At 44.0% G+C, this 61,823-nt stretch overlaps 1 protein-coding gene across 1 annotated transcript; it reads left to right on the forward strand.

The window, feature by feature from the left end:
• Positions 1-46,310: 46,310 nt before the first annotated feature.
• Positions 46,311-48,176, forward strand: LOC139265108 (G-protein coupled receptor 12-like). Its single transcript, XM_070882013.1, has 2 exons — positions 46,311-46,374; positions 47,166-48,176. The coding sequence occupies exon 2, from the start codon at positions 47,169-47,171 to the stop codon at positions 48,162-48,164; it is 996 nt and encodes a 331-aa protein (XP_070738114.1). The 5' UTR covers positions 46,311-46,374; positions 47,166-47,168; the 3' UTR covers positions 48,165-48,176.
• Positions 48,177-61,823: the final 13,647 nt, after the last annotated feature.

Genomic DNA, 61,823 nt, shown 5'->3' on the forward strand with positions numbered 1-61,823 from the left:
AGGATCACGGCCTGCATGTCGTCGTGGAGCAGGCGGAGGATGCTAACGAACTTTTGGGGGCATCCGAAATGGAGGAGGACGCTCCATAGACCCTCGTGGTTCACAGTGTCAAAGGCCTTTGTAAGGTCAAAGAAGGCCATGTATAAGGGCTAGCGCTGCTCCCTGCATTTTTCCTGCAGCTGTTGCGCTGCAAAGATCATGTCCGTTGTGCATCCGTAGGGGACGAAATCCGCACAGATCCTCCACATCCCTGGGAGAAGGTAATCCGCGCAGGAGAGATTGGGCTATTTGCTCAACTCATGCCCAGCGAATATCCTTCAAATTTTTAAGCCTGGTAAAAGCAGACATATAGCCTACTTTTACTAGCATAAGAGTTTTAAAACATATAAAAATTAAAATAAACACACATTTTATATTAACAACCCTGTCCATTAAGGTAAGTTTATTTTTAACACTATTAAAACACATTTTAAAAAATTCCCCAAAACATTTCTAAACATTCTAAAACATTTAATTACATTTAATTTCAATTAATTTTAAATATGTGAGGTGTTTTATTTATTGTGCTGTGTTTGATGGTAATGGGAACACGCACAAACGGAGTTCCCATTTTTACCAATGAGAATACTGCATTGGTCCAGGCCCATGTGACTCCAGTTGTATGTACGTACCTCGAAAACATCTCCCCATGTGCTGCGCAGTGAATTTCGGTCTCCGACCGGGATCTTACATCTCTCCGGGACCAATAGGTACTTTCGTAGATTCTTTTTTGGATCGGAGGCATTCGTACGAAGGAAGCCTCCGACCGCAATTTTCCCCCCATTATGCAACACGGTAAACTCATGAGTTCAGTTCAAGAATATACAACGAAAAGAACCAGAAGGGACAGAGCTTCAAAGAACAGAATAACTTTACGGCATAATTTTATTTTGCCAAGTTAAGGTGAAGGGTACTCATACTGAAGGACACCACCCAGTTTAAAAAGTGTAAAAGAGGTGACAAAATAAATCAGGAAGGCTGTCAGCTTCTAGTTTTCTCAGTAGTTCTCTGTGAAACACCACTAGCCTGCACAAACACCACTAGCCAGCATTGAACCATTAGTATATACACATAAAATTACATTAACTGTTACAATCATGAATTGCTTTTCAGGACTCGTGTAATTCTACCCTCCACTCCATAGGAACTGATCCAGAGTCAATGGAATGTTGGAAAATGACTGTCAATGCATCCACTATTTCCAAGGCCACCTCCTTAAGTACTCTGGGATGCAGTCCATCAGGCCCTGGGGATTTATCGGCCTTCAATCCCATCAATTTCCCCAACACAATTTCCCGATTAATAAGGATTTCCCTCAGTTCCTCCTCCTTACTAGACCCTCCGACCCCTTTTATATCCGGAAGGTTGTTTGTGTCCTCCTTAGTGAATACCGAACCAAAGTACTTGTTCAATTGGTCCGCCATTTCTTTGTTCCCCTATGGAGTGGAGGGTAGCCAATGTAACCCCACTTTTTAAAAAAGGAGGGAGAGAGATAACAGGGAATTATAGACCGGTCAGCCTGACATCGGTAGTGGGTAAAATGATGGAATCAATTATTAAGGATGTCATAGCAGTGCATTTGGAAAGAGGTGACATGATAGGTCCAAGTCAGCATGGATTTGTGAAAGGGAAATCATGCTTGACAAATCTTCTGGAATTTTTTGAGGATGTTTCCAGTAGAGTGGACAAGGGAGAACCAGTTGATGTGGTATATTTGGACTTTCAGAAGGCTTTCGACAAGGTCCCACACAAGAGATTAATGTGCAAAGTTAAAGCACATGGGATTGGGGGTAGTGTGCTGACATGGATTGAGAACTGGTTGTCAGACAGGAAGCAAAGAGTAGGAGTAAATGGGTACTTTTCAGAATGGCAGGCAGTGACTAGTGGGGTACCGCAAGGTTCTGTGCTGGGGCCCCAGCTGTTTACACTGTACATTAATGATTTAGACGAGGGGATTAAATGTAGTATCTCCAAATTTGCGGATGACACTAAGTTGGGTGGCAGTGTGAGCTGCGATGAGGATGCTATGAGGCTGCAGAGCGACTTGGATAGGTTAGGTGAGTGGGCAAATGCATGGCAGATGAAGTATAATGTGGATAAATGTGAGGTTATCCACTTTGGTGGTAAAAACAGAGGGACAGACTATTATTTGAATGGTGACAGATTAGGAAAAGGGGAGGTGCAAAGAGACCTGGGTGTCATGGTACATCAGTCATTGAAGGTTGGCATGCAGGTACAGCAGGCGATTAAGAAAGCAAATGGCATGTTGGCCTTCATAGCGAGGGGATTTGAGTACAGGGGCAGGGAGGTGTTACTACAGTTGCACAGGGCCTTGGTGAGGCCACACCTGGAGTATTGTGTACAGTTTTGGTCTCCTAACCTGAGGAAGGACATTCTTGCTATTGAGGGAGTGCAGCGAAGGTTCACCAGACTGATTCCCGGGATGACGGGACTGACCTATCAAGAAAGACTGGATCAACTGGGCTTGTATTCACTGGAGTTCAGAAGAATGAGAGGGGACCTCATAGAAACGTTTAAAATTCTGACGGGTTTAGACAGGTTAGATGCAGGAAGAATGTTCCCAATGTTGGGGAAGTCCAGAACCAGGGGTCACTGTCTAAGGATAAGGGGTAAGCCATTTAGGACCGAGATGAGGAGGAATTTCTTCACCCAGAGAGTGGTGAACCTGTGGAATTCTCTACCACAGAAAGTTGTTGAGGCCAATTCACTAAATATATTCAAAAAGGAGTTAGATGAAGTCCTTACTACTAGGGGGATCAAGGGGTATGGCGAGAAAGCAGGAATGGGGTACTGAAGTTACATGTTCAGCCATGAACTCATTGAATGGCGGTGCAGGCTAGAAGGGCCGAATGGCCTACTCCTGCACCTATTTTCTATGTTTCTATGTTTCTAATTCAAGGCTACAATTAATTCTAATCTTCTGTAATTTAAGTAAGCAACTAAATATTTTTAACTAGATTAGCTGTTGAGAGTTCCCACAACTATAATAAATGCTCTACAGCACACAATTTGCTACAAAATTTTGCGATTTATATTTTCACAAGTGAACTTAATCATAATGGTTCCGTCACATGCAATAAAAACTGGAAACAAACATGTTTCAGTGATATGAGACATAGGCTGTATTTAGCTGTAGTTTGACTGAATGATTTCATTAATATTCCTGAGTTTTGAAAGTTCTCCAAAGTAACTAGACCCAGCTCTTTGAGCCTAGCTAAGGTGTTTTAAACTGGGAATGAATCTTGTAGCCCTCCTCAGCACCCTTTTCAAAAAAACCCTTTCAAGAATTGATGGGTAGATGCCAAGAAAATGCAGGGGCATTGTTGCAGGGTCACCCTATTACAAGGAGAGAGCTACCAAGGATAAAAATGTTCAATTTTAAATCTTTATTAGCAAGTGCTGAGTGTCTGGAATGTTGTGCTCCAATTACATATGGAGCTTCACTCTCATTTGAATAAAAGTTGTGGCCTTCATCAGCTGTGTGCATATCTGCCGTACAGATTCCTAGGCACCTTCTCGCCATATTACCTTCGCTGATCACATCAGGCATGGAGTTAGCATCACACCATCGCACTAATAAAAGGAGGCCCCGTGCATTATTGGCCTCACTAAATAGAACCCAATCTATTGATCTTTCAAAGAAAGCAGTGAATGCGTTGGGAATGTTAGATTGAGTTTTTAGATTTAACCCAATGTCCCTCCCCACTTCACACTGATTATCAGTTTACCTTATGGTTTGCCACCCTCTAGCCAGACAAACATCAGTGTTAGAACCTTTACGCTTTACTATCTTTATTAATTCCCGAGATTTAGGTGTTGGGGGAATGATCCGCAAGACTTCCATTCATGGACCCAGAATTTGCTGGAGTAATATCTCAGTAACGGTGTGCGCCATTATTGAAAAGTAAAAGTTCCAGGAAGTAATGAAGTATGCGAATTATGCCGTTAGTTGCGTTGAGGCATAATTTGCTGAGACTTTTGCAGCGATTGACCAATACCCTCCCCTCAGTCAGCAAACGTTTGTTCTTCTCGCTTGGCCTACCATTACAGTCAATAACGATTACAAATTTGTTGGATTTACACACCCATTTTCATGCTGCAGCCACTTAGACTGAAATATAATGGCATGAGTGACTTGGTGTTAGTATGATTTACAGCCCTGAGAGGCCAACAAAGGGACAATTAAGATTGTGGAGCCTCACACCTGCAGTCTGGAAATTCTAAATCTCTCAGGAAGCATTTGGCCACCTCTGCAAGCTGTTCCATGAAGACCTGAAACCATGGTCTACCTCCCTCAGGGCCTTTGCAGTTATATTTGTTACTGGTGGCATTCAGCATAGCAGAGTTACAACTTTATCTCTTGTGCATTATCAGTTCAACCCACTGGTGGAATATAAATGACACCTCTTGGGTTTTTGTATTATACTGTCTATACACCACAGGCCTTGCATCCATTGCAGCTTAGGCTTCTATGTTCTAAAATCGCTATACCTTCCAGTCATGTAAAATACTGCATATTCAAATAGAAATAGAAACATAAAACTGAGATGACAAGAAAAAGAGCTGGCAAGACAATTCACTGACCTGCATATATTATAAAGAGTAAATGAAACTGTTCAGTGCATTTCTATTTCAAATCTCCGAAATCAGATGATGTATACAACTACTAGAGCTTCACTCTCACAATCTACATAATCCGCACCCTTTGTTTGGACTAACTCCACATTATTTAGAGAACATTTATCCTCTTTAATACACAAAACACTCCTCCAATATCCATGAAGAAATAATTAGTGCGCATTACACCCCTCTGTAATGCATTTGCATAGTAAAGACAAGTGTAGGTTTTCCACTTACCTGATGGCAACGTTATCAGCTCTGGAGAGATCATTAGCAACTTTATCTGGATAGAAAGAACTTACCTTTTATATATCACCTTTCACTTCCTCATGACATCCCAAATTACTTCATAGTCAATGAATTGCTTTTGAAATGTTGTCACTGTTGTGCTGCAGGTATTGTGGCTCTTGCCTTAGGGTCAGAAAGTTGTGGGTTCAAGCCCCATTACAGCACTTCAGCATATCATTGAGGCTGATATTTCAGTGCAGTTCTGTGGGAGGTACTGCATTGTTGGAGATGTTAAATGGAGGCCCCGTCTGCCTATTCAGATCGTATGAAGAGCAGAAGAGTTCTTCTTGTTTCCTCTCAACATTTATCCATCAACCATCACCACCAAACAGATTAGCTGGTCCAAAAGCAAAATACTGCAGATGCTGGACTCTGAAATAAAAACAGAAATTGCTGGTAATCTCAGCGGGTCAGGCAGCATCTGTGGAGGGAAACAGAGTTAACGTTTCAGGTCGATGACCCTTCATCAGAACTGGCAAAAGTTAAAAATGTAACAAATTCTTAAGGAAGTGCAACAGGCAGGGAAAGGAAGAGGGGAGGAAAGGACAAAAGGGTACGTCTGTGATAGGGTGGAAGGCAGGAGAGATTTGGGATGATGGGCCAAATTGAGATGGTAATGGCACAAGTGAGGAAACAAAAGATGAGTCTAGATAGGGTGTGACTAGCAGAATAATTACCAGCTGCCATGGAAAAGAGAAAAAAAAGGGGGTGTTTGTTTAAAAATAAAGGGATTAAAGGGAACAAAATATGGGCAGTTATGGTCTGAAATTGGTGAACTTGATGTTGAGTCCAGAAGGTTGTAAAGTGCCTAAACGAAAGATGAGGTGCTGTTCCTCAAACTTGCATTGAGCTTCACTGAACAATGTCAGAGGACAAGGATGGAGTGGTCAGAGTGGGAGTGGAGCGGAGAATTAAAGTGACAGATGACCGGAAGCTCCAGATCACGCTTACGGACTGCACGACGATGTTCCGCAAAGCAGTCACCCAACCTGCGTTTGGTTGCCCCAGTGTAGAGGAAATTAAGCTGGTCATTTATCTCGCTGCTGTTTGTGGGACCTTGCTGTGTGAAAATTGTTTACATAACAACAATGACTACACTTCAAAAAGTCATCCATTAACTGTAAAGCACTTTGGGATATCCGAAGGATGTGAAATGTGCTATAATAATGCAAGTTGTTTTGAGTCTGGCATTTTCCTTCAGATATTTAGTGAAAATTTAATTTCATACTTCAGCCTGAATTACAGAGTTTTATTAAAATAAAGATGGAGCTCTACAGAGAGTACAATCCAATACTTGCCAGCCCCTGATTTTATTGCAACAATTCTGATTTTAATGCCTTTTCATAAGAACATAAGAACATAAGAATTAGGAACAGGAGTAGGCCATCTAGCCCCTCGAGCCTGCTCCGCCATTCAAAAAGATCATGGCTGATCTGGCCGTGGACTCAGCTCCACTTACCCGCCCGCTCCCCATAACCCTTAATTCCCTTATTGGTTAAAAATCTATCTATCTGTGATTTGAATACATTCAATGAGCTAGCCTCAACTGCTTCCTTGGGCAGAGAATTCCACAGATTCACAACCCTCTGGGAGAAGAAATTCCTTCTCAACTCGTTTTAAATTGGCTCCCCCGTATTTTGAGGCTGTGCCCCCTAGTTCTAGTCTCCCCGACCAGTGGAGACTATGTTTTGTACAAGTTTACTTTCGTAATCTATCTTTCCTTTCTTTATTGCTTTCATAGTCATTCTTTGCTGTCGTTTAAAATTTTCCCAATCTTCTAGTTTCCCACTAACCTTGGCCACCTTATACGCATTGGTTTTTAATTTGATACTCTCCTTTATTTCCTTGGTTATCCACGGCTGGTTATCCCTTCTCTTACCGCCCTTCTTTTTCACTGGAATATATTTTTGTTGAGAACTATGAAAGAGCTCCTTAAAAGTCCTCCACTGTTCCTCAATTGTGCCACTGTTTAATCTGTGTTTCCAGTCTACTTTAGCCAACTCTGCCCTCATCCCACTGTAGTCCCCTTTGTTTAAGCATAGTACGCTCGTTTGAGACACTACTTCCTCACCCTCAAACTGTATTACAAATTCAATCATACTGTGATCACTCACTCCGAGAGGATCTTTTACCAGGAGATCGTTTATTATTCCTGTCTCATTACACTGGACCAGATCTAAGAGTTTTAATTTTGCCTTGCTGTTTCAGAGTTTTCCATTTAACTTTTTAAATGATTTTCTCAAAAAATGTCTTTATTCTTCATAAGAAAGTCTCCATTTAGGTCATTAAATGTTGAAAATATACCTTTAGGCTGCCTTTCTCCCTATCTGGAAGTTACATACTCACACATTGTTCATTGAAATTCTCTACCCGGTTCCCTCCACCTTCCATCTCCATCTCTGCTTTCAATAACCTCCTAAAAACCCCACTCTTCAACCAGATCTTCAGTTCCCTTTCCTAAACCCTTCATCTTGTGCCCCTTTCCACATGCTTAGTGCCCATCAGATCCCTTTCTTCCTTATTGTAAAGTTGTTCTAACATGTCTCTGGTACGAAGAGCACAATATAAATGCAACTTATTTTTATTATTTATAATGACTAATACAGTTTAAACAAAGGTTATGGGGCTGAATCTGGTCGCAGTCCAAGTCTCGGTGGCCCCCGGGTGGCACCTACCTTTTGGCCGCCCGCTGCCGCCAGGTCCCGTCAGGAGCTACTTTCAGCTCTTGTGTGGGCAGCAGCGTCAGTGGCAGGTAACGGCAGTTGCTTGGCAGGAGCGGGAGTGAGCGGAATCAGTGTGCAGCAGTTGGAGGCCTAGTCACTCAGGGATCTTTGGAGGGCCTCCAATGCGCATGCGCGAGACTTCGCAATTTTTTGTTGTTGTAGTTTTTGTCTTCCAACGTGTCGTCATTTCGGGGCAGTTTGAGGCTGATTGCTGTACTGTGCATAAAGGCACATGCTTTATTCCACCTGTGAGTGTGAGAGGGGAGAGGAGAGAGTTGGCATTTGAGAGGAGAGAGTTGGCATTGGAGAGGACAGAGTTGGAGGTTGGCGAGGAGAGAGTTGGAGGTTGCAGAGGGGGCAGTCGGAGAAATTGAGACACACAAACCGTTGAGCACCCATTCGTTTCATCATTGACAATGAGCGGCCAGAAATCAGCAATGAAGACTGGCAAAACCTGGCCCAGAGCTCCACGGTTTAATGAGAAGGAATTGGAGGAGCTAGTAATGGAGGTGGAGCGCAGGTACAAAGACCTCACCTGGGATGGTCTTGGTAAGCCTCCACCACCCCAATACAGATGCATTTGGAGGGAGATCGCTGAGATCGTGTCTGCAATGGGCAACGTTGAGCGCGATGGGGACCAATGCCAGAAACGTTGGAACGATTTGGTGGCAGTAGCAAGAGTGAGTAAAAATGTATTCGCCCCCCCCTCCTATCCAATGCCAAAAGGGTTCTGCGCCAGATGTGTGTGTATGTGGGAGTGTGTGTGGAGAGCATCAGCAAAAGGGCTAAAGGCTGCAACATTTCTTTGTGCAGAAGAAAAACACATCCAAGGCAGCAAGCCTGAGTGCCACGGGAGGGGGCCCAGCAGAGGTGGTCGAATTGAGCAGCCTGGAGGAGCGTGTGTTGACATTGGTGGGTGACCGCCTTCGTGCAACCACAACAGTTGATGCAGATCTGGCGCTACAGCATGGTAAGATCATACTAATCTGCAGTTTGAGCCATACTCATGGCGTGAAAGGTCATGCAATGTTAAGGCACTCACGGTTTACTGCACACTTTGTTGCCGTATATTGGTGTGCCCATATAGAGATGCAACTCCTTGCTGGCAGAATGTGAGATGGCATGGCTCACATCTCAGCTTTACCAGCACCACCCTTCCCCCTCCGCCCCCCCCGCAGACTGAAACGTCATCCTCTACTTGTAGGTGATGACTCGGACAGCACGGATCAAGACACACCATCGGCCTCTGGCCTTCAGAGAAGCCGTCAGACCCCAATGTCTTCCACGCCGATGTCGCCCCCAGCCTAAGACAGTGGACCCCTTCTCCACCCCCACCCCCACCCCCCCCCCCCCCACAGATCAGCCATTTTCACCGCTCCCACCTCTGCCACCCTGAAACCCTGAGCCACGAAGAAGAGGAGAGTGGGGAGGGAGAAGGGCCCTTCTTTAAGCCCCTTGAGCTCCAGGACCAGGAACAGGATGACAGCAGCCTCCTGCCAAGTGAGTCATCTGTCCGCATCGGGCTCCGAGTTCATGGGATTTGGAACGGACTCCACACAGGCTAGCTCATCCAAGCGCAGAGGCCGTGGCGTGAAGGCAAGCAAGGTGCCAGAACCCACCAGGACCGAGCATCCACCGCAGGATCCACCACGGTTCTCTGCAATTCTGGAGATGGTCCAGCTATCACGGAAAAGCATGCAGATAGGTCGCGATATGCTCCAGACCATGACTGGGATTGCTGCCAGCATGGTCAACTTCACCCAGCAGCACGATGGCAGGATGGACCGGCTCATCACTGTGTTGGAGCGCACAACCGAGACCGTTGAGGCGATGAGGCAAGAGATGGCTTCTGGATGCGCAGTTCAAGCCCCCGACCCCACACCCTCAAGGCAGACGGGTCCGGAGAAGCAGGAGATCCCAGCACCTTCGGTCACGCCACTTGCCTTCTCAACAAGGTGCACAAGTCTGCAGACATCCCGCTGCCCTCCTGCACAACCTCGTCAACCAGAGGCAGAGAGGGGCAGGGGAGCAGGATGCCGTGGTGTAGGCTTGGCGAGGAAGAGGAGCTTGGGCATCGCTTCAAGGGGGGAGCGGGGAAGAGAGGTGGTGGTGCCGGGTAGAGGGGTGAGTGTTGGTGGTGTAAATGTTTGTAAATATAATAATGTTCTGTAACCTTTGTTATTGTGCACTTGTAAATACACTCACACTGTTGACCCTCTCTTGGTGAGTGTCTGATTTTAATGTCATGTGTGGTGCCTTGTGAGAAACACACATCTGTCCCTCAGGTCATCTACTTTATCAGAAATATCTTCCCTTCCACATATGACTGCACTGTATAACGGGTACGGTCATCAGGCCATCGCAACACGCTTTATGTGCTGTGAGGGTTATTCGATGTGTCAGATTAATTACATCTCTCAGAATAGACTTATGTCCATCACCACAACAAGGCATGCTGGGTACAGGTCTTTTTGATGAATCAGAACAGATTTTAAGAAGTAGTTTCCTGGCAGTACAAGAAAGACACATTACCAAGGTGATAGTGGCAGTCTAGTCATTGAAACCTCAACGGTAGGCCACTGTGACACTGTGGCACTTGTCTCTTGCTGTGTTCTATTGACCGTAGTCCTTCCTCAGTTTGTTCTGTAATCGCGCTGCCCTTAAAGTTGAAAGTTGAATAGCTGTAACTTTATACCTTTACCTCCCATACAAATGTTGTCAGAGTCGGCAGCTGTCCCAGGCTTACAGTAGATCATTGTAACCCTAACCTCTCACCCTCTATATGATATGTAGTGCTTCCCTGAGAACTTCTTAAAGGACTGTGTCAAAGAATTAACTTATCAGCTTGGATGGACAAAATGTGACTCTTCACTTATTCATAATTATTTTGCCTTCGCCATTGTGCTTCTCAAGGAAGGATTTTCAGCAAGGTCAAAGAAAAAAGTTTCCATCAGCCTAGACACATTTCAGTCGCTTTTATCACATCCAAATTAAACATGACCATCAGCAATAAAGTAAAGCAACATCCACCTAACTTTTTCCCAGCAGTCCCACTCAAGATGGTCGAGCACCTGCACCATAGCCGCGATGTGCAGCGCTGCAGCACTCGGGGCCCTTCTCCCTGCCGCCCGACTCACGGTCAGGTCAGGCCTGCTTTTTGTGAGCGGTCCTTCTGGCGGGCGGCAGGTCGATCTGAGGCCAGCATCCCTCACCAAAATGCAGCATCCGGCATTGGCAGGCGGCATGACATCACACCGGCGGATCCCTCCGCGACCAATCTCCCGCCAGGCGGAACCTGGACGGCAGATGGGCGGTTCTGGGGAATCACCCAGAAAAAAACATTTCCAGTGGATCCTCGGTGGCTGCGGGTGCAACCTGCACCAAATCCGGCCCCTATGTTACTCGAAAATATCATCTGAATACTCCAGGCACTGATTATAGATAAACACAATTTGACAGATGGCCAAGAGGAGAAAGAGAGAATAACATAAAGTGAAAAGTAAATTGAGGGAGACAAACACAGAGTCTAAACAATTTGAGAAGTAAAGTATTTCCTTACATGTGAATGCTAGAAGTGTTTGCAGTAAGATGCTTGAGCTAAGAGATGATGTTATTGGAATTGCAGAAACATAGTTCATCCCAAAATTATCCAATACACTGAAGTAAAGAATTCTGCTAAAATTAGAATTTTTGTTTGGATAGGCTCATCTCTCCGCCAGTGTCAGTGGTAGCTCAGTGGGTAGTACCCTCGCCTCTGAGTCAGCTGGTAGCGGGTTCAAGTCCCACTCCAGAGGGTTGAGCACAAAAATCCAGGCTGACGTTCCAGTGCAGTGCTGAGGGAGTGCTGCACTGTCCGGAGGTGCCATCTTTCTGATGAGAAGTCAAACTGTCTGCTCTCTCAGGTGGGTGTAAAAGATCCCATGGCACTATATTGAAGAAGAGCAGGGGAGTTATCCCCGGTGTCCTGATCAATAACGTCACAAAAACAGATTCACTGGTCATTATCACATTGCTGTTTGTGGGAGCTTGCTGTGTGCAAATTGGCTGCTGCGTTTCCCACATTGCAACAGTGACTGCATTTCAAAAATTGCTTCATTGGCTGCAAAGTGCTTTGGGATGCTTGAAGTTGTGAAAAGCGCAATATAAATGCAAGTCTTTCTTTTCTTTTCTCATATATATATATTCCTTAGGTTGGCAACACTGTCATACCCCTGTACATTGAAATCAATTGGTAATATTGCAGTGATACTGCCTATTATTCCTATTTGGCCCACAGGCACGGTAGCCGCTAAAATAAATAAAAATGAATTGTATTCTCGCTTGCTCCAGAGATTACGCTGTAACCTTTCTCAGGCTGTTACAACAAACACAGCTAAAGGCATGCCACTATTATATCTAAATATATTTTAAAAGCAATATTAACTATGCTTCAAAATAGAATAGTGGGGTGGTCAGGCTGGGAAAAAGACATATCAGGAATCAGTTAACATACAAATGCTGATGTGAATTGAATTGTATACAGCAGGGTTTAGCAAGTATCTGCTGTTTGGACCCCAGGCAGCATGAAATAAAGACAGAAAGTGCTGGAAATACTCAGTAGGGCAGGCAGCATCTGTGGAGAAAGAAATAGACCTTTCAGGTTGGTGACCTTTTGGCAAAATTGGAAAATGTTAGAGATGGAACAGTTTTTTTAAGCGAGTACAGAGGCAGGGAAAGGGGGAGAGGAGGAAAGAACAAAAGAGAAGGTCTGTGATAGAGTGAAAGGCAGGAGATATTAAAAGGCAAAAGGAAGGTTGGTGCAAGGCAAATGGGGGTGGCAATGGGACAAGTCAAGAAACAAAAGATGGGGTTTGGCTGAGCTGTAAATGGCAACAGCAGAATAATTACCAGCACCTCTGTCTGAAAAAATGTGAGCAGTGGTAATGCAGCTCGTCTGTGGACTTCCATTTTGTTTCTTTCAAAACTCAGCCCATGCTGGCAACCTTGGGCTTTCATTTTGTTTCAACACAAACAGGCCTTTCCGTATAATCTACATTTTTAACATTTATACACACAAAGAATCAATTTTAATCATTAATAAACACTTTTATTCCTACATCTGGAATGCACTGCCTGAAAGGGTGGAGGAGGCAGACTCAATCACGGCTTTGAAAAGGGAGTTGGATAAGTACCTGAAATAAACATTTTGCAGGGCTATGGGGAGAGGGAGGGGGAGTGGGACAAGCTGAGGTCCTCTTGCAGAGAGCCGGCACGGGCTCGACGGGCCGAATGACCTTCTTCTGTGCTGCAACCCTTTTATGATTCTATGATCTATAACATTTCTGAGAATTGAATGGAGCAGCAAATTAGTCATGGTCCCACGGTATTGAATATATTATGCAAATTCAGAGACCATAGAATAACTAAAATGTATTCACCAACTTCCCTCCCACATGAGTTATATAAGTAACATTATGCTGAATAGTGTTTAGATGAAGGTTCTGACATTTATTTCTTTGAAATGTTTTTTTAAAGAACTGTAGTGTGTTCGATCCTCCCTGCTGCTTTTGTTAATATGCTCTCTTATTTCATCTGGATCAACACTGCTTTCAGAGACACCGATCAATAGTTTTGAAGTAGACTCCATTCCCTCACTTCCTCCCTGAACAAACTCTTTCCGGTTCCCTCCATGAAACAGTGACAGCAAGAATACAGGCTTGGAAATGAAAAATAATAGATAAAAGCTATATGAAAAAAAAGGTGGGAGTATTTATAGTTAGAAATGGAAAACCTGAGTTTCAAAGACAGCAAAGTGGGCACAGGAGATTTGAAAATGTAAAACATTTTAAATAGATGTTTATTTTTATTTAAAATATTTTATTTATATTTTTCCTGGATTGTTGATTATTTCCGTCCCTACTGCATCATACATTACCAGCCACCTGAAATGGTGGGCAGGCAACTTGGCGTCTGTTAGTAGCCAGCCACTGGGAAGATGTGTAAGAGTGTGACAAATTGACTTGTACTTCAGTTCTTTTTCTTTCTCCTTGTAAAGGTAATAATGGCTTGGATTTTGCAGTCAGCAGCAAAGGAACAGTTCACCATGCTGAGAGCTGCCCACAGAGTTTTCACGGCCTTTTGAGCGGAGACTGGCTGTTTTCGGAGATCTGATCCAGTGCGGCGCCCTCTACAGGAATCAGTAGCATTTGTGAGTCGGAAAAAAACAGCGAGGCTCTTCAACCAATCAGGTTGCAGAATCCTCACTGAGACAAGAGTCCAAAGTATAAATTAGATTCGGGGGGTGAGATCAATCCCGGGGGGTTCGATCCTCGATCCTGTGGAAGAGCAGGCTGTTGGTGAGTCAGCTTGGGGGGCTGGGAGGAGGCACTTCTGCTCCTTCTGGCCCACAAGGATTGCTCCCTGAGGCTGTGCTCACTTCAATGCAGCTACCAGGATCCCGGGCCCCGGGATTCCTGGCCACCTACTGTTAAACCTGCACAGCAAATTTAAGCAAAGGTTTTTGGGCCTTATTGTTACATTTAAAATGCCAACCCACCTGCCTGAGTAAAAGGTGACATTTTCCAAATTTCACTTCCCCCGCCTTCAACCCACCTGTTTTTCCCTGTGAAAATTCTCCCTATGTCACCAGGATTTTGAAAGAGTGGGCTAAGAAATCTGTTACGTACACCATAAAACTTTTCTGCATTTACCTTGTGGTCCGCACTCCTATGGGTAAACTAAATAAAATGGTACAAGAGCCTCCTGTACTGCTAAGTGAATCTGGCAGTGAAAAAGTGTTTTTTTCCACCACAATGTCAGAGGCATGGGACCAGCAGCAACAAATAAATGGTTGCCGCTACCATTGATTTTCTAGGCACTAGACAGTTGAGTGTGTAACCCACCCACACAGGCAACCAGTACCAAAAAGCCTTGCTAGCCTGTACAAACTTTTTCAAGACATTGTTAAACCTACTGTCAATCTTAACCTAACCCCTCCCTCTGGAAACTGACAGCATTGGGTGCATCGCTGGGTTTTACACACTACCTAATGTTTCTCTCCATTGAAGTCAATGGCTGGGGGCTAAAACCAATGTTCCACCTGATCCCGTGGGATTCCCATCTGTCGAATTAGGTTAAAATTACCCCCATTAACTAGAGTAAAACACTTATATGCCAATTGAATGTGCAATTGAAGAAAGTCACAAAAGTTCTTTGTTGACTTTAACAATCAGATTTAATGCTTGCTTTCTGTTAATATGCTTTGATCTATTTTTGGAGTGATAGCACTCTGTCGACCACTATTAAATGTGGTTTATACTGACGTTTCCCCACTCTTAGGCCTATTCTTTTGCTAAAATTAGTGACGGGAGACAAATTTAGCCTCCAAAGATTGGTATTCAATTCACATGCAGCATTATTTCAGTTCAGTTACAGCTATAAATGGTTTTAAGAACAAACATGAGAACATAAGAATTAGGAACAGGAGTAGGCCATCTAGCCCCTCGAGCCTGCTCCGCCATTCAACAAGATCATGGCTGATCTGGCCGTGGACTCAGCTCCACTTACCCGCCCGCTCCCTGTAACCCTTAATTCCCTTATTGGTTAAACATCTATCTATCTGTGATTTGAATACATTCAATGAGCTAGCCTCAACTGCTTCCTTGGGCAGAGAATTCCACAGATTCACAACCCTCTGGGAGAAGAAATTCCTTCTCAACTCGTTTTAAATTGGCTCCCCCGTATTTTGAGGCTGTGCCCCCTACTTCTCGTCTCCCCGACCAGTGGAAACAACCTCTCTGCCTCTATCTTGTCTATCCCTTTCATTATTTTAAATGTTTCTATAAGATCACTACTCATCCTTTTGAACTCCAATGAGTAAAGACCCAGTCTACTCAATCTATCATCATAAGGTAACCCCCTTATCTCCGGAATCAGCCTAGTGAATTGTCTCTGTACCCCCTCCAAAGCTAGTATATCCTTCCTTAATAAGGTGACCAAAACTACACGCAGTACTCCAGGTGCGGCCTCACCAATACTCTATACAGTTGCAGCAGGACCTCCCTGCTTTTGTACTCCATCCCTCTCGCAATGCTTAGTATTAGTGCCAGGGCAGCCAGGGAGGGAAAGAGAGAGAGAGAGAGAAAGAGAGAAAGAGAAACTGCGTTCAGTGAAAGGATGAAGCAAGAGAGTAATCAATGATGTTTATCAGATTGTGATAAAAATCAAATAAATAGACATACCATTGTATGAGAGATACTAGAATGTTCTGAGATTTATCTTTCGCAGTGTGATATAAAATATTATTGAATAGTGTCATTTTATCACTGAATTATGGTTGTTCTGTTTGTCTTTCTAACCAGTGAAAGCCCAGCACATTCAATTCAATCACATTCTGTTGCTTTATTTGTTGGCTGTATTAGAAATATTTTGTATGCTTTGTCCATGTGAAAATTTTGATATTTGCTTTGCGCTGTACAATTCACTCTTATACCCACAGATAAGATTTTTACCATTGTGTTGCAACACAATACCAAACATTTTGGCTGCGGCCGTAAGGGTCAATTTTACAACCCAAAGCAAATATTGAAATTAATATTTCACATCGGCACTGTCTTGCACATGCTGCAAATTTTTAAAAAAGCAAATTGCTGACATCTGTGACAATATTGTATTTAAAATAACTTTCATTTAGGTACTAAATACGTAAGGCTTTATATATAACATAAGATTATGGTTGTGTAATGCTTTATATTCCAGGAAAGTACAACATAACATGTATTAGTTCTGTAGTATTTTTAATGCTCATTAGATTTGTAATGTAAATACTAAAATATTTATTGCCCTTCCAGACAGATTTAGCTCGCGGTGTTCTTGCTGTGTTCACAGTTTGTGATGTGGGCAGCAGTAAACAGTCACACTGCAAAATTCTGTCTGTAAACAAAACAAACATAATAGAACATAAAGTACAGAATGAGAAAACATTTGGGCCAGTAAACCACAAACATTTTGCACTGTCACAAATCGCCCCCATCTTACTTAATTACCTAAATAAAAGTCCATGAAGTTTCTCCCTGATCCCCAGAGGTTATGGAATAAAGACTCCAGAATATTAACTCAACATTGACCAGTTAAAATCTACTGATGACTTAACTATCATTTTTCAGAGTACCCGACCATCTGTATCTGTCCTTATAACCTTCAATCCTGTTCTGAATCAAATATGTATCCAGCTGTTTTTGAAAGCTTAAAGTGGCTTTTTGTTTAATTAGTAATCTTTTGTATGGAACTAAGTCAAAAACTTCCTGAAAGTCCAAATAAACGATATCATAGCGAGAACCACGACTTATCTATATGAAAGAATTTGAGGAACTTTGTCAGCAGGGTCCTCTTATGTTAGATATAAACAGGTATTCCCTCAGCTCTTAGAATAGTTTCCATCACTTCCCCTGTTATTGGTGTGTTACTGAGACTGTGGTTGCCGAGGTCAGCTTTATTGTCCCTGTTAAGTATAGATACATTATCATATTTGTTTGCTTCCAGACCTTACCCGCTGCAAATTAATCCTTCAAGATGACAGTGATTCTCCAATTTCCTGTCAAGTCTATTTCAGAATTCCAGGATATATATCATCTGACCCAGCAGATATCTTAGCCCAAAGTCCTCTTAAAGCAGTTTCCATACACAAATCACGAGCTGAAACTTGCTTACTGGAGAGCGAGTAAGATGTCAGCTATGTCTCCTATCAATCTGGAAGATGCAAAATATGATAATCCTAGTATATTTTGCACTTGTTAAATGATAAATTACAAGAATGGTTCATAGCAACAAGAAGAATGTAGACAAAATATGAAACAACACAATATTGTATAGAGTACTGAAAACAGTCATTGAGGGACTTGTTTATCTTTTCCAAGCATGAGACTTTCTGTGGTTTCAGTCGAACAATCAGCGGATATTGTTTTCAGCTTTTCTTACAGTATCGTGGAATAGAACAGTTTCTTTGGATGTAGTAGACAAGCCTTCTCATGTTCCTTGATAAATGATATCTAGTATTGTATTAAAGGAAGTGGAATGATAATTTACTGGTGGAATACTTGAGCCCCAAATGCTCATATAAATTAATATGTTCTGGACAACTAATTTGGCTGTTATACCAGAACTGTTGACCACTGAAAAATTCTGATGTCTTGTTTCGTTCAATTTCTTTGAAGACAGTGCTGTCAATCAAGATTAAAGGAATGATCTTCAGAAACTCACAGCTCCAAATCACAGTGACATAAATATGTTCTTATAGAATGGTAACTATAAATTAAACACATCCACACCAGTGCTTTCAATATATCTTCCTTTTTCTTCAGCGAGGATTTCTCTCCATGGTGGTTGACAGGGCCCTCGACTGTGTCAGTCCCATTTCCCGCACTTCTGTCTTCACCCCTTTCACTCCATCCCAGAACCATGATAAAGTTTCCTTTGTCTTTACCTTCCGCCCCACCAGCCACCACACTCAGTGGATCATCCTCCGCCACTTATGCCTCCTCAAGTGCGATGCCACTGCCAAACACATCTTCCCTCCCCTTTCAGCATTCTGAAGGGACCATTCCCTCCGCGACACCCTAGTCCACTTTTCAATCACCCAATCTTCCCACAGAGATGCAACACCTGCCTTTTTACCTCCTCCCTTCCCACCATCGAGGGCCCCAAACACTCCTTCCAGGTGAAACAGCGATTTAATTGTACTTCTTTCAAAGTATGGTATTCGCTGCTCACGATGCAGTCTCCTCTACATTGGGGAGACCAAATGCTGATTGGATGATAGCTTTGCTGAACATCTCCGTTCAGTCCGCAAGCGTGACCCTGAGTTCCTGGTTACTTGGCATTTTATTTCTCTGCCCCACTCCCACTCTGGGCTCTCTGTCCTCAGCCTCCTGCACTGCTCCATTGAAGCTCAATGGAAGCTCAAGGAACAGCACTTCATCTTTCAATTAAGCATTTTACAACCTTCCAGAGTCAACATTGAGTTCAACAATGGTGGTTTTTCAGGACGACATATTGGTCATGGGTCGAGATACCGCCGAGCACCTACAAAACTTGGAGGAGGTCCTCCAGCGACTGGATCACGTAGGGCTGCGACTGAAGAGGCCGAAATGCGTCTTCAGGGCAACAGAAGTGGAGTGTGCAAAGCCCCTGTATGATTTAATAAAACTGCAGGGTGATGACATACGCCCGGCATGGACTGATGCCCACACCCAGTCCGTGGCTAAATTAAAAACTACAGTGATACAGGCCACATGTCTGATCCCTCCTGATCCCACGCAGCCCTTCCATTTAGAGGTCGGGGCCACAGAGCAAAGCCTCACTGCAGTTTTGTGCCAAATGTGAGCTGATTGACTACAGCCCATTGCATATGCGTCTCGAATCCTGCAGGGGGCAAAAAAGACGTATACCGCATGCGAGCGCCACCTACTGACCATCTTCTGGTCGGTACATCACTTTACCTTTATTACTGCAATCCTGTACAGTGGACACACACCTTTGAAACTTCAAGTGATACCTGGAGATTCGCTAGCTTCCTTGCAGCACTTCAGCAAATGGACATTGGAATTTATGTAACGAAACATTGATACCATTTCCAAACCCACCACCTTGCTGCACAATTTCTGATCTATGAGGGGGACCCGCATGAAAGTCCGTTACCCCTGATTAACTTTGAGACCCATCCTGTGCAGAAAGAGCCCATACAGGGTGCCCCAGATGTCTACAGCGATGGGTCCTCATATCACATTGAAGGATCCCCTCACACCGGATATGCGGTGGTATTGCCAGAAAGAACCATCCAGCAAAGATGCAACAGACAGTCTTCACAATATGCAGAAATCGCCGCACTTCTAACTGCTATAAAGGAGACCTCAGATAGACCCGGGAATATTTGGTTCGATAGTACCTATGCTATAAACACCTTGCTCTCCCTGCCCCTATACCACAAAAATTACTATTATACGATAGACGGTAGGGCCCTGGTCCATGGGCCCTGGTTACGCCTGCTCTGGTCATACCTTAAACAGCGATCCCAGCCCTGCTTCATAGGAAAGGTAGCAGCCCATAGAAAAGGGGGTCCACATAGTGAGGGAAATTCGAGAGCAGACAGAGCAGCCAATGATGCTGCGATTGATGGGGAGATAGAGGATATAGTTGTTGAGCCCTGCAATGCTGTTAGCAAGGCCTCCCCAACAGATCACCTAGATTTAAAATCCCTGCAGCAGCAATACTGGTCATATGCTGTTGTAAGCGCCTGGCATGAGGAAGGCAGACCCCTTCCTCAACCAACAGCCTGGGCTCCCAATACCATACTAGCCACTTCCCCTGATGAGCAGCTGCTGTTGCTCAAAAGAAAGCCAAACGCCTGCCCGGTGGTGTGTGTTCCACCAGAGATGGGTCAAGAACTGCTCTCCCTCTTTCACTCCCACCCCACAGCAGGGCACTATTCGGCCTGGTAACCTTCTATAAGGTAGCATCCACAGCTTGGTGGCCTTCCATGAGGGAAACAATCAACCAATATGTGGCACGATGCCTACCGTGTCTGCAACACAATCCTCCTGCATGCACTAACCAAGCCTTGCTTCAAAGCGCACCCCCACCTCAAGGGCCATGGACTCACCTCCAGATAGACTTCATTAGGCGCAAGGTAATTTTCAGCATGCCCTAGTGATGGTGGATCGATTCACTAAATGGATCAAAGTATTCCCCTGCCACTCCAACACCACAACCACAGCAGCCAAAACACTATTGAATCATGTGTTTTGTAGGTGGGGAGTACCAGTACAAGTGAACAGCGATCAAGTTTCACACTTTACTGGTAAAATTTTTACCCACTTGCAGGAAATGTTGGGGATAAAACACAAATTACATGTTGTTCATCACCCCCAGTCATCCGAAGGGGTTGAAAGGAGGAACAGGATCCTCAAGCTAATGTTAAAAAAATTGTGCACAGACTACCCCACTCAATGGGCTAACATGCTGCCAATGTGCTTAATGGCAATGAGATCCACACCTCATAGAACAACAGGGGTCTTCCCCATATCAGGCCATGACGGGGAGGCTCATGAGAACACCAGGCCAGCTAACACTAACAGGGATGAGTCCCCTGACAATGAAAACATGTAGTTCCAAGTGGCTGGAACAAGTGCTAGATCACACCGATCAGATCAATCGATTTGTGGCCACCAAATTTGGGGAAGTCAAAAAGTCAAATTAAAAAGTACTTTGACAAGAAAGTACATCTCTTTGAGGTGGGGGACTCAGTAATGAATCCAAATTATGGGAAAAAGAAGCTGCCTTTGAGCCCAGGTGGTGAGGACTGCATAAGATTATAGATCGATTGAACCCTGCAGTTTATTTGATTCAGTTACCGGGGAAAAAGGATGTTAAGTACAAGAAGTGGTTTCACATTAATCATTTCAAATCTGTCAAAGAGTAAATCTTGCACTGATCTTATTTCCCACAGACCATGTTACAGATCCTCACGATTGTAAGGATGATACCAAGCCGAGGGAAGATGGAGAAGCGGGAGCTGCAGCATGACTCATGAACATCATCAATCATCGATGTGCTTTGAGACTATAGTAAACTATACTAATGGACTATAGTAAATCCCCTGCATGGCCTACACCTTACAAGGTGGGGATCAAGTCAGGCCATCCACTTTTCTCTCTCTCCCTCTCAATGTCTATGATATGTGATTCTTGAGGAGATAGACCATATGAGGATATTTCCCCCTCAAGGTCCAGGAGTTTGTAAGAATAAAAGTGTTTATTAATGATTAAAATTGATTCTGTGTATGTATAAATGTTAAAAGTGTAGGTTATACAGAAAGGCCTATTTGTGTTGAAACAAAATGAAAGCCCAAGGTTGCCAGCATAGGTGGAGTTTTGAAAGAAACAAAATGGAAGTCCACAGATCTGCCCAATGGGTTTTGCGTATTGGGAAGCCATTTAAACTAATCAAGAGATGGTTGAGCCAGGCCAGACAGCCACATGTGTGAGGAGAGCCAATAAAGAACTGCCCAGGAACCAAGGTCCAATCGTGAGGCTTTCGGAGGGACAATGGCTTTTGAGAGGTATAAAGATCTCAGTCAAAGACTTTTCTCTCTTTCCTGGACCAGCCAGCCAAAGGGAAGTAACATATATCACTCTTTATTATAACATCATTGTATCTGTTGTAACTAAGGTGGATGTGCATGTGTTGTGTGTTTTAATAAACTGTTCCAATTGTTTTAAAAGAATTGTCTCACTGTCAAATTTAATGCCAGAGATTTAGAAATCTTACACAGAGCCCAACCACTCTCTGCGTAAAAAAGTTTTTTCTTATGCCGCCTTTGGTTCTTCTGCCAATCACCTTAAATCAGTTAATTTCTCCCAAATTGGTATATTTTAATGATTTGTTGCAATGTCAGTTAAGATTACTAACAGCATGACTTCGTGGCAATATAAATATGTACATATTTTTTAACATTGGTGGGTCAGATGAAAATTGAACCTGGAGGTGTGTCTCTTTTCACAGCAGCTATTGGCAAGATATCTCACCAGCACTGATGATAAACTGAAGGTTACAAAAGTGCAAACCTTATGTCATCTTGATCTTCCATGTTTTTAAAAATTTCTCAGTTAAATTTCACACACACACGCACAGACAACTCACCATGTAATTGTTGTTAGCCTTCTGATCAGGAAGGGAGTTGAGTAATTAACAGCTTCAGTGTTTACAGGGTTGGGCTCAGCATCGTGGTCATAAATTGGTATGCCTCAACTCCCCGGGAAGGAAGGATAGCTGACCATCTTTAGGTCAGATAGTCTGTTTGTTTGAGCAAACATTTGAAAAAAATATATTTTTGCAGTAAACCAGGTAGGAAGTGTCAAATCTTCTTAGGCTTTGGGCCATTTTATATTTGATATTGTAAGGCTTACAGTAAAATATCAAAACAAGTCTAATTCAAACTGTTGTTGCAACTGCAAAACCACCGGGACCTCGAAATGAAGTTCAGCACCAAGAGCAAGGAGAAGAGCAACAGGTCTCAGGAGGTACATCTAAACCTGCAGCATCTAAACGTAGAACTGGTAAATAGTAAAGAGCCAGAAAATCCTGGAACAGAGAGAAGGTAATCATCGCTAAACATTGACGTCATACAGCTCATTAAAAGAGGAAGCGCAGGTCCAAAGCCCATAACCAGAGCCCCAGAAGAGCACCGCCTGCTGAATTCTTAAAAAGCAGGGAATTCATGACCCACAATTGCACCGCAACATCTAAAACGAAGGCCAATGTGAATGCTCACAGTCTTCACAGTGCTTTGTGTGTGATTAATGTGCCAGATGTATTTTCACAGCTAAGGTCAACCAATAGCTTATATTTCAGATCATTTAAGATGGGACCAACAATCCAATGTTTCCTCTGGTAGACCAACTAGCTACGTGATCGTAAGTGAATCCATTCATTCTTTCTCTTTGGCTATTTATACGTTGTTTTTCAGACCAAATTTCTCTTGTCAGCATCTCCTGAAGGTGCTTGCTGCTTCTGGAGTACAACTCCTCAAGTACTAATTGCCCTCCGGTATCTCAGCGAATTGACTTTGGGTAATCTCAATTCAGTTCCAAAAATCTATCCTTAATTGCCGCCAAATTGTCAGGCTAGTGTAAGAAATGGAAATGTCACATTAGCTCAGGGTGTGCTGCTCCTTTCAGGCTCTGGTTAGGGGCTTTAGACCGGTATTTCCTCTTTTAATGAAAACCAGAAGAGTGCCCTTTTTTATAATTAATGTCACATGAATGAAATTGCAGGAACGTGTGGATTGGAAATATGTGACTTTGTTAGTGGATCATAAATTACACAGAAAGAAAACCTCCAACTTTTCTTTAAAAGAGGAATGTTACTTCCATTGTTGAGAGATGCCTTTGCTTCTGAACGTACAGATGATGTCTCAGCGGAAAAATATTCTGCTCACCAGTTCAACCAGCGTTCACCTTAACGGGCATCAAAATAAGCAAAAGCTTTTTTTTTAATAAATATTGCATTGAACTTGACTTAAATGAGCATAAAATGTGGCTTAAATTATAATAAGTGATTTATCGTGCAAAATAGTGTTTGTCTCCTTTTTATTAAAAATGAAGAATTTGCAGAATATCCGGGGGTTTTTCTGACCCTTTTTCTCTCCTACTCTCCTAAAGGAAGGCGGGCTTTCAAAATAAAAAACAATAAAACCAATCAGAACAAGCAAGTTGATAAAGTATAATTAGAAAAGGTAGATGTACAAATAAAAAAGAAGTTCGCTAAAGGGATAGCATGCAGAAGGAATAAATGGAGTAAACGAGGCAAATCCAGTTCACCAATTATAAGCAGGGAAAAGACTAAGATAAAGAAACAAGGGATTAGCTTGGACACAATCATCAAAGGAAAAGGAGTAACTTTAAAAAGATGCACAAAAAAAGAGACCTAGAATTTCGGTTGCGTCCATTTTTGGGCATCTTATTTTCAGAGTCCTAACCGCACTCGAATGGGAAAGTCTAAGGAGCCCTGAATTTTGGGCCTCGGAACTCATTATCATATAGATGGCACTGCGTTAGGAGCTCGCTGGAACTGGGACGACGTCTGAGCGCTCTCGTCCGTCGACGACACTTCATGTGCCCAGGTCCTAAACAAGTTCTCCTCGTTGTTCGAACTGGGCATCAGGAAGTTCCAAGGAGCAAAAGTGCAGATTCACTTGATTTCGGGGGCGGGACCCATCCATCACAAGGTGAGAGTGGTACCGTACATGATGAGAGAGAGGGTGGAGATCAAGCTGGACCAGCTGCAACGAGAGGGCATCATTTCGGCGATCGAATTCAACGAGTGGGCCAGTCCGATTGTTCCAGTCCTCAAGGGAGACATCAGAATCTATGGTGATTACAAAATAACTATCAATCATTTCTCTCTGCAGGATCAATACCCGCTACCAAAGGCAGACGACCTATTTGCGATGCTAGCGGGAAGAAAAACGTTCACGAAGCTGGACTTGACCTCGGCCTACATGACGCAGGAACTGGAAGAATCATTGAAGGGCCTCACCTGCATCAATACGCACAAAGGTTTCTTCATTTACAACAGATGCCCATTTGGGATTCGATCAGCCGCTGCGATATTCCAGAGGAACATGGAAAGCTTGCTGAAGTTGGTCCCGTGCACCGTGGTCTTCCAGGACAACATCTTGGTTACAGGTTGGGACACCGTCGAGCACCTGCAGAACCTGGAGGATGTTCTTAGTCAGCTTAATCGTGTGGGGCTCAGGTTTAAACGCTCGAAGTGCGTTTTCCTGGCGCCTGAAGTGGAGTTCCTGGGGAGAAGAATCGCGGCGGACGACATCAAGCCCACCGATTCAAAGACGGAGGCAATCAAGAACTCACCGAGACCACAGAACGTGACAGAGCTGCGGTCGTTTCTAGGACTCTTGAACTACTTTGGTAACTTCTTACCAGGTCTTAGCACACTGTTAGAACCACTGCACTCTTTACTGCGTAAAGGAGATGAATGGATATGGGGTAAAAGCCAAGAAAATGCCTTTGAGAAAGGTAGGAAACTGTTATGCTCAAACAAATTGCTTGTGTTGTATGATCCATGTAAGCGTTTGGTACTAGTATGTGATGCGTCGTCATACGGTGTCTGGTGTGTATTGCAACAAGTTAATGAATCTGGGAAATTGCAATTGGTTGCTTATGCATCCAGAAGTCCGTCTAAGGCTGAGAGGGCCTACAGCATGATCGAAAAAGAAGCATTAGCATGTGTTTATGGGGTAAAGAAAATGCATCAGTATCTGTTTGAGCGCAAAGTTGAATTGGAAACCGACCATAAGCCACTTATATCCCTCTTTTCTGAAAGTAAGGGGATAAATATGAATGCATCAGCCCGCATGCAGACATGGGCGCTCACGTTGTCCGCATACAACTATGCCATCCGCCACAGGTCAGGCACAGAAAATTGTGCCGATGCTCTCAGTAGGCTGCCATTGCCCACCACAGGGGTGGAGATGGCACAGCCCGCAGATTTAGTTATGGTAATGGAAGCATTCGAGAGTGAGCAATCACCTGTTACTGCTTGACAGTTTAGAACCTGGACGAGCCAGGACCCCTTACTGTCCTTAGTAAAAAACCGTGTGCCCCACGGGAGTTGGTCTAGTGTCCCGTTAGAGATGCAGGAAGAAATAAAGCCGTACCAATGGAGCAGAGATGAAATGTGCATACAGGCAGACTGCCTCCTATGGGGTAATTGGGTAGTGGTGCCAAAAAAGGGCAGGGACACTTTCATTAGTGACCTCCACTGTACCCACCCAGGCATTGTAGTGATGAAAGCAATAGCCAGGCCCCACGTGTGGTGGCCCGGTATCGATGCAGACTTGAGAGTCCTGCGTGCACAAATGTAACACATGTTCACAATTAAGGAATGCACCCAGGGAGGCAACACTAAGTTTATGGTTCTGGCCCTCCAAACCGTGGTCCAGGGTCCATGTCGACTATGCAGCTCCTACTCCTGCACCTATTTTCTATGTTTCTATATCAAAGGGTATGGCGAGAAAGCAGGAATGGGGTACTGAAGTTGCATGTTCAGCCATGAACTCATTGAATGGCGGTGCAGGCTTGATGGGCCGAATGGCCTACTCCTGCACCTATTTTCTATGTTTCTATGTTTCTATGCAGGCCCATTCTTGGGAAACATTTTTCTTATGGTCGTAGATGCGTACTCCAAATGGATTGAATGTGAGATAATGTCGGCTGCCACCATTGAAAGTTTGCGGGCCATGTTTGCCATGCACGGCCTGCCTGATGTCCTTGTGAGTGACAATGGGCCATGCTTCACCAGTGCCGAGTTCAAAGAGTTCATGACCCGCAATGGGATCAAACATGTCACATCTGCTCCATTTAAACCAGCGTCCAATGGTCAGGCAGAGCAAGCAGTGCAGACAATCAAGCAGAGCTTGAAGAGGGTAACTGAAGGCTCACTGCAGACTCGCCTATCCCGAGTCCTGCTTAATTACTGCACAAGACCCCACTCCCTCACTGGGGTTCCCCCCACTGAACTGCTCATGAAAAGGGCACTTAAGACAAGGCTCTCGTTAGTCCATCCTGATCTACACGAACAGGTAGAGAGCAGGCGGCTTCAACAGAATACATATCATGCTCGCGCAAATGTGTCACGCGAAATCGAGATTAATGATCCTGTATTTGTGTTGAACTATGAACAAGGTCCCAGCATTGTCATGGCCAAAGAGGGGAGTAGGGTGTTTCTGGTCAAACTTTTAAATGGACTCACCTGCAGAAAGCACTTGGACCAAACCAAACTCAGATTCACGGACTATCCAGAACAACCCACAATAGACTCTATCTTTTTCGACCCCCCAACACACACACAAGTGGCAACCGACCCAGCGGTTGACCATGAAGCAGAACCCATCACCTGCAGCAGCCCAGCAGGACTCACCACACCCAGAGGGTCCAACAAACGACTGACCAAAACCAGCATTTGCACCGAGACGATCAACCAGGGAAAGGAAGGCCCCAGATTGACTCACATTGTAAATAGTTACACTATTGACAAGTGTTGTTATATATGTAAACCTGTAAATACATTGTTTAACCACCAGAGGGCTCATCCTCTGGAGTCCCAAGAGATCCCACAATCTCTTGGGAGCTCCTGTACATAGGGAGGCCTCACAGACTGGAGAGGCACTCTGGAGACCTGTAATAAAGGCCTACGGTCACACATTACTTTGAGCTTACAGTATAGGTCAGATTCTTTATTCAAGACTTAACAGGAGGAACATGGAGGGGCCTGCAGTATTGTTGAGGGGTCAGCATTGCTGTCGAGGGAAGCTAGAAGGTCGGGGCCGAGGTTGGAAGAAGATCAAGGGATGGGCCTGGAAGTCAGAGTTGCGAGTGAGGTCAGAGATCCCAGGCTCGGAAGCAGAGGAGATAATGGAAAGTTGTTACCTTTTTGAAATTCAGTGCCGTTTAGTATTGATTTTCCTGGGGGTAAACATCGCTGTCGCTCACTGCCTCAGATACAAACCAACTTTGCAAGAGGGAGCAGAAGCAGGCATTAGGCTGTTATTTGAATATGTTAATGGGCTCACACCTGCATCAGACATGGGTTAACGACGCGTCTTGTTTGGCCGCTACCAAAATGACGTCCGCCGCAGCCCACGCTGGAAGTGGCAGCCATTTTTTTGCCGGTGTTAAGCAGGGGAATTTCTCCCCTAAAGTGTATGTATTGCAATGCCTAGAATGTGAAATTAGAAATAATTATATGACAGGAAGAAATAGATTTAATATCACGAACAGAAATCTGGCTCCAAAAGGGACAGGAGTGGAAAATAAACATATCAGATTATAATACTTTTAGGAGAGACAGACAGTTAAGAAAGGTGGAAATACAAGCTTTAGAGGGGACTGACGTACACAAAAAAGAGATGTACATGTTAATAAGATTAGAGATCAAAGATTTTAAAAAGGGATTGTTTCATGCATAAGTACCTGGGGGTACTTGTGCATGAAACACAAAAGGTTAGTATGCAGGTACAGCAAATAATCAGGAAGGCCAATGGTATTTTGGCCTTTATTGCAAAGGAGAAAAGAGTATAAAAGCAGGGAAGTCTTGCTGCAGTTGTACAGAGTATTGGTGAGGCCATAGCTGGAATACTGCGAGCAGTTTTGGTTTCCATATTTACGAAAGGATATACTTGCTTTGGAGGCAGCTCAGAGAAGGTTCACAAAGTTGATTCCGGAGATAAGGGGGTTGACTTATGAGGAAAGGTTGAGTAGGTTGGCCCTCTACTCATTGGAATTCAGAAGAATGAGAGGTGGTCTTATCGAAACGTATAAGATTATGAGGGAGCTTGACAAGGTGGATGCAGAGAGGATGTTTCCACTCATTGGGGAAACTAAAATGAGAGGGCATAATCTTAGAATAAGGGGCTGCCCATTTAAAACTGAGATGAGGAGAAATTTCTTCTCTCAGAGGGTTGTGGCTCTGTGAAATTCACTGCCTCAGAGAGCTGTGGAAGCTGGCACATTGAATAAATTTAAAACAGAAATAGACAGTTTCTTAAACGATAAAGGAATAAGGGGTTATGGAGAGTGGGCAGGGAAGTGGACCTGAATCCATGATCGGATCAGCCATGATCGTATTAAATGGCGGAGCAGGCTCGAGGGGCCATATGGCCTACTCCTGCTCCTATTTCTTATGTTATGTTCTTATTTGTGAGGTAGTACTGCAGACCCCCTAATTGTGGTGGAAATAGAAGAGGAAATCTGTAGATGAGATGAGTAGCAAAAACAAACTAATTATTCTAGGCAATTTTAATTGGATGAGGGGAATAAATGGAGTAAGGGGAATGGAATTCCTAAAATGTGTGCCGCACTCCTTCCTCAAGCAGTATGTTCATATGCCTACAAGGAGCGAGGCATTACAAGATCTAGTTATGAGCACCAAGGTAGACTAGGATAATGAGTTAAATGTAGGGAACCACCTCGGGAGTAGTGACTCTAATATAAGGACATTGTTAGTACAAAAGCAAGGGCACCAGATTGGAATAGGGCAGATACTAGAAAGATGAGGAGTGAGCTGGGTGAGATGGAAAAATAAATTGTTAAATGTGAGGTGGAACCCCTGATAGGAGAATGAGGTCAATATTTAACCCTCAACCAACATCACAAAAAAAAAGTTTATTTGATTATCACTTTCCTGTTTGTGGGAGCTTGCTGTGTGCAAATTGGGTCCTGCATTTCCTACATTACAACAGTGACTACACTTCAAAAGATATTTTATTGGCTGTAAAGCGCTTTGGGATGTCCTGAGGTCATGAAAGGCGCTATAAAAATCATAGAATTATAGAAATTTGCAGCACAGAAGGAGGCCATTTGGCCCATCGTGTCCACGCCATCCGACCAAGAGCTATCCAGTTTAATCCCACTTTCCAGCTCTTGGTCTGTAGCCCTGCAGGTTACTGCACTTTATGTTCATATCCAAGTACTTTTTAAATGCAATGGGGGTTTCTGCCTCTACCACCCTTTCAGGCAATGAGTTCCAGACCCTCACCACCCTCTGAGTTAAAAGAATTCTCCTCAACTCCCCTCTAATCCTTCTACCATTTACTTTACATCTATACCCCCTGGTTATTGACGCCTCTGCTAAGGGAAATAGGTCCTTCCTATCCACTCTATCTAGATCATTCATGATTTTATACACCTCAATTAAGATGTGATATGCAATTTTTTTTTTTAGACGTTAAGTAGAAATTGGCAGGAATATTTAACATACTTCACTTCAGTGTTTGCAAAAGAGAAGGATACTGGAGAGGAGGTCAATCCTGAATTGGTTGAAAGCAAGGATAGAGATATAATAAATAAAATGATAATACTGGAGAAATTAATTAAGCTCAAGGAGGGCAAAGTGCCTGAAAATGATGGGATACATCCGTCAAACTTGAGGGAAATAGGGTATAAAACAGCGGGCGCCCTAGGAATTATTTTTCAAAGTTCTATTGAGAGTGGAAGGGTGCCAGAGGACTGGAGCGTGGCCAATGAAATACATGCTTTAAAAAAGAGAGATAGAGCTATCCCAGATAATTATAGGCCAACTAGTTTAACAACTGCAGTAGAGACAATTTTGAAATCTTTAATTAACGATAAATTACTTAATATCTTGATAAAGAGAAAATAATTAGAAACAGCCAATATCAAATTTCAGAAAGGTGGATCATACTCGACTAATCTGTTAGAGTTCTTTGAGAGGGTGACAGATTTGGTAAATGGGGGCAAAGCAATAGACAAGGATCTGGACTTTCAGGCAGACTGTGTCAAGATAATACTGAGGAACTGACTGGAGAAGATTAAGGGATACAGAATTAGAGGGAGGGTAGAAAATTGGGTTAACAGCTGGTTAGAAGGGAGAAAACAGAGTTAAGGCAGTTTCTCAGGGCTCAAAATTGCCCAGGAGTTGCTCTGTTTTTTTTTGGGGCAACTTGATTTTTCTTAAAAATCCCCATTTTGCACATTCAATTTGCACCAGTATAAGTGGGTTAGTTACGATTTTTTTTAGTTTTGTTTAGTTTTTCTCAAAAGGGGGCATTACCATCCACCTATGCCACTTTTGGCCATTTAGGCCACTTTGGCCAGCTAATAGTTGCTTCAAATCTACTTAGGCCAGAGTAGGTGGCCACTTCGGAAAACCCTTGTGGAGAGTTAAGAAATCAGCGCAGGTAGGTACATCAGAGGCCAGCAGAACTTAATGACTTGACTAAAGAATGTGAATAGGATCAAACAGCTATACAGGACATCATATGACAAACTTTGCAAAGTTAATTTACTAGACAACAGAAGCATTCATGGAAGCTTAAACTACAAAAATAAAAGAAGCAAAAGATAGTTGAATTAAATTGCCCTAATCTCACAACTAATTTAAACAACTATTTGTTAGCAATGATTATACTGGGCTAAAATTGAGCCCATATTATCTAAATAAAGTCTACTTCAATAAATAAGATATTCTCTCAGTGTTCCTCCATCACTTATGTTCTTCTGTCACAATAGCCGTGCCTGCCCGCTCCTAGCCCTGGCTGAGTGACCGATCGATGCGATTTCTAGATGATTAAAGCTGCAAATCAAATACCCCTATTCACAGCAACATTTGCCGGTATCGGGTCCCACGCTGCAGCAACACACTGAGAGGCTGGGGGCGAGGAGCTACTGCGCATGCGCGCACACTCCACTGCGCATGTGCAGACATCCCGGCACTGTTTTCAGCGCGGGACGCTGGCTCCGTCCCTGACTCAACTGGCCACACTGCGCGAAGACCTGGGAGAGGCTGGACAGCGGACAAAATGGGGAGCGATTTTTTCGGAGCACTTTTCAACGCAGAAAAGTGGAGCATCTCCGGTGAGTGTGCCGAAAAAAGGGGTGGGCCAATTTTGAGCTCTCAGAGTGGTTGGAAGTGGGTAACAATGTTCCTCAGTGTTCTGCTTTACAGTGAACATCAATATTTTGGCTATAGGGCTAGAAGGAGTGATGTCCAAATTTTCTAATGATGCAGTAGGAGATATAGTAAATAATTCTGAGGACCAAAGGAAGCTACAAAGGGCTATTGGTGAAATGGGGAAAATAGTGGCAGTAAATGTGAGGTGGCACATTTTGGTAAAATAAATAATGGTAATAATTAGTAATAAATAGAACTACTTATAAATAGAAATAAGTAGAAATAATTATCATTTAAAGTTGGAAAAGCCGACAAATTTGGGGATTCAGATTCACCAGACATCAACAACAACAACTTGTATTTAATTTGCACCTTTAGCATTGTGAAATGTCCCAAGGCACTTCACAGGAGTTTTATGAGCTAAAAAATTTGACACCGAGCCGCATAAGTAGAAATTAGCGCAGGTGACTAAAAGCTTTGTCAAAGAGGTATATTTTAAGGAGCATCTTGAAGGAGCAAAGAGAGGTAGAGAGGCAGAGAGGTTTAGGCAGGGAGTTCCAGAGCTTGGGGCCGAGGCAACAGAAGGCACGGCCATCAATGGTTGAGTGATTAAAATCAGGGATGTTCAAGAGGGCAGAATTAGAGGAGTGCAGACATCTTGGGGGGTTGTGGGGTTGGAGATAGGAAGGGGTGAAGCCATGGAGGGATTTAAAAATAAGGATGAGAATTTTGAAATTAAGGCATTGTTTAACCGGAAGCCAGTGTAGGTCAGCGAGCACAGGGGTGATGGATGAGTGGGACTTGGTACGAATTAGGACACGGGCAGCCGAGGTTTGGATCACCTCTAGTTTACGTAGAGTAGAATGTGGGAGGACAGCCAGGTGCAGCATCTCAAGCAGATTTTCTCATATAAGAATTGTTTCGCTGGTCATATTCAGCCTTACAACCCAAGGATGTAACAAAATGATATATTTACACTTTAGAACAAGACAAGTTTCACTGATCATGGAGAGTCCCGTTGGCTTCAACAGTTTCCTATCTGCTTACATCCTGATCCTCAAGCATTTCATTGTTCACTGAAAGGTACTTAGATTCAGAGAAAGCCATGTCAGGCTGGAGACTTTCTCCCAGTACTGTTCCAATATTAACTCTGGGCTCCAGAAACAAATTCTAGTATGTAATATTATCAGGTATGGATTGATAACAGATACACATGTAGGGACAGAATCTGAGACTTTATTAATAGGAAATGATTCCAATACCCATATTCTGGTAGCAGTAATGACGTGTAGCGTTTGTTAAGAATAGTTATGTTGATTTGTTTGCCACTTACCACAATGGTATCACTATCAATAACATTGTGAATCATTTTCTAAGTTTCTATTCTTGTTGTCATCTATCCTTGTCTGGGACTAATTGCATTTAGGGTTAGGGCAGAAATTAGAAAGTGCAGCCTATCTGGTCACTAGCCAAAGCAGAGAACACAAAACCTCACTGTGAACCCTCAGCTTTATTTCAATATTGGATCTCATGTTAAATGAAAAATATTGTATTATATACAATGTAAAACTTAGGATAATAGCAGATTAATTAGCCTGACCCAGACTCTCCCAACAGCACTTCAATTGATGTTTAATAATGATTAACAGGTGATATGAATAATGCTAAATAACATCAATCACTATTACAATGGCACTTTTACAGCGTTAGTACTATAAAGAGATCCCACACTCATGTCTTCCTCTCTATCTATCTGTCTGGCCTTCTGTGTTTCTAAGAGACTTTTTTCATGCTGATATTTTTTTTCTCAACTTAATTTTTAAAATGTAACTGAAAATAAAATAGCATATTCAAAACAGTATGCTCCTATGTTTATGTCATAACGGGGAACAAAGAAATGGCGGACCAATTGAACAAGTACTTTGGTTCGGTATTCACGAAGGAGGACACGAACAACCTTCCGGTTATAAAAGGGGTCGGGGGGTCTAGTAAGGAGGAGGAACTGAGGGAAATCCTTATTAGCCGGGAAATTGTGTTGGGGAAATTGATGGGATTGAAGGCCGATAAATCCCCAGGGCCTGATGGACTGCATCCCAGAGTACTTAAGGAGGTGGCCTTGGAAATAGTGGATGCGTTGACAGTCATTTTCCAACATTCCATTGACTCTGGATCAGTTCCTATGGAGTGGAGGGTAGCCAATGTAACCCCACTTTTTAAAAAAGGAGGGAGAGAGAAAACAGGGAATTATAGACCGGTCAGCCTGACATCGGTAGTGGGTAAAATGATGGAATCAATTATTAAGGATGTCATAGCAGTGCATTTGGAAAGAGGTGACATGATAGGTCCAAGTCAGCATGGATTTGTGAAAGGGAAATCATGCTTGACAAATCTTCTGGAATTTTTTGAGGATGTTTCCAGTAGAGTGGATAAGGGAGAACCAGTTGATGTGGTATATTTGGACTTTCAGAAGGCGTTCGACAAGATCCCACACAAGAGATTGATGTGCAAAGTTAGAGCACATGGGATTGGGGGTAGTGTACTGACATGGATTGAGAACTGGTTGTCAGACAGGAAGCAAAGAGTAGGAGTAAATGGGTACTTTTCAGAATGGCAGGCAGTGACTAGTGGGGTACCGCAAGGTTCTGTGCTGGGGCCCCAGCTGTTTACACTGTACATTAATGATTTAGATGAGGGGATTAAATGTAGTATCTCCAAATTTGCGGATGACACTAAGTTGGGTGGCAGTGTGAGCTGCGAGGAGGATGCTGTGAGGCTGCAGAGCGACTTGGATAGGTTAGGTGAGTGGGCAAATGCATGGCAGATGAAGTATAATGTGGATAAATGTGAGGTTATCCACTTTGGTGGTAAAAACAGAGAGACAGACTATTATCTGAATGGTGACAGATTAGGAAAAGGGGAGGTGCAAAGAGACCTGGGTGTCATGGTACATCAGTCATTGAAGGTTGGCATGCAGGTGCAGCAGGCGGTTAAGAAAGCAAATGGCATGTTGGCCTTCATAGCAAGGGGATTTGAGTACAGGGGCAGGGAGGTGTTGCTACAGTTGTACAGGGCATTGGTGAGGCCACACCTGGAGTATTGTGTACAGTTTTGGTCTCCTAACCTGAGGAAGGACATTCTTGCTATTGAGGGAGTGCAGCGAAGGTTCACCAGACTGATTCCCGGGATGGCGGGACTGACCTATCAAGAAAGACTGGATCAACTGGGCTTGTATTCACTGGAGTTCATAAGAATGAGAGGGGACCTCATAGAAACATATAAAATTCTGACGGGGTTAGACAGGTTAGATGCAGGAAGAATGTTCCCAATGTTGGGGAAGTCCAGAACCAGGGGTCACAGTCTAAGGATAAGGGGTAAGCCATTTAGGACCGAGATGCGGAGGAACTTCTTCACCCAGAGAGTGGTGAACCTGTGGAATTCTCTACCACAGAAAGTTGTTGAGGCCAATTCACTAAATACATTCAAAAAGGAGTTAGATGAGGTCCTTACTGCTAGGGGGATCAAGGGGTATGGCGAGAAAGCAGGAATGGGGTACTGAAGTTGAATGTTCAGCCATGAACTCATTGAATGGCGGTGCAGGCTAGAAGGGCCGAATGGCCTACTCCTGCACCTATTTTCTATGTTTCTATGTTTCTATGAAACTTGCAAAATATAACTGATAGACTGAATAATGAACATGGGCTTTTCATACAGTGATATAAAACTAAAGTCTACATTTCAAAAGATATTTTCATTAATGGGAAATTGGCATGTTGATGAGTTGCCTTTTAATGAAGTGACAATTAGAATCATGGGGGCGAAATTGGGCGCCCAGGGGGGGTGGAACGTTTGATTTAGTGTTCCACTTTCTTCTTGGAGCGCAAACGCTGAATTTTTTTAAAATTTGAAGTGATTAGCTACCTTCAACAATTTGTGCATTTATACCCCCAGGTCTCTCAGTTCATGCACTCCCTTTAGGATTACACCCTTTAGTTAAAGAGAGTTGAGAGACCATCTCCATTTTACCGTCACAGTTCCAGAATTGGAATCAATTTTTCAGCAAATTGTGGTGTGAAATCACCACTGGAAGATTGGGCAATTTAACTTATGGCATTCGTTACCAAAATCGTAACAGGAAATTCTGGATCTCCCTCTTTTGCTCAAAAATGTACCCAGTATTTAAGCAACTCTAACTCCTAGAATCATAGAATTGTACAGCACAGAATTGGGCTATTTAGCCCATTGTGCCTGTGTAGGCTCTTTGAAAGAGCTATCCAATTAGTCCCACTCTCTTGCTCTTTCTCCAGAGCCCTCAAAATGTTTCTTTTTCAGGTATATATCCAATTCCATTTTGAAAGTTACTACTGAATCAGCTTCCACCACCCTTTCAGGTTGTGCATTCCAGATCATAACAATTCACTGTGTAAAAAAGATTATCTTCATTTCCGCTCTGGTTCTTTTGTCCTAGGTGGCAAACATGCTATTGGCTAACATACTGACTGAAATGGGGTAAAATTTAAAGAAATTGAATGTAATTCAACACTTATCATTTGTCTAGGCGTTTCCTGTCACTCTTGTAAGGGACGCAAACTCAGCTCATTCCTTACAAGGCCAATAATGCTAAGGAGGGCAGGGATTCTTACACTGGGTGTTCGTGCTTCTCCAGCTCATATGTAAACTCCTATAATACTCGGGGCCAGTATACAGAGACAGATGAGGCATAGCAGCCTCCAAAATGTTGCAAAATTGCTCTCCTGGGCCAGGCCAGAGAAGCGGCCTGGACTCCCAAAGAAAGGAATGTTAATTTTTTTTCAGAAATTGTGTGACGGATCCTTTACATGGGGGCAAGGGGGAGCTGCTTGAGGTATTGTGTTGGGTGGGGGCCTGGGGACCATTCTGACGGTGCTCAGGTGTCGGATTTTCTGCCAGCATGGGCTAAGATGCATCTGTCATGGCAATGGGAACCCATGGCCACTTGCAGGTGGGATGCCCTCCCACCGGCCCCACAAACTTAAGTGAGGTCATCACTAGAGGGCACTGGTAGGTGTGATCCCAGTGCAACACCCAGGATCCCCAGCCTGCAAGATTTTGGGACTATTCCTTTGAATGCATTTATGATGTTGCTACACATCAAGACCAGGATAAAGCTTCCGCCTTTTAATAGTATATGATGCAGATGGTCAGTGACATGGTAAAGAATGGAGCAGGATCTTTCCACCTAGTCATTATATTTGGTTAGTCCTGTAAAGTCCTTACTCTACAGTATGAAACCACACGAGGCACATTCTGGGGACAAGGTCACTCTGTGACCTTAACTCTTTATTCACAGGACTCCAAAGACGATGACCCTGCGAGGGACCTCCCTTTTTATACCTGTGTGATCAGGTAAGGAGTGACTCCCACAAGTTCACCCCTTGTGGTCAAGGTGTGCATCTAGGTTGAGTGTATACAGTAATACAGTGGTGTTACATTGTGGTTACATACATGACATCACCTCCCCCACCCCCCCCCCCCAAAGTCTTATTGGGATCATAGGTTTAGTCTTTCAGGTGGACTACGTTCCCTCATGGAGCACCGCAGTTGAGGCTCTGGTTGTTGGACATTGACGTGAGTGTCTGTCACCTGTGGTGATTCCGGCCTGTCCAGGCTGACCGCAGGGACTGTGCATTCTTCTGATTGCTCAAGTTGCTCATTCACTGGCGGTGTTGTGAGCTCCATCTCATGGTCTTTTTCAGGTTCCTTCATGTCGATGCTGAACTTTTTTTTTACTTGGTCCAGATGCTTACGGCATATCTGACCATTGTTGAGTTTTACCACGATGACCCTTTTCCCCTCTTTGTCAATTATAGTGCCCTCAAGCCATTTGGGCTCCATGACGTGATTGAGGACGAATACAGGATTATTTATTTCTATACATCTCCCCCTCGAATTACGGTCATGGTACTCATTTTGTGACTTGCGCTTGCCCTCAACTATGTCGGTCAGGGCTGGGTGAATGAGGGACAACCGAGTTTTGAGTGTCCGTTTCATTAGTAGCTCTGCAGACGGGGCCCCCGTGAGCGAGTGCGGTCGGGATCTATAGGCCAGCAGGAGACGTGATAGGCGGCATTGTAGGGAGGGTCCTTGAATCCTGAGAATACCTTGCTTAATGATTTGGACCGCATGTTCCGCTTGGCCATTGGAGGCCAGCTTGAACGGCGCAGTCCTGACGTGGTTGATGCCATTACCCGACATAAACTCTCAGAATTCGTAGCTTGTGAAACATTATCACTAACCAGGATGTTCGGCAAGCCATGGATGCAAAGATCACATGGAGGCTTTCCACAGTGGTGGATGACGTGCATGAATTCAGAATGATGCACTCGATCCATTTCGAGTATGCATCTACCACAATAAGGAACATCTTACCCATGAACGGGCCCACGTAGTCAACATGAATGCGTGACCATGACCTGGTGGGCCAGGGCCACGGGCTGAGCGGGGCCTCCCTGGGGGCATTACCCAGCTGGGCACAGGTCGTGCACCTGCGACCACAGTGTTCCAGGTCTGAATCAATTCCAGGTCATCAAACGTGTGACCGGGCAATGGCCTTCATCAGTTCCCTGATGAATGCCTCCCTGCCCTTCTGGGACATAACTACCCAGCTGCCCCATAGTAGGCAGTCGGCTTGGATGGAGAGCTCATCCACCCGTCTGTGGAATGGTCCGACCTCTTCAGGACATGCTCCATGTGCGGGCGCCCAATCCCAAGTCAGGACACATTTCTTAATCAGGGATAGGAGGGGATCTCTGTTAGTCCAGATTTTAACCTGGCGGGCTGTGATGGGGGAGTCTGTGCTGTCAAAGGCATCGACAGCCATGACCATCTAGGTGCTTTGCTCCACTGCCCCCTCAGTGGTAGCCAGTGGAAGCCTGCTGAGCGTGTCAGCGCAATTTTCAGTGCCGGGCCGGTGCCGGATGGAGTAGTCATACGCAGCCAGCGTGAGAGCCCATCGCTGTATGCGAGCTGATGCGTTGACATCGATAGCCTTGCTGTCTGACAACAGTGATGTTAATGGCTTGTGGTCCGTCTCTAATTCAAACTTCCTACCAAATAGGTACTGATGCATTTTTTTTACACCATAGACACATGCAAGCGCTCCCTTCTCGACCATCCCATATCCCCGTTCTGCTTGAGAGAGCGACCTGGAGGCATAAGACACAGGTTGTAGTTGACCCTCAGCATTGCCCTGCTGCAACACGCACCCAACCCCATAGGACAATGCATCACATGTCAGAACCAAATTTTTACAGGGATCGTACAGGGTCAACAACTTGTTTGAACAAAGTAGGTTACGTGCCCGGTCAAAAGCCCGTTCCTGAGAGTCCCCCCAAAACCAATCGCAACCCTTACGCAGGAGCGGCTCCAACAACGTGCTCAAGTTCGGCAGAAAGTTCCCGAAATAGTTCAACAGTCTCAGGAATGAACGCAACTCCGATGTGTTGCAGGGCCTGGGTGCTCGTCGAATCGCCTCTGTTTTGGATTCAGTGGGCCGAATCCCATCTGCAACAACCCTCCTGCCCAGAAACTCAACCTCACGAGCTAAAAACGCACATTTAGACTTCTTGAGTTGCAGGTCTACCCGGTCCAGTCGGCGTAGCATCTCCTCCAGGTTGTGGGGGTGTCCCTCGGTGTCTCGACCCGTGATGAGGATGTCGTCCTGGAATACGATCATTCCAGGAATGAATTTAAGCAGGCTTTCCATGTTTCGTTGAAAAATTGCGGCCGCTGATCAAATGCCAAATGGGCACCTGCTGTAAATGAACAGTTCCTTGTGCGTGGTGATGGTGGTCAGTAGTTTATATTCGTCAGCCAGTTCCTGGGTCATATAGACTGAAGTGAGGTCCAACTTGGTGAACAGCTTGCCGCCTGCCAGCGTGGCAGGCAGCGGATATTGATCTTGTAGGGACACCCGATTGATGTTGGCCTTGTAGTCGCCACAGATCCTGATAGAGCCATCCGCTTTTAGGACGGGAACGATGGGGCTCGCCCAGTCGTTGAATTCAACAGGCGAGATGATGCCCTCTCTCAACAGCCGGTCCAATTTGCTCTCGATCTTTTCCCGCATCATACGGCACCGCTCTGGCTTTGTGGTGCACTGGCCTGGCGTCCGGGGTGATGTGTATCCTTACTTTAGTGCCTTTGAAAGTCCCGACACCAGGTTGGAATAGTGAATCGAATTGTTGTTGGACTTGTGAGCACAAACTTCGCTCCATAGATGACATTGCGCGAACATCCCCCCATTTCCAGTTCAGCTCGGCTAACCAGCTCCTCCCCAACAGTGCGGGACCATTGCCGGAACAATCCAGAGTGGCAGACGATTCACTAACCCATTGTGTGTGACAGCCAACGTTGCACTGCCTAGCACCGGAATGATTTCTTTAGTGTAAGTCCGTAATTGTGTCTCAAATATGTACTAATTTGGGTTTACTGGCTTTAAGTGGCCATAGCTTCTCAAATTGCTGAACGCCCATGAGTGACTGGCTAGCCCTAGTGTCCAACTCCATGCGTACAGGGATATCGTTTAATAAAACCCTCATCATCATTGGCGGCGTTCTGGTGTATGAACTGTGAGTATTTGCCACATGGACCCGCTGAACCTTAGCGTCCATCGATTCGCCCCAAAAGTCATCCTGCCTCAAAAAACCCTCTTCTGGTCCATCCGCCTCATATATTAGTCTGGTTGCAGACTTCCTGCACATTCGAGCTAAGTGGCCACTGAGATTGCAGTTCCTGCAGACAAACTGTTGAAATCTGTAAGATCTAGCTGAGTGTTTTCCCCCACACCTCCAGCATAAGTTAAAGTTTCCATTGTTGGGAACAAAGCAACTATGGCCAGGCATTCCACGCTGACTTTCCCTTTGACTGCTCTTAAGAACCCTATTGGTGGATGTCAATGGCCCCATCCCAGGCCACATTGTCCCTTGTGATGGCGTGAATGTCCATTCAGCCTGCTATTGTCTCTGTTGAAGTCCTAATCTGGGGTCTATTGCTGCCTGGGGAGTGTCGGACTGCCCCTGCCTGCCTGCGGGGCTCTGACTCGCATTGTTGATGTTGACTCCCTGATCCATCCCTTTTTATACCTGAGTGATCAGGTAAGGAGTGTCTCCCACAAGTTCATCCCTTGTGGTCATAGAAACATAGAAACATAGAAAATAGGTGCAGGAGTAGGCCATTCGGTCCTTCAAGCCTGCACCGCCATTCAATGAGTTCATGGCTGAACATGCAACTTCAGTACCCCATTCCTGCTTTCACGCCATACCCCTTGATCCCCCTAGTAGTAAGGACTACATCCAACTCCTTTTTGAATATATTTAGTGAATTGGCCTCAACAACTTTCTGTAGTAGAGAATTCCACAGGTTCACCACTCTCTGGATGAAGAAGTTTCTCCTCATCTCGGTCCTAAATGGCTTACCCCTTATCCTTAGACTGTGACCCCTGGTTCTGGACTTCCCCAACATTGGGAACATTGTTCCTGCTTCTAACCTGTCTAAACCCATCAGAATTTTAAACGTTTCTATGAGATCCCCTCTCATTCTTCTGAACTCCAGTGAATACAAGCCCAGTTGATCCAGTCTTTCTTGATATGTCAGTCCCGCCATCCCGGGAATCAGTCTGGTGAACCTTCGCTGCACTCCCTCAATAGCAAGAATGTCCTTCCTCAAGTTAGGAGACCAAAACTGAACACAATACTCCAGGTGTGGCCTCACCAAGGCCCTGTACAACTGTAGTAACACCTCTCTGCCCCTGTACTCAAATCCCCTCGCTATGAAGGCCAACATGCCATTTGCTTTCTTAACTGCCTGCTGTACCTGCATGCCAACCTTCAATGACTGATGTACCATGACACCCAGGTCTCGTTGCACCTCCCCTTTTCCTAATCTGTCACCATTCAGATAATAGTCTGTCTCTCTGTTTTTACCACCAAAGTGGATAACCTCACATTTATCCACATTATACTTCATCTGTCATGGTCAAGTTGTGCATCTAAGTTGAGGGTATACAGTAATACAGTGGTGTTACATTGTGGTTACATACATGACAAGTCCATCATATTTTTTATTTAAAAAGGGTATTTTACCTCCATTGTTGAGGTACTGTAGCCAATATTTTACTCTTCTTCTGGCCATACTATATTTGACCTGGGAATAATTATATCCTCACTCAAACCATTCAATTCAAAATTAAGGTTAAAATAAATGTTTTTTTCTTATTTTTAATGTTCAACAAAGTGAGGGTTGCTAGATCTAGGACATTTTTTCATTTAGCCACCCTAAGTCAGCATCAATTACACCCAGATCAGTTACACCTGATCAAACAGCATGTGGAAGCTAATAATTTCTGGCTGAGAGGGAGATCATCCACCTACAATCACTCAAAGGTAACCGTAAGTCTTTAAGTGATATCTAGAATTTGCTTCTCCTTTTGGGTTGCCACCTCCTGATGACAGTTCCTTAGCTGCAATTATGCCATCCTACACACTTTTCCTACCTCCATACTTTTTTTTATTCGTTCATGGAATGTGGGCGTCGTTGGCAAGGCCAGCATTTATTTCCCTTGAGTAGGTGGTGCTGAGCCACCTTCTTGAACTGCTGCAGTCCATGTGGTGAAGGTACTCCCACAGTGCTGTAAGAGAGAGTGTGGGACCTGATTAACTATTGTGGGACCTGATTAACTGGGACCTGATTAATTTATAATTATAGAGTAGCTGTGTGCTGTGTACATGCTCACTAACAATGGAAAAGGTTGCAGCGTGGTTGGGGCCAAAGCACAGTCACAAGGTTAAGCGCTGTTCTGACCAGATAACAGGAACATGCTGCGAAACAGTGAACAGCAGGAGGAAGGAGCATGATGTGGTAATCACATCATGACCAAGGCGATTGCTATCTGCAATGGACAGCTGGGTCATAACCAGCGGCCAGTCCGGAGTCGACAAACTGACCCCAGTAACAGCAGGGGGGCCAATCAGGGAATGGGAAGACCCCACGTTCACAACTATAACTGAAGCTGTAACACGCTTTATTCTTAGTAACTGCAAGATGTAACTGAATGTAACTGAGCCAATAAAGTTTGCCTGGTTACTACCACCGGACTCGAGTCTCGTCAACTTCGAAGAATATAAGAGACCCTACAGAGGGAGTTCCAGGATTTTGACCCAGCGACGATGAAGAAACAGCAATATACTTCCAAGTCAGGATGGTGTGTGTGACTTGGATGGGGAACTTGGAGGTGGTGGTGTTCCCATGCACCTGCTGCCTTTCTCCTTCTAGGTGGTAGAGGTCACGAAGGTGGGAGGTGCTGCCGAAGAATGTTGCAGTTAAGATAAGTTAATGTTGCAATTAAGAAACTTTGTACAGTCTCTCAATTTAGATCACCTACTCTTTTTTTTATCTGGCTGGTATCTTGCATAGTCTAATGACTTTTGTTTGTGTTGCATTCTTTCTCACTTTGTTGCTGATTCTCTCTTTTGGTTTCTCACTCTTTGCATATTGAGTGACATAATAGAGAATGCTCGTGGACCTGGCAATTAATATTTTCAGAGTAAAGGCAGCCTGTCACCGCAACACAGCAGAAAGATTGTGAATAATCTATTCTTTCAGAAATATGAAAAAATGATAAAAGCAAGATCCAAAAGAATTGGCAAAAATATTATGAGGAGAATTTATTTTTGGAACCAATGAATCTTATAACAACAGTACTTCTAGCTCTACATGGATACTCACATTCTGTCAGAACACTGACTCACAAATGATACAACTACCAAATCACAAAAATTGATGTTAACATTTACAGAGGAACATATGTTTTTTTGTGTATTGCATATGATGTCAATGTTTTTTTGATGCAGCTGCACACTGAATGTTTATTTGGGGTCAATAATAATGACACTTAGAATTTAAAACTGGGAGCAAAGGTAAAGTTAAAAATCAAAGAGAAGCATAGAAAAACAGGAGAATAAGAGGGAAAGAAGGAAAAAAATATTTTAAAAATAGATTGTGAGGCAGGAATAAGCAAAGAAAGCATCACGAGAAATGAGAGTGAAGCAAAGAAAAACAAGATTGGGAATAAAAGAGAGCAGGAGGAGGAATAAAGTTGGCAGAAACAACGAGAAGAGGAATGAGAAAGAGGGGTTAAGAAAAACATGAGTTAGGATGAAAGTACAGAGCAAATGTAACAAAAACAACAGAAGTGAAATAAATGATGGAGACAAAACCAGGAGGAGATATAAAGAAAATACTTGGATTTATATAGTGCCTTTCACGACCACCGGACGTCTCAAAGCGCTTTACAGCCAATGAAGTACTTTTAGAGTGTAGTCACTGTGGTAATGGGCTCAACGCCGAGAGCATGCAGAAATCAAGCGCAGACAGCGGAAAGAGCATGCGACAAACCAGTCCCACCCATCCGTTCCCTCAACAACTATCTGTCCCACCTGTGACAGAGTCTGTGGCTCTCGAATTGGACTGTTCAGCCACCAAAGAACTCACTTCAGGAGTGGAAGCAAGTCTTCCTCGATTCCGAGGGACTGCCTATGATGATGATGATGATGACGTGGGAAAACAAGAGGGGAGTAAAAGGGAGAATTAAAGATAAAGCAAATAAGAGTGAATCTGAGAAGGAAACGCAGTAACGAGAGAAAGTCAGTGAAAGGAATGAAATAACACAATCAAACTGTTTGAGAAATTATTAGAGAGACATGGCAAGTCTGAGAATTTTCATCACGTTTTGCTTTAGTGCACAGCAGTAAGAAAATATGAAGCAGGTTCATTATTCCAGAAATGATCAGAAACAAACACTTCAGGAACAGGGGTAAAGGTATGGTGTATGCGAACGTTTGTGGATAATATAGGAGCACTGCAATATTTCAGTAGTTTTTTAATTGATCAGAGCTACTTGGAATATCTGCTAGTTCTTTAAATCGGTTGATTTGACCATTCTCAGTCAATGGAGCAAATGACAAACACCGTTTATAATAATCTGCTACTCTGACTATATTAATACAATAAGAATAACCAACACGGGCAATGTACAATTCCTTCTGCCTATATGATACCCAGCCTATGAGAAGGCTCGCCCTTTAAACAGCGTCTGTGCTTTTCTCTCAATTCTTTCTCTCCAGATGAGATTTTTTTTAAACCATCAGATTTTTTTTAAAGTCAATTAATTTGCAGCACCATGGTCACGGGAAACACTCAACGTTTTTTTTAATCTACTGATTTTCTTTACTGAAACATTGAAATGTTATCAACTAACACCGTAACCCTACTGTGGGGCTGATTAGCAATGCACTCGGGCCCTCTCTAGGATACGAGATGTGCTTTTGATTGACACAAACGAGCATAAAATAATCTAAATAAAGATTTGATGTTACCTGCTAACCTATATCCCGGCCTACTTAACTGTTCATAGTATCCAATCCGCCTCTGATGCTTTAACTGTTCATACTGAGAACCCCCATGCATTTAAATATCAAAAGATGTAGGGAGTTGACAATGCCCCACCCAGCAATGGAGGCCCCATCCCCCGTCCAGGTAACTGGGAATTGGCACGCAATGGATCGCCTTTGCCCGTGAATAAATATTTCTGCCCTCTTCCCTTTAACTAGAAGTCGATCTCACTGGACTGCGGAGCCATGTACCTAAAAATACATTTGCATAGGGAAAATATTTCTTCTGCGCCGTCAGGATTCATCGATTTCTGGAGGATTTATATTTAATCTTCAAACTTATGCGCATTTACAGTGATGATCGGAACTTGGTTTATTCAGAAGGTAGCCTGCCCAAATACACTGGTCCGACATGACTTGTCTCTGTTCTGCAACAATACCAGGGGCACAGGCTCCGGGGGGTGGACGGAGTGAGTGAGTTAGCTGGCTTCTGCCAGCTCGGTTCCGTGCGAGAAACACGGTGGGAGGAAGGCTCGTCTAATACAATGCAAAAGGGCACGGGTTAGCTGGATTCTAGACGAGAGTTAAGGCGAAAGGAGAGGCAGCCTGTTTCCACGGTGAATAACATTCGCGTCCCCTTCCTGTCGGGCAGGCATTGAGTTTGCGAACTTCTGCATTTTCTATTACCTGTACAAATACCGATTCACAGTTATGTGCTCCGAATTGAGCGCGATAAACGTGGTTGTATCCCTTTAAACCGTGCTTCCGATTTTCAGTGCAGCGCCAAATAGGTTTCAAAGTGTGTGTATTCGTTTTTAACAAAAGAAAGCAGATGCAGACACTGCAAAGAAAAAGGGTGTGAATTGATTCCCCTTGCATTCTGAGCTGGAGCTATTCCTGGACATGATGTATTTGGTACCTGGCTGCTTTCAATGACCTTGGGAGGTGTCTGCAGAGGCTGGGCGTCTGGTTGGAAATCTTGTGAATGAAGCTGGGCAGTATAGATGTGTGTGTGTGTGTGTGTGTACGTGCGTGGATCTGCTTGATATTCTCATCACACAGCCTGTGATTCAGTCAGGGTGCTGATCACAATAAGTGAACATTTTTGACGTCAGAGCTGAGATGTATCACCACCCCACTGGGGCATCGCATTAACCGCATTCAATTCACTAAATCTGGCGTTTGATTAGCAATGTCAGCCACAGAATAAACCTGCAATCCGGAGCAAAGCCCCTTGCATTGGAATAAAACCCGGTCTACCAGCACCGAGGAAGGAGCCCCCAAGTACAGAGCCGGTAAGACGCTTGGTCCGATTACTGTCCTTCTTGTATTGTTGTAGCATTGTGTAACCCTGGGAGGCGACATAGATGGGGAAGAGTAACATTTCGAACAGTATAGCGTTAGATTCAATTCAAGAAGTCTGTTAATTCTATTTTCTTCCTGAGGGTGCATTAAGACAAGGACATTAGTGTGCATTGCGATTTAAGACTTCACAATATAGATTCTGGCACACCGTATAAGTTTATTCTCTTAAATATGAAGTACCGGTACGATTTATGTACTTGTGATGGACCGTATATAGATCTAACTGTGCCTTAGTGATATGCTATGACTTTATACAATATCTGTATAAAATGTGTGGGACGATATTTATTTATTGGTTAAATGGATTTTTATTATCTGGATTCGAAAATCTATATTGCTTTACAAATTGTTGGTTTAATCTGTACTTGTTAATGCAACCATTTAGTTAACACTTGGCTGTTTTAGTTATTTTAACCCTCTTTCCCACGCTACACATAGCCAGGTTTACACTGCACACTGAAGGGGGTCTACCTCAGTGCTGCAGCAGTGAGTATTTATAAGTGACTTCGAAGCATTGGCAGCAGCCAGTTGTTATGTAATAGTGAATTATTTTAAAACGAATATTCCTTCATGTTGGAAGGGGGTGAGCTACAAACAAATGCTCGCCACAACACGCAACGCATTGCACCGCTGGCTTGATTGTTTGCACATGGGACGTATTTTGAATGTCTTGTCCCTTTGTCTTTGAATGATATGGCTTTGTTCTTTCCCTCCCCTACAGATTATGCTTTCCATGCCTCCAGTTATGAACGATCAGACCCGGAATAGCTCAAAGCAGTCCCCGAGCTGGCCGTCGTCGCACAACAGCAACTCCTCGATCAGCAGCTCCGACCTCCCGGCGGAGACAGTCAATCCCTGGGACATTGCCCTGTGTGTGGTGGGCACGGTTATCTCCTGCGAGAATGCCATCGTGGTGGCCGTAATCTTCTACACGCCCACCCTCAGGGCGCCAATGTTCCTGTTGATCGGCAGCTTGGCTTTCGCCGACCTCCTCGGCGGACTGGGCTTGATTCTCAATTTTATTTTTCTCTACTTGCTGAACTTCGAAGCCGCCAAACTGGTCTCGGCGGTGCTGCTGATCGCCTCCTTCTCGGCATCGGTCTGCAACCTGCTTGCCATCACCATCGACCGTTACCTGTCTCTGTATAACGCCCTGACATATCACACAGAGAGAACCACGACTTTCACCTACCTGATGCTGTTGGTTCTGTGGATCACGTGCATCAGCCTGGGCTCGCTGCCCATCGCGGGCTGGAACTGCTTGGAGGACGAGGCGTCCTGCAGCGTGATCAGCCCAATCACCAAAAACAACGCCGCCGTCCTCTCGGTCTCGTTTTTGCTGATATTCGCCCTGATGTTGCAACTCTACGTTCAAATTTGCAAAATAGCCTTCCGGCACGCTCAGCAGATCGCCGTGCAGTACCACTTCGTGACCACCTCCAACACCTCGACCAGGAAAGGGATCTCGACTTTGTCTGTCATCCTGGGTACCTTCGCTGCTTGCTGGATCCCCTTCGCAGTCTACTGCCTGATCGCAGACTCCAGCTACCCGCTCATCTACACCTATGTCACGGTCCTACCAGCGACTTGCAATTCAGTCATTAACCCTATTATTTATGCATACCGGAACCCTGATATCCAGAAGTCGCTCTGGGTGGCTTGCTGCGGTTGTATCCCATCTAATTTTTCATTTAGGCCAAGGTCGTCCAGTGACGTATAGTGTCTTTTGTTTCGTGGGATTTTATTTTGTAAAACAAATATTATTTATAATTTTTTTTACTGGAAACAATTAAAAAAAAACATTGCACGCTATTTTTAAAAAATTATCATTGAGGAAGGTGTATTTTTGAGAGCAGTTAATTCTGTCAGTGGAATATTATTCGCGCCCCCAGCGGTTTTCTGTAGAGTCATCAATCAGAAGCTCCATAACATACAATTAAAGCTGCAGTATATTAGAGACAGGACAAATGTGCGTATAAATGTATAGACATCAAATATATCTACTGATGAAATAACCCCGTGTGGGGAAAGGTGTTTTTTTAAGATGTGGAACTTAGAGATACGGACGAAGATCCGGAAATGACAAATGTTGCTGGAATGTTGCAATGATCAATTTGGGCATCCCGTGTTGTCCAATCCCGTGTTGTTCAGCAGCGGCACCCGCAACTTTCCTCAAGTTTAAAGCACTGTTTATATGTGATGCACTTTAAGCTACCTAAATAGAGCCCCGTGCTCTAAACCTCTTTAAATATCTATCTATCTGTGAACTCATGTGGAAGCAAGTCATCCTCGTTCGTGGGACCGCCTATGATGATGATGATGGGATCCATCTAAGATTTATCGATATCCACCTAACAATCCAACATCTATCTATCTATCTATCTATCTATCTATCTATCTATCTATCTATTTATTTAACTTCTATCTATCTACCTATCTCTCCAACATCAATCTGTCCATCTAGTTAATATCTATCTATTCATCCATCTATAGTTATCTAACATTTATCTATCTATTTATCTATCTATCGTTTATTATTAATTGAACTTCTGATGAAATTTAAACTGTGACGGGATGTTATTTTCAATTCTATACCGCAGATTTATTCTCTCAAAATAAATACAAATATTGCGTATTATTGGGCAGGATATTGTTAGCGCGTCAGAATAATTTGCTGTATTTGTCAACAGATCCCTGAATGTGGTGTGAGCAGCAGCAATGAACAGTAGACTGTGTTGTTCTGCAGTGGCACCGTTTTAATTTAAAGCACACTTTTATCCAATATTGTGGCTCATTTCAAAAGTACATGGTATTTATTTGAAAAATATCTATATTTTTTCATACTGGAGACCAATACCTCAAATACACCGTATTGGCGAAGCCCCTTGTTAACTGGTCGCGGTCTTTGGGTGGGGAAGGGTTGGTAATAGAATAAAATCCAGTCCAAAAATTACTACAAAAAGTAAATGAAATGTAATACCATTTGTTTACTATCCAAAAAATAACCAGATAAATAGAAGCAGATTCTTTCCCAGGAGTAACCGTGCACTTTGTAATCCTGTAAGGCCATTAGAAGAGACAATTGTAAAAGCACTTTGCCAAAATTCTCTCCTCTTAACGAGGGGTTGAACACTCAGCACTTCAATTCAGTCAGTGTTTGCCAATGGTTTATAAACTATCCGAGCAGGTTTGTTGGGACAAATGTTTCCTCCGCCCCCCCCCCCCCCCCCACACCCACCCATCCTTAAAATTGCACTTTATCAAACGAAAGGGATGTTTTTAAAAAATAATGTGACTTCCTGCACTCTCAAATCTCTGATAGCCTATTTATCTGCTGAGATGGACTTATTTTGATATGGTTACACATTATTGTAAACAACATTTTGCGACGGGTAAATTGGATTAAAATAAACAATATTTTAGGAATCAACCTTTTGTTGTGTTTGGTCTGTTGTCGGTTCTCAGTTGTTTTCAATGGGAGGCTGTCTGCATCACTCGAGTCTGCGCATTGGCTCGCTGCTAACGACCTGCAATGCTGATTTACAGGCAGAGTCAGACTTCAAGAGCCTTAAAATAGTTCATTGAATTATTGCTCGCATCTCTAATTCTCCCTGCCTTCATGTCCAAACGCTGCAAAACGGGGAAGATCAATACCAGACTGATGGGAAGGAACGTACATCTATTTAGCGTGTTATGGAAATATATAACGTGCAATATTTGATGGGTATCTCAACAATTTTGCACAGTCAGTTCTGCAATTATAAATATTCCATTTGAAGGCACAGCCTGCCATTTCGACTCCCCTTCTCCTCAGCTCGCTTGTACACTGACGTCAATTGAGCCATGGGGCCGGGCTTGTTTGCAACGCGGGCGCACTTCAGATGTGAAGCCCCGTCACTGACAGGCTACCTGCAGTTTCTGTATTGCATAGTCGCTGGCGGACATTCGCTGCTTCTTCCCCTGAACCTTTCATACAGCCCCCCGCTAATTCAACGCTCAGCATCTTGCCCTCAGTCATTTCGGGTCCAGTCGTCTGTTTCCGAATTCTTCCTGTGGGTGTTTGATTTTCAACTAAGGAAACAGACATGTCAACGCTTGTGTAATGGATATTGCAGCTTTTGACTGAGGTCATTTATTTTACAGAAACAAGTGAAATCTATTTAAAATTATTATAACGGTGTATAGATGCTTTTTCAATTCACTGTTTCACCTCAGTTGTTCTGATCACAGAGATCATTGCTAAAGGACCGCAGTCTTTTTTTTTCGAAAAAAGGGCGTTTGATAAACCTTTTTTGTTTAGCAAACACTTCCTGCAATGCACAATTCAAGTAGAAACAGGTAATGTAGTCACACATATGGTATTTTAACATTTACGTGAGATGTAATGGCTTGTCAATAGAAGTGTGAATAACCCATTCATAATTTAAAAATGAATTGTATATTCATGCACTATTATTGTTAACTGACGTCCATTATTATGCTGAGAGCTAATTTCAGGTGGGCTGGTTGTAGCTTGCTAAAACTGCCCTTAGCACTCAGGTTACCGAAAGAGGAATCAGCCCAGGGTCCCTGCTCCTGGTCACTATTCAGTGACCTAAGTTGGAAGTGTACAGACAATGGTTGAAGACAGGTTCAGGTTGGCAGTAATTTGTCCCTAGTCAGCCCATGGTCAAATGATTTGTCACACTCACTGTTTAAGGGTACACAAGACAGCTTGAATAAGTTAAATAGGGTGGCTGACATATGTGGAACTGAATCCCAATAAGTAGTCAACAATTTCAGGGGGGGAAATTGAAGGAGGGAAAAGGAGGGAATAAATCTTACACAACTTTACCCATTTTCTACATTTTAAATATGGGCAAAACGGTTTACCAAAAATAATATTTCTCTATGTTAGCATCCATTAATATTTTTGTATGATTTCTGACTGAGGTTTCGTTAATTATTTTAGTGATTAATACTGCACATCTTACATCGAAAAAATAAAAAGCTAACTTCAATAACAAAATAGTGAAATGAAACTGTAGCCTCCATGTAGAACACTCCTCTATTTTTCAGGCAAAATCAAATCCCCAGATGCTGTGATTTCATTGGACGATTTTTTTAAGTAAAGAAGTTATGTATTACGTCTCCAAGTAAATTGCACTCACAAATATAACTTCTTCTTGCTGAGGATGGTAAATGTATATAACAGATGACCAGAGAGGCAGTGAAAGAAGAGGATGTTATCAATTTCCAAGACGATGATGGATACATTTTTGACAAACAGGGATATTGAGAGATGTCAGAGCTATATTGGGGTAAGAGGTATTTGGGACCAGCCGGATGGATAGAGATGGTTGTTTTTGTCCTGTATAACCCTAGGTTCCTAAAGAAATTGGAACATACTAAGTGAGGGGTCAGCTTAAGTAAACACAGCGATGTGTTGTGGATAACCTTGATCTCTTAGAGATTGTTCAATTGCCTTAAAGAATTGGTGAGGAATTTCCCAGAGCTTTTCCTGAAATTGACCACAGTTTCTCTGTCTTCCCAGGAGTTAGTTTTACTGGCAGTTGGGGAGAGTGGTGTAAGAGGTTGGCTAGGGTTAGGTTGAGCATTGTTGGGCCTGGTGGTCTATCCTTACCTTTATTTTTGAATATTTTTTTTACAAAAGATGCTGTGCACAAATTTCACTATCAACACACCTTTGAAAAATCAATAATAAGAATTGATTTTCCCTTTTCTATTTTTGATTTCTTGGTTTTGTTTCATTTTTGTTTAAGCAGTGAAGACTGACATCACCATCAGGAGAGGAAACTGCCTGGGAGAAGTTATTAAGCCTAAACGAGTCAAGCGACTGAATTGACATCAGCAGAAAGAGTAATTAGAATCATAGGGCTCAATTTTCACCATCATTTCTGCGCCATTTTTTTTAGAGCAATCTTGGTTTTGTAACTTTCCTCAAAGTTTGTATGCCGACAGCAACTGTCAGTGCCGGATTTTTTATATGGCAGATTTTTGTCGCAGGTCTGAGCGGGAACTGATATCCACGCCGTTTTTGGCCATTTAACCGATTTTCGCCAACACCGATTTTTTTTCAGGACGGCGCAGAATGGCCTTAAGTACCGATTACGTTAACTTAAGGAAATCGGCGCTGAGTATATCTCTGAGTTTTTGGAGCGAGGGAAGAAGACAATTTAAAACACAACTTCATGATGATTTTTGTAGAGGGAACTCGGAAAATAACTCGGAAAGTTAATTTTTCTCACAGAATGTTTTTGAGAATGTTATGTGAGAAGGCAAATTGCGACTCCACCCCACCACAGAACCTCTGCTCATGGGGCTCCAGGCACGGGTCGGAGGAGTGCCAGCCGGCCGGCAGCAGGATCGCTCCGTCGGCCGGACACAAGCACAGGAGCTCGCCGCTTGGATTCCACCCCACCCGCCGGGCTTCTTTCCAAGCTGAGTGCTCCTGTGTTTCTATCCTGCCGAGGGACGAGCCTGCTGGCATGCACTCCGAACTGTGCATCGTAGACGGCACCGCAGCAAACATACACGTAGCAGCAAAAGCTATAAATAGTGCCATAAATCACTGTGGGACGCATCTCCATAGAGACAGAGCCTAGTGTTGCACATGTGCAGACCAGGGTGTGGGCCATTCTACTAGGGCGTCACCCAGCAAAGGTGTGTGTGCTTCAGTAATTACTGTCTCACAATAACAAGAATAACAAAATTAACAATAATAATTATGGGTGCAACTCTGACTATGCCTCTTGTCATAAGGTTAATTTGCATGCATGCCATGTGGAGGTGACGGATAATACCACGACGCCAACATCACAGAAACCTGATCACTCGGGGATTGACAGGGAGGAGGCCATATCCTGATCGAATCTACAGGGACAGGCGCTCATACCTACACCCGAGTGAGGCAGATTGCATTCATAGGCCGTGAATTAGAAAGGAGGTCATCACAGAGATCTGCCAGCTAATCAGGGCAGACATACAGCCAAGAAATGGCAGGAGGACTGTCCTACCTGTGGAAGTGAAGGTCACTGCAGCATGTGCCTTCTATGCTTCTGGCTCATTTCAAGCAGTAACTGGGGACATATTGCATGCCACACATTGCTGCATTTGACAGGTGACTGCTGCACTGTATGCCAAAAGGGACCAGTTCATCAATTTCTCTATGACCACACAGGCAATGCTAGACAGGGCTGTGGGGTTCTCCAGAATTGCTGGCTTCCCTAAGGTACAGGGAGCAATCGACTGTAACCATATCGCCTTGAGAGCACCTTTGGACGACTCCGAGTTTATCGCAACAGGAAAGGGTTCCACTCCCTAAATGTCCAGCTCGTCTGCGACGATATGCATCGGATCATGGCAGTGGATGCCAAATATCCAGGTAGCATCCATGATGCATTCAACCTATGTGAGAGATTATATCTACAATGTTTCAGGAGCTGCCAGAAGGACACTGCTGGTTGCTCGGGGACAAAGGGTACGGGCTCGCCACCTGGCTTATGACCCCACCCCCCTACGCAATCCCCGCACTGAGCCAGAGCATCGGTACAACATGTCGCACGTAATGACATGGAGCATCATAGAGTGGACAATTGGCATACTGAAGCAGCGTTTCCAATGCCTGGACCATTCTGGAGGCTACCTGCAATACGTCCCTCACCACATCGGTCAGTTCACTGTTTTGTGCTGCATGCTGCACAACTTGGCCACCATGAAGGGACAGGTACTGGATATTAAAGATCCTTCTGAGAGAAGGGAGTGGGGGCAGGAGCAGGAGGAGGAGTAGCTGACAACGAGGATGGGGAGAAGGAGGAACAGGAGGAGGAGGACCAGCAGCAGGAGGATGACATGCCATCACCTCAACCCGCAAGATGAGGGCAGAGAAGCCGGCCTCGTGCACCTATAGCCATAGCTGGAGACTTGCGTCAGTGGCTAATCCATGATCGCTTTGCTGCCTGAAGGCTAAATGGCCCGACGGTGTTGACTCTTTGCACCTATTAGTCTGAAAAAATAATGAACATAATAATGCACGTAAGGCTGTATTTGTTTATGTTGCTTTAATTTAAAAAATAATACGCAGGATTATTTTAAAAAATTGGTTTCTTAAACGTTTGTACAGTTGTACTTAATTTTAATTTAAAATTTTTTAATCAAACTTTAAACTTTTCAATGAAGAAAACAAGTAGCAGCAACAAACTCTAGCTGCAACCATCTCTTCTCCCCCTTATTCAAAGACCTTAGTGCTGTGCGCCCCTCTTGCCCCTATTGTTGCCTCTACCCCTACCTGTGCCCATTGTCTCAGACTTCTGCTTCAGATAGAGGGAAACAAAAAGGAGGCAAAAGCAAAAGACAGAAAGGAGATGAGGAAAAGTGGAGGGCAGAGAAACCCAAGGCAAAGAACAAAAAGGACCATTGTACAGCAAAATTCTAAAAGGACAGAGGGTGTTAAAAAAACAAGCTTAAAGGCTTTGTGTCTTAATGCAAGGAGTATCCACAATAAGGTGGATGAATTAACTGTGCAAATAGATGTTAACAAATATGATGTGATTGGGATTACGGAGACGTGGCTCCAGGATGATCAGGGCTGGGAACTCAACATCCAGGGGTATTCAACATTCAGGAAGGATAGAATAAAAGGAAAAGGAGGTGGGGTAGCATTGCTGGTTAAGGAGGAGATTAAGGCAATAGTTAGGAAGGACATTAGCTTGGATGATGTGGAATCTATATGGGTAGAGCTACAGAACACCAAAGGGCAAAAAACTTTAGTGGGAGTTGTGTACAGACCTCCAAACAGTAGTAGTGATGTTCGGGAGGGCATCAAACAGGAAATTAGGGGTGCATGCAATAAAGGTGCAGCAGTTATAATGGGTGACTTTAATATGCACATAGATTAGGCTAACCAAACTGGAAGCAATACGGTGGAGGAGGATTTCCTGGAGTGCATAAGGGATGGTTTTTTAGACCAATATGTCGAGGAACCAACTAGGGGGGAGGCCATCTTAGACTGGGTGTTACGTAATGAGAGAGGATTAATTAGCAATCTCGTTGTGCGAGGCCCCTTGGGGAAGAGTGACCATAATATGGTGGAATTCTGCATTAGGATGGAGAATGAAACAGTTAATTCAGAGACCATGGTCCAGAACTTAAAGAAGGCTAACTTTGAAGGTATGAGGCGTGAATTGGCTGGGATGGATTGGCGAATGATACTTAAGGGGTTGACTGTGGATGGGCAATGGCAGACATTTAGAGACCGCATGGATGAAGTACAACAATTGTACATTCCTGTCTGGCATAAAAATAAAAAAGGGAAGGTGGCTCAACCATGACTATCAAGGGAAATCAGGGATAGTATTAAAGCCAAGGAAGTGGCATACAAATTGGCCAGAAATAGCAGCGAACCTGGGGACTGGGAAAAATTTTGAACTCAGCAGAGGAGGACAAAGGGTTTGATTAGGGCAGGGAAAATGGAGTATGAGAAGAAGCTTGCAGGGAACATTAAGACGGATTGCAAAACTTTCTATAGATATGTAAAGAGAAAAAGGTTAGTAAAGACAAACGTAGGTCCCCTGCAGTCAGAATCAGGGGAAGTCATAACGGGGAACAAAGAAATGGCGGACCAATTGAACAAGTACTTTGGTTCGGTATTCACGAAAGAGGACACAAACAACCTTCCGGTTATAAAAGGGGTCGGGGGGTCTAGTAAGGAGGAGGAACTGAGGGAAATCCTTATTAGCCGGGAAATTGTGTTGGGGAAATTGATGGGATTGAAGGCCGATAAATCCCCAGGGCCTGATGGACTGCATCCCAGAGTACTTAAGGAGGTGGCCTTGGAAATAGCGGATGCATTGACAGTCATTTTCCAACATTCCATTGACTCTGGATCAGTTCCTATAGAGTGGAGGGTAGCCAATGTAACCCCACTTTTTAAAAAAGGAGGGAGAGAGAAAACAGGGAATTATAGACCGGTCAGCCTGACATCGGTAGTGGGTAAAATGATGGAATCAATTATTAAGGATGTCATAGCAGTGCATTTGGAAAGAGGTGACATGATAGGTCCAAGTCAGCATGGATTTGTGAAGGGGAAATCATGCTTGACAAATCTTCTGGAATTTTTTGAGGATGTTTCCAGTAGAGTGGACAAGGGAGAACCAGTTGATGTGGTATATTTGGACTTTCAGAAGGCGTTCGACAAGGTCCCACACAAGAGATTGATGTGCAGAGTTAGAGCACATGGGATTGGGGGTAGTGTGCTGACATGGATTGAGAACTGGTTGTCAGACAAGAAGCAAAGAGTAGGAGTAAATGGGTACTTTTCAGAATGGCAGGCAGTGACTAGTGGGATACCGCAAGGTTCTGTGCTGGGGCCCCAGCTGTTTACACTGTACATTAATGATTTAGATGAGGGGATTAAATGTAGTATCTCCAAATTTGCGGATGACACTAAGTTGGGTGGCAGTGTGAGCTGCGAGGAGGATGCTGTGAGGCTGCAGAGCGACTTGGATAGGTTAGGTGAGTGGGCAAATGCATGGCAGATGAAGTATAATGTGGATAAATGTGAGGTTATCCACTTTGGTGGTAAAAACAGAGAGACAGACTATTATCTGAATGGTGACAGATTAGGAAAAGGGGAGGTGCAAAGAGACCTGGGTGTCGTGGTACATCAGTCATTGAAGGTTGGCATGCAGGTGCAGCAGGCGGTTAAGAAAGCAAATGGCATGTTGGCCTTCATAGCAAGGGGATTTGAGTACAGGGGCAGGGAGGTGTTGCTACGGTTGTACAGGGCATTGGTGAGGCCACACCTGGAGTATTGTGTACAATTTTGGTCTCCTAACCTGAGGAAGGACATTCTTGCTATTGAGGGAGTGCAGCGAAGATTCACCAGACTGATTCCCGGGATGGCGGGACTGACCTATCAAGAAAGACTGGATCAACTGGGCTTGTATTCACTGGAGTTCAGAAGAATGAGAGGGGACCTCATAGAAACATTTAAAATTCTGATGGGGTTAGACAGGTTAGATGCAGGAAGAATGTTCCCAATGTTGGGGAAGTCCAGAACCAGAGGTCACAGTCTAAGGATAAGGGGTAAGCCATTTAGGACCGAGATGCGGAGGAACTTCTTCACCCAGAGAGTGGTGAACCTGTGGAATTCTCTACCACAGAAAGTTGTTGAGGCCAATTCACTAAATATATTCAAAAAGGAGTTAGATGAGGTCCTTACTACTAGGGGGATCAAGGGATATGGCGAGAAAGCAGGAATGGGGTACTGAAGTTGAATGTTCAGCCATGAACTCATTGAATGGCGGTGCAGGCTAGAAGGGCCGAATGGCCTACTCCTGCACCTATTTTCTATGTTTCTATGTTTCTATGTTTCCCCCGACCCCAAGGTTTTTTCTGTTTTCTGCGCGAAGGCGCATTTGTTGTTGGTGGGGTCAGACAGGGACAGACCTAGCAGATAGCATTGTGGAAGGCCCGGGTTCCTCTCTGGACTCTTCTTCAGCCTGTGGATCAACCCATGGCGCACTCCATGAGGTTGGTCTGGGGATTGGAAAGTGAGTGTCAGCAGTTGGGCAATGACAGCCTGAGTGTGTCCACTTATTGCAGCAGCTATCTCCGACATTCCCTCCCTAATCTCCAACATCCCCTCCCTCATCTGTCCCGACAGTGCTCCCATTCCTCCAGACAGTGTTGCTACTTCTACTGACAGTCCCGCTAATTCTACCCTTACCCCACCCATGGTGTCCAGGAGCAATCTCGTTAGCTCAATGCTCTCCCCACTCATTCCCATGAGCTGTCCTATGTCCCCTGCATCCTGCATTTCAGGTTGAGCTCTCCTTCCCACCCTCCTCGGCCGTCTCCCAAATGTGGCTTGCTGCAACCCACTGGAACCTGCAGCTTCAGACTGTAACCCATGAAATGTTGCGTCGAGTGTATTGCTCAGCGGTGGACTTGGCACCCTCAGGGGCTTCACGATTCCAATTCCAATGTAAACATCTCAGTATTGGGGTCTTCTTGCTGCACTTCATTCTCCAGCTCATCCTCATCCTGATGTTGATAAAGAATATCTGGACTGACAGCTTCCTGATCACGTTCTGCTTCTACTTTTGCTTCAGCTTCTCTCTCTTCATGATGCACAACATCTGATGCACAACATCTGCAAAACATAACAGAGCAGGTGTTTGGTTAGCAGCAGGGGAGGGGGCAGAGGGGGCAGGGTGACATGAGTACGCGGGTCACACAGCGCAGGCACTTTTCAAAGACCATGATGCCAACCCAGACTATGCAATTTGCAGGGCTTACCCTCTCTCAGTAATCTGGGTCCAGCATCCACATTGGTGGTTGATCTTCTCTTGCGAGATTTAATCATATCAGTTAACCTGTTTCACGGCTGTTAGTTGCAGCCTACTTGGCGCACCTCCTCCAGTTTTTGACCTTTCTCGGTTGATCTGTGACACCTTCCTCTGCAAAGATGAAAGTTGAACTTTTTAAGAGGGGATTCTTCTGCTGTGGTGGCCACACACACACACACACACACACACACACACATATTAGTCACATTTACAAATGTAATTGCAGTGCATAAATAAAAATATTACTTATGGAAACTGCTTGGCCAAGATCCTGCCACTTCTTTTTGACCTGCGTGCTGCTTTTCGGGGTAATGGCCACTGCATTGAACTCTTCTGCAACTTGATCCCAAAGGTTTGCTAGTAGAGAGGGCTTCAGTTTCTTTTGTCCCATTCTCCCTTTGTTCTCAAGCACATCCCATCTCCTCTCAATTATGTCTACCAGGGGCTGAATTTCTTCTGCTAGAAATCTCTTGGCACTTCCCCTTCTCCTTCTCCTTCCCTTAGATCCATCTTTTGCAGCTATAATTTAAATGTTCAAATCCAGCTCTGATCCGAATGTGTTCTCACAAGCTCTTGATCCAGATCACTGTGGATGCGCAGGCACACCCGTCATGTGAAAAAACTGATTTTTTTCCCCCAGCGCATGCTCAGAGACATTTTGGCGTAAACGTGAAGTTCCGCCCCCAGACTTAACTTCAGCGACAAAATGATATTTGATTTTGGCAAAAGTTGTATCTTTTTTTTCCGGAACAATCGGGCACAAAAAAATCATCCGTTAATCCTCCTGGGCGCCAAAAATTGGCAAAGAGGAAAATTGAGCCCATAAGGCCAAAAGCATGGAAACAGGTGCTAATTGGGTGCTATGTCCCTAAGCAAGCGCTCTACTTGGAACTTCTACATGACAAGCGAGCCCCAGGTGGGCAGAGGAAACGTTTCAAGGACACCCTCAAAGCCTCCTTGATAAAGTGCAACATCTCCACTGGCACCTGGGAATCCCTGGCCAAAGACCGCCCAAAGTGGAGGAAGTGCATCCGGGAGGGCGCAGAGCACCTCGAGTCTCGTCGCCGAGAGCATGCAGAAAACAAACGCAGACAGCAGAAGGAGCGTGCGGCAAACCAGGCTCCTCACCCACCCTTTCCTTCAACCACTGTCTGCCCCACCTGTTACAGAGACTGTAATTCCAGCAGTGGACTATACAGCCACCTGAGAACTCACTTTTAGTTTGGAAGCAAGTCTTCCTCGATTTCGAGGGACTGCCTATGATGATGATGGTGTTCACGACTGTTTGAAAGTCCGGATTTAACAAACAATTTTGGTCCTAATTGCTAATTACCATAATTTAAACTTGCCTAGAGGTGCTAAAGCAGAAACCTGTAGGTTTAGCAATCAAGTGCTGATTAGATGCAATTTTTGTGGAGCAGTATATGTAGGCTTCTCGCACTCACTTCCACTGAAGGTATGGAGTGCGCTGGCTGGCACACAGTGACACGTTGCAGGGTGATTCAGGGACCGAGGGAGAGGGTGCACAGGTTCTCGATGTGGCACTGAAGGTCCTGGTGGGGGAGGTTCAAAGAAGGAGGGATGTCCTGTACCCTCAGATCGCCCTCCTGTCCCTCCCTCCTGCAGCAGCTGGTGCTGCTCTGCCTGGCCTCATGTCTCCTCCCATTCCTCCTCCAGACCAAGGAGGATGGCTAGCAAGATGCCCATGATCAAACACTCCCTTTCTCCTGGTGACTCCTATAAGTGGAGTAGCATAGCGTTCATCCTTTTGAGGTGAAGTCCTCAGAGAATTTCTGTAATAAATGTTGCTTGAGTCTCGATGAAGTCTTGACAAAGTGTCCCAGAAATTCTCCCGATGTGAGTCTTCAGAGGTCCTCTTCACAGCTCTAGCAGCAATGACCATGACATGGTGAGTGTTCCTTTACATGGCGAGTGTCCCTTTAAGTAGTGCTTGAAATCAACATCAATGCCTTGTTTACTCCCAAACAGCTCAATGCTATTAGGAGAGGGTGTTAGTTGAAGCGCTAGCTACCAAAATGCCATGCAGCCTCTTTAATGAGCGCTAGTAGGCATTTTAAATGACAATCAGCTGTTCAACAAGCCTCCAAGCAGCCATTCCTAGTGTTGCCTTCAACTCCTTTACCAAGATGGGGTCTTGCACTAAACATGGACTAAACTAGTGTTTCAGCTTAAGACGCCATCTTGGCTACCTCTTTACCTCTTAAGCACGTAAAGTATTCAGCAAAACTCACCCCTATACTTTTTCCAGCAACTTTACTATATATTTACTGTTTATAGAGGATATTTTTTTAACTTGGCCCTTGTGGAAACTTGTATTTTCACGATAAAACAGTTGTAATTCGATGCGACACAATGATTATAATATCAGTTAAACCAATTGCATGGAGGAGATGACCCAAAATGTGCTAACAAGCCATTTTGTGCCAATTGTTTTATGGTGTTAAGTATATGCGCTCAAGACACACAATGTTGGCTCATATCTATCATTCTCTTAGACAACTGATTAGTCGCATATCTAAAGTGTCGAGTCTGCCATGTGTGAAACTCTTAAATTATACAGCTATTGGCTTTTAGTATTATTCATGTGTAAGTGTTAGCAGGCTATTTGAACATGGTGAGCATCACGAGATACACATCCAGTAACCAATCACAAAACACCAAATACAATGTTTGTAGAGCACCTTAGAAAGCCATAAACCAGTGTTGTAACACATGGGAGATTCCTCCCAACCAGCACAATCAGGCCCATTAACTTTACCTCCTATTTTGGTATCTTCTGCCAAGATTGACACCAGTCCCTCTAGGCCTATATCCAAATCATTGAGAAACACAGAAAAGGCACCAGAAATGAACTCTAAGGGACATCACTACCCATTTCCAACCACTGTTAAAAACTGCACTTAACATCTACTAAATAACTATAAATATTATAAAACCAAGTATTATATAAAATAAAGGACAAAATGCATGATGCAAAAATGTTAACAGTTAAATCTGTGTGTCAATTA

The sequence above is a fragment of the Pristiophorus japonicus genome, chromosome 6 (assembly GCF_044704955.1).
Source record: "Pristiophorus japonicus isolate sPriJap1 chromosome 6, sPriJap1.hap1, whole genome shotgun sequence".
Lineage (NCBI taxonomy): Eukaryota > Metazoa > Chordata > Chondrichthyes > Pristiophoridae > Pristiophorus > Pristiophorus japonicus.

Coding starts and splice junctions, on each gene's coding strand:
- LOC139265108 (XM_070882013.1), top strand. CDS start 47,169: ATGCTTTCCATGCCTCCAGTTATGAACGATCAGACCCGGAATAGCTCA.